The sequence below is a fragment of the Miniopterus natalensis genome, chromosome 13, assembly GCF_054644295.1.
Source record: "Miniopterus natalensis isolate mMinNat1 chromosome 13, mMinNat1.hap1, whole genome shotgun sequence".
Lineage (NCBI taxonomy): Eukaryota > Metazoa > Chordata > Mammalia > Chiroptera > Miniopteridae > Miniopterus > Miniopterus natalensis.
Window position 1 is genome coordinate 24,366,618 of NC_142093.1, and position 71,476 is coordinate 24,438,093.

The 71,476-nt window shown below is 49.6% G+C and overlaps 1 protein-coding gene across 1 annotated transcript; it reads right to left on the bottom strand.

Moving 5' to 3' along the window:
* Positions 1-1,816: 1,816 nt before the first annotated feature.
* On the bottom strand, positions 1,817-40,162 carry KCNK12 (potassium two pore domain channel subfamily K member 12). The gene is made up of 2 exons (XM_087823535.1): positions 39,772-40,162; positions 1,817-2,715 (listed from the first exon to the last, which is right to left on the bottom strand). The coding sequence occupies exons 1-2, from the start codon at positions 40,160-40,162 to the stop codon at positions 1,817-1,819; spliced, it is 1,290 nt and encodes a 429-aa protein (XP_087679661.1).
* Positions 40,163-71,476: the final 31,314 nt, after the last annotated feature.

Below are 71,476 nucleotides of genomic sequence, written 5' to 3' on the forward strand. Positions count from 1 at the left end.
TGGAAGCCTACCCTTCAGGATTTAGCAACACTGACCCCTCTCCTGGCTCTGCCTCACTGGCTTCATCCCCAGATTAGGGTTTGTGTTTAAAAACATATTTCAACCCAAATTAGAAATTATCCAAAGTAGCTGGAGAGTCACTCAGATCTCAAATAATTTTTTCCTTCTGCCATGAACTGGAAGGGGAAAGGGGAGGCTGACATTCCAGCGTGACTCTTACGTGTGTGTGTCTGTGTGTGTGTTTTCTAGGAACATATGCTTTTCTTACTGCCAGGGAGGAGGTTTCACAGCTTCCAGTGCCTCTCGGACAGACGGTGGTGTGAGGCGTCTGGTGCTTTTCTAAGACTTCCTATCAGAAGCTGTATATATATATATATATATATGCACACACACACACACACACACACATATTGGTGGGTCATGCCATGTCTGACTAGACTCTGGCATTTGTCCTTGGGATTGTCATCTTTTCAGATGAGAAAAATGGGCTGAAATTGTTCCGTTATAGTCCAAGACCCCCGTCCTTTCAATAAAGGATGAGCAGCTGGCCCTCCTCCAGGTCAGTGACCCTCATGTGGCAGAGGGAGAGTCTGGGAGAACCTGTCCCTCAGCTCCAGGATCATTCAGAGTAAAGCTGGAATCCTAAAATAGCTTCCATCTACCCTTCCACCAGCACCCTCCCTCCTGCTTTCCTCCACCTCCAACACACACAGTGCCTGGAGGAAACAAATTCACTTGATTATCGGTGGGGGTCAAATAGGGTTTAGAATGGGATGTGTCCCCAAAACATTACGGGCTCTGAAGCCAAATTCTCTGACATTTGTAAAACGGCTGCTTTGGGTTCCTGGTGCTGCAGGCCCTGGTACCCCAGGGGTGCAGCGGGCAGAGCCCTAATCAGAGAAGGAGGGTGGGCTGGTGGCTGGGCTCTGCACCCTTAGGCTCTCTAAAAGGGAAAAACATTGGGCTGATCAATGGGAGTTAAGGAAAAAACATCCACACTAACAAAGCAAAATCTCGTCTGAGAAGATTCAGACATTACGGGTTAATGATGAGGAGCGCTGGGGTGGATGATGCTGGTGAAAGGAGGGCTGGGGGCTCAGAGATGCGCCCGGAGCCTCTGAGTCAGCCGCTGAGGCGGAGCAGGGCCTGCAGCCGGTGCCCCCCACAGCAGGCCGTCCTGGGCCCCTCGTTACAAGCAGCGCCCTGTGTGCTGGGCAAGTGCACTGCAGGCTGCGACGGGCCAGCCAAGCCCCTTCCCACTGCAATCCCAGCGCTCGGGGAGCGCGCAGCCCGCGGTCGGCGCTGTTTCGCCTCGTTGCGTAACGTCACACCCGCGTGCGTAGCGGCCGTGCTATATATACGCTCAGGGGGAGCAGATGGCTCTCCCCACCCCCACCTGTCAAAACTGTGACTATATCACTCCTGACGACCAGAAGGAAGCTGCTAGGCTAGGCCAGGATCTCAAACGCTGCGGAGGTAATTCAGAGCCATGTAAAACTGCACCATATGTTTCGGGGTTGCCGGCTGCTTATGTGCAGGGGCCCGGGTTTGACGCCAGTCCGCGCGCCGGGCCCGCTCCTCGCCGCGGTGCGCGCCGCCTGGCCCGGGCCCCTTGCTCGCCCTGGAGGGGACTCTGCTCGGGGCCGCGGCGCTCCAAGAGGGGACCCGCAAGGAAAGCGGGTTCACCCAAAACCTGCCCCGATGACATCAGGCCTGTCCAAACAGGATTTCTTTAAAAACATTTTTTTGGTTTCATTTTATTGGGTCAAGATTAGGAAAGCGCCGGGCGCGAGAGGGCCGGCGCGCCGCGCGGCGCCTACCTGGCGGCGCTGGTCTCGGCCAGGCGGTTGTTCATGATGCCCAGCGCGCCCACGCCGCCCGAGAAGCCGTTCTGGCGCGGGTGCGCGCACGCGCCGCGCGGGTAGCCGTTGGCCGCCTCCGACAGCTGCTTCTGCAGCAGCGCCAGCGACACCTTGCTGGAGGCGGTGAGGTCGCGCATGGAGATGAGCTCGCCCGACAGGCGGCGGCCGTCGGCGTCGCTGTCCGCCGCGGGGTCGGCGCCGAGCGCGGCCAGGCGGCGGCGCAGGCGCGAGCCGGGCGTGATGGCGTTGCGCCGGGCCAGGGGCGCGCCGGGCGCGGGGCAGCAGCGCGCGCAGCAGGCGCAGCTCAGCTTGCGCAGCATCCAGTTGAGCACCTGCTTGATGAGGATGGAGATGACGTTGAAGAGCGAGTAGATGCAGCACACGCCCAGCAGGATGAAGAGGAAGTTGCCCAGGCGGTAGAGGCCCTGGTGGCGGTAGGCGGCGCGCTGGCTGCTCACCAGGTCGCCGAAGCCGATGGTGCTGAAGGTGACGAAGCAGAAGTAGAGCGAGTCCACGTAGCCCCAGCCCTCCACGCTGGCGTACATGGCCGAGGCGCAGCACGCCAGCAGCACGGCGCACAGGCCCAGGATCAGCAGCACGTGGTACACCGACGGCTTCCAGCCGGCCAGGCCGTCGGGCTCGGCGCGCGCGGAGCCGGGGCGCAGGGCGCCGGGCAGCAGGCCGCTGCGGCGCAGCCGGCGCGCGCGGCAGGCGCGCATGATGAAGGCCAGCAGCGAGATGATGCGCTCCAGGAAGAGGTTGAAGAAGAGGATGGTCCCCGCGCAGCCGAACAGCCCGTAGGCGATGAGGAAGGCCTTCCCGCCCACCGTGGCCGGGGTGGTCATGCCGAAGCCTGTGGGGACACGGAAGGGTCAGCGAGGCCGGCCGGCGCGGCCCCTGCCCTGGGCGTCCCCCGAGCGGAGGGGAGCGGCGTGGGGACCTTTCTCTCCCTTAGTGGCCCTAGACAGTGTGTCTGATCTTGACAGTCCCTAAGCTTGGAGGAGACACGGCCCCTGTGTTGCGGATGAGAAATCCAAGTGGGTGGGGCAAGATGGTCGCTGGGAAGGACCCATCAAGACACAAAGCAGAGAACAGCGCACAGGCGCTAGCCCCTGAGATGCCTCAAAGCCAGTGTCACCTGCTCTTCCACCCCTCAAACTGATTTTTAATGTATCCAGTGACACACCTGGACCTTGTTAGGAGAGAATTCCATAAGGCCTTCATTTTATTATTTATTTTTAATATGCTTTTATTGATTTGAGAGAAAGAGAAACATACATGAGAGAGAAACATCAATCGGCTGCCTCCTGCACGCCCCTCACTGGGGATTGAGCCTGAAACCTGGGCATGTGCTCTGACCATTTGGCACATTGGTGCCTGGGATGACCGCCAACCAACGGAGCCACCCCAGCCAGGGCAAGGCCTCATTTTATAAGGGATTTCTGGGGGCCAGGTAGCGCGTGTTCAGTCCAGGTAGCTATATCTAATGGTCTTTGAAAAGGGGTTTATAAAACTGACAAAAGGATAGTTTGAGAAGGAGAGTAAACATGGCTCTGCCATTGGGTGTCAGCTGCTTCTCACCCAAGGACCACCATAATCCTTGCTCTCACTTTTGAAGGGAAAGGTTTTGGTCCAGTGCGGTCCTGTGCTGCACGTGTCTGGGTCGCTTTTGTCCTGGCAGGTCCACTCTGTGCCTGAGCAGCTTGCTTATTGCTTTGAACTCTTATAATTAAGTTTTAACTTACCCACTTATTCAAAGTGCAGTCTTTAAAGGAGATTCTTTATTAATTGATTTCTGCAGAAGGCTTGGCTCCCCACCGGTGTGCTCCGCCCTTGCCACGCAGGGTAGCACAGAGCGGCAGCTCTGCCCCTCTAACCTGAGCTCTCAGCCTGCTGCTGGCTTTAGTCTCTTTGTGGGACTCATGGTTGCCTGACTCTGGTTATAGGAGGGGGTTTAATCTCTTCTTAGGAAGAGTCACTGATGCTCAGAATCTGAGGTGAAAATGAATCATCTGTCTGAGTAGCACTGTGGCAACTTTCAGCACTTCTACAGCAAAAGGTCAGGGGCATCCCTGTTTAATTCATACCCAGCGTCAAGAGGCTGCCTGTGTGTGGGCACTGGGGTAGGGCCAGCCCGGGGAACGGGGAAGTGGAGTTCTGTCTCCCTGGGCTTACTATTTCCTTAAAAGGGTCTGAGAAAGTATTTTTCAGAGTAATTCCTTGAACCTGTGTGCTGATCATTCTCTAGATTCCCTGGAGGAAATGCCCACTTGCCTGACCACAGTCTTGATCTTATGCCTAATGACTCAAGTTAGGAGAAAATCTTACGACCATGACACTCATGTTGAGGAAGACGGATTATATCCCTAGATTCAGAATTTGGCTACAAGAGAGTGAAAAACAAAAACAGCAATGTAATCAGGATTTGATAGAGGGATTTTGTCACTCCTTAAAGCCAAATTAAAATTCTTATGTTCATTATAAAAAAAATCAGCTTTGATTTCCTTCTTACCTGCACATTCACTTTTTTCCCCTTAATCCTCAGCTGGGGATATTTATTCCATTGCTTTTCAGAGAGAGTGGAAGGCAGAGAAAGACAGAGACGTCGATGTGAGGGAGACACATTGATTGGTTGCCTCCCCACTCGCCCTGACTGGGGCTGGGGATCAAGCCTGCAATGGAGCTGCATGCCCTTGACTGGAATTGGACCCGGGACCCTTCAGTCCACGGGCCAACGCTCTAACCACTGAGCCAAATCAGCTAGGGCTGCAGGTTCACTTTCAACCGTTTCAGTTACCCACGGTCAACGGCGGTCTGAAAATATTAAAAGGAAAATTCCACAAATAAAAAATTCATAAATTTTAAATTGTATGCAATTCTGAGTAATGTGATGAAATCTCATGCCATCCTGCCTGGGACATGACTCCTCCCTTTTTCCAGCGTATCCACTCTGTATACACCACCTGCCCATTAACCACGTAAGTAGCCGGCTTGGTTATCAGATCAACCAGTATTACATGGGCATCTGTCGTCCTGGATGTCCCTGAATGATGGAACCAGAATGAGACCTGTTTCTCCCCGCCATCCTCCTTCCCCACAGAGACGTGGCCTTACGTTAGGGCCTCTGCATGGCAGTCCCCCAGATATGCAGCTGGAAGACCAACACCCGCCATTCATTCCTCAGCAGACATTTACTAGTGACACAGTTTGGCAGGCCTCATACTAGGCTTGGGGATATGGTGGAAAACCAGAAAGGTGCAGTCCCTGACCTCATAGTCTCTGGGCTGCCTCCCTAGAGGTTTTGTACAAATGCTCACCCCTGTGATGCCAACAGCTCATCCTTGGGCCAAGGCGCAGCTTTTCCCTGCTGCCCCCCCAGAGAGGCTGGGCCAGAACTTGTCCTGGGGTCTCCTCATGGTCATGACTGCAGGCCCAAAATGATGCCAAATGCTTGACTGGCTGTGGCACTACCTGCCCAGAAGTGGACAGGCAGGTCACAAGGTTCTCTGACAACACAGAGGACACCCACTGCAAATGTCCCTCTCACTACCGCGATTCCTGAGGTCTGAGCTCTAAGCTCTGGGGAACGCTGAGGCCCTGGGTCAGGCTTCTTGCGGAGGGCAGTGCGGTCCCTGCCTGGGCTGCTGCCTGGCCAGATGCTTCCCAGAGTGCAGGAGCAATCCCCAAGCTCTGACAACCTGTGGGAGCCCGACTGGCTCTGGAGAGGGGCCTTGAAGCTTCAGGCAGAGAAAAGACAAACCCAGCCACCCTGAGAGTCCCCTCCTCCCCCAATCACACCCTGCAGAGGCGTAATCTGTCCCTGGGTTTGCACCAAGCCTGCTATTTTGTTTATGCCACAATTGATCTGCCATCCCAATTTGCAAAGAGCAGACACTTGGGGGCTTTAATATGCCACTTTGACAAAAGCTGTGAAGCTCGTTCCCACAGCCTGTCTGGTGCCGCCTTCGCAAATGGGGCCCTGGCGACAGGGCCTCTAGAGTTCAGCTCAAAGAACCTGGAACGGGAGGCCGCACCGATCTGTATCAGGCCGCTCTGGGTGGAGTCTCTGTGCCAGACCCTGGATGTGTCAAATCCTTCCAGCCACCCAGTGAGGGAGGCTCCATCAACCCCAACAATGTGGGCTGGGACACGGGACAAGGGAGTTGAGAGTACTCGCCCAAGTTATAGTTTGTAAGTGGCCCAGATGACCCTGAAGCCCTTCCCACTGCACCAGAAAATGGCAAGTCTTGGTTCATCACCTCAGGCACCTTGTCCTGTTGGCTGTGTGTGTCAGCTCTGAGGAGGAGAAATAGAACTGATAGTCCAATCCAGGAGACTTTAGAGAGTAAAAGGGCGCCCCTAATAATTACCTCAGCACAGCAGGTACAAACCAGGGCTGTTCCAAGCAACTGGGATGTATGATTAAAAAGCAAATTCCAAGGCAGGTCCCACTCCAGAGGTTTATTTAGTAGGTCAAGTGAGGGGCCCAGGAATCTGCATTTAGCAGATGTCCCCCGATGATTCTGATGCAAATGGGCTAAAGTACTTCTTTTAAGAAGCAACGTTATAAGGTATCCCGGATGACCGTTCTGGTGGGAATCTGCCTCTCACTGTTCTAATGGTCTATTATGATGATGATGATGAACTTTCTATTCCCTACAGTGAATGAGGAAATCTTGTATAAATTAGGCACTAATAGTTATTTGCTGACTGAATGACTGAAAGTAAAAATTTTAAGAACTTCTAAAGGCTGAGAGTTAAATATCAGAAACAGTGGGAAAACTGAAGTGTGTAGGCAGTGGGCAGAGGATGGGAAAGGAAGTATTAGGGTTGAGAGATAATATTTGGGATACCCAGTTAAATATGAATTTTAGATAATCATTTTTTAATGTATGTCCCATGTAATGTTTGGGACATAACTTATACTAAAAAACGACTTGTCGTTTACTTGAAATTCAAATTTAACTGGGAGTCCTGTATTTTTATTTGCTAAATCTGGCAATCTTACCATGGGCCCACTTGTCTGCAAGGCACACTCCTCCGAGAAGCCTTTCCCAATATCTTCCTCTCATCCCATCCTTCCTGACTGGCTAGAGGAGGGATTAACAACCTCACTTTAATAATCAAGCAGCCTGAAGCTCATACCTGTGGCCAGGTCAGCAGCCAGGCCTTCCAGTGCCCCTCCCTCTCCAAACAGGGAACCGAGGGAGATGTGGGGTGGAGAGTGGACAGGGAACCGAGGGAGATGTGGGGTGGAGAGTGGACAGGGAACCGAGGGAGATGTGGGGTGGAGAGTGGACAGGGAACCGAGGGAGATGTGGGGTGGAGAGTGGACAGGGAACCGAGGGAGATGTGGGGTGGAGAGTGGACAGGGAACCGAGGGAGATGTGGGGTGGAGAGTGGACAGGGAACCGAGGGAGATGTGGGGTGGAGAGTGGGGCTGCGGTCAGGCTGCTCTGTGGCTGCAGCCCAGACACAGACTCTGGGGGAGGGAAAGGGAGGCTTCTGGCCGTGCTGCAAGGAGGAGGGCTGGACTTGAGAGAACACTGGGCCAGAGAGGCTTCCCTAGGGCGCGCACTCCAGCCCCAGAGCCTCAGGGCTGTCCATGTCATCATTATCCAAGGCACTCTCCTGGGGAGGACACGAGCCTGGATAAGTCTCGAACCTTTTGGGAGAAGTGGGGCTGGAAGAATGGCTGGGAAAAGTCATCAAAGCATTCAGCGAGGAATGAAAATGTGGGGGGAATAATAATAGCTGGTGTGTGTTGAGCCCTCACTATTTCCAGGCACTTTGCCAAGACTTCGTGTACATCAGTGCATTTCACCCTCACAACAACTCTATGAGGCACTCATTCATTCTAAGCCAGAGCTTTTCCCCTTGAATTTTAACATCCCTGAAATCAGGCTGAATCTTACAATCAATGATCTGACAGTTTATTTGATAACATTTTAAATTCTTAATGGTATGCAGTAATGGTACATCTCTAATCGATGGTGTCTTAGATTTGATGAATGACAGTGGGAATTATTATCCTCCTCAATTGTGAGATTAAAAGGAAGTCACATTTAATAAAGACACAGGTTAAATAACTTGCCCAGATCACAGAAAAAGCAAGTGGTAGAGCCCAGATTTGAAAGCAGAGGAAGGAGCTTGTGATGTGATAAGGGAGAAGGCAAATGCACATGAGTTCCGAAGAAAAAGTAGGTTCCCTCTGGCTGGTACAGCAGTTTCCCACTCCGGCTGCACAACAGAATCACCTGGGAAACTTAAAACCATCCCCAAGGTGCAGGCACACCCGGCCAGCTCAGGTCAGAACCAGGGCCCAAGTCCTCTTGGTAGAGTGACTGGGAAAGACAGAGAGGAAGAGGGATTTGGGTGGGATTGCGAGAGGGAGGAAGTAGAGACGTGGTCTGAGAAAGGCGTGCAGGCTGGGAGAGTGCACAGGGCCGGCTGTGTGTGGGCTCAGCGGCTCATTCCCACGGGCAGCTCTGTGCCTGCCCCACACTGTGCAGCAACTCCTGCTGATGGTGGGTGAGCCTGTGCAACAAGGAAAAGGCAAGGCCCAGGGGCCTTTCCCTCCACCTGGTACTGGGGCTGAACTTGCAAGGAGCTTTGTGGGAGTAAGAGGTTCACCTGGCACCTCTAGGAGAGTCTCCAGCACCTGAGCCTGCCGTCTGGCAACATGCTCTGCCTTCTAGAAACGGACAAGCACTGGAACCCTCCAGCCGCAGAAGATAAGCTCAGCGAGTCTCCCCTCCTGCAGTTCGGGGAGGGCCAATGTCATCTTTCTTGGAGAGCTGAGAGCAGAAGCTGGGAGCAGAGGCTGTGGCCTCATGCTCTGGCGCCTCCACTTCAACATGTTACGTGAACATGTCACTTCTCCCTCTAAAAATGGCCTGATGACCGCCCACCTTAGAAGTTTGCTGCGAGGAGTAAGTGAGGAGGTGGTTTCTACATGCTTCGCACAGTGGCTGGGACACGCTAAGTGCTCAAAACACAGCACGCTCAACCGGGAAGCACCATGGGCGAGGCGTGGCCCTTGCATCACAGCTGAAGTGCAGCATGGTTTCACCTGATGCAAAATACAGTCGGGCCATGACCAGAAATTTTGGTGACAAGGAATAACTCCCCCAAGACTGACTCTATCATTGACTTGCGGTCCTTTCACCTCCCTGGGCCTCAGCTTCCTCAGTGGTTCCAAGTGAGTGGCAACATCTCTGGGCTTGCTTCAGGCTCTGGCCCCTGAGGTGGGTGAGAGGCCCAGTTAGAGGGAGGCACCAGCTTCTCCAGTCCCCAAACTGAGTGTGGCGGCAGGGCAGGATGCTGGCGAACGGGACTGTTGTGGGAAAAGCTGAGGCTGGGCTGCTCTATTTGTTGGTGTTTGTGGGTGGGTCTAAGTTGCAAACTAGATGGACAGGTAACCCCCTGAGGGCTGTGCGCTTGGTTTCCTTTGCTCCATAGCCGGTGTGGGCCTGGGCTCACGCTGGTTGCTCCATGACTGAGGCCAAAGAGGCAGCGGCCAGCAAGACCTGTGGAAGAAGTGGACCCCTCCCCATTTTCCTGTTTGCTTTTGGCTTATTCCGTGGGGCCTTTGGGATGATGTTCTTTGTTTGATGAGGGCAGGAGGATAGGTGGGGGTGGCTGAGAGGGCAGGGATCTAGAAGAAGACTGAACCCCACGGGCTGCAAGCTGATGATTTTTTACATCAGAAAAGTTTGGGTAAACTATGAGCAATGGGCAACTGACCCTGAGGATGGGCTTTGGACCTTGGCACTGCTTTCTTCACCAGTGGGTGGCTTGATCTTCCCCCAACCCTGCTCTTCATCTGTGCGATTAAAGCTTTCTCTCCTCCCCAGAAATCATTCAGCAAAATGAGTTATTAAAAGCTGGTTAACTACTCCTGCCTCCAGGGTGGCTCCTCCTTAACAACCTCTCCCGGGCAGCAGCTGTCAAGCTCAGGCCCTGGGAGCTGGATCCTGCGGGAAGATGACTCATTTATAGAGCCCATCCTCCTCCTGTCCCTTCCCCCAACAGATCTGTCCCTGTCTCTCTGATGACTAATTCAGAAATGAGATCACTGCCCCTCCTGCCCCTCACAAAAAGAGCACAGCCCGAGTCTCAGCCCAGAACTATGGCAGAAGACTAAAACCCAAGGCCAGGCAAGGCGGGACAGTCCCTGACAGGGCGAAGGCCTGGCCTGCAAGAGCCCGGAGTTGGAGCAGTGAGATGAGGGAAGACCCTGGCTGCGATCCTTGCTCCCCTATCACAGGGTCCCCACATAGGGCTGAGGTGAGGCACAGGCCGCCTCTCAGAAGGACAGAGAGACCTGCTGTGGGGAGAGGGCAGGCCGGTCCACCTGCCCATGACACTCTTTGGAAGTGCCAACACAATGCCAACTGGGTCACATTTTACCTCAAATCATGTATCATAGAGGAGCAGGTTTTAAAAAAGGAAACCTGTGGTGGTTCCTATGAAACAGAGACGCCTGCTCTCAGCGGAGAGTTCCAGCTTCTTTGTCAGTTCAGCTTCATACCCCTGGAGAAGCCCCCTCAGCCCCCTCCACGGGAAAGGGTCCCTGTGCCAGGCTGAAGGGAGGCGCAGGGAAAGGGGGCAGAGTGCCTGAGAGGCTGGGTTCTGAGCCCTCAGGATGACCTGCTCAAGCCCATGGGCCAGTCCTCACTCAAGCTCTGGGTCCATTCAAGTTGTCCCTCCTGTCACAGCTGGCAGCCTGGTTGGCTGCTCCCCAGGAGTGATAAAAATGAGAAGGCAAGATGAAAACAAGCCCACACTTTAAGCAGCCAGGTAAGTACTCCAGAGGGTCCCTGCAGAACCCTGTGCGCCCTGCTGGCTGCTGACAGGCCCCTGCCCCACGGGCTGGTGAGCCTAAGGGTCTCCGTTAGGGCCTGGCTGGCTCTGGAGGGACTGGACTTGAGGCCCCTGGACTGATGCTAAGGGTGAGGGGCGCCTCCTCCTCCAAACGGGGCGGCACCGCTGTACATTCTGCTCTAAGCCACCTACGGGGGGGAGGTGGATCCCTGGCTCACAGGATGCGAGGGACCCAGGGGCGGGCGCATTGAGCCCCAGCCCATGCCCAGCACTCTGACTGTGCTTTCACAGGTGTATCCCCCAGAGCAACCCCTGGAGGGTGGGGGTTATGGTCATTATTCAGGTGAGGAAACCAAGGCTCAGAAGTAAAGTGAAAGAACACCACCAGCACCCAGGTTTAAACCACACACCCACGGCTCTTTCCATTCCTCCCCTTGAGGCCCAGTTCATTCTCTTTTGATTTTAGCATGAGAGATAAACAGGAAAACCAGTGGCTTTATAAAAAGAGGAAGAACTATAATAAATATTCAAGTAGATTTCAAGGGACAATGGAGATGCTGAATATAACTGATAACTGTCTTTTTCTCCAACAATCAGCAGAATCTCATCCCATTTTAGAAGGAATTAAGATTATAAGAACAACCATCAACATTTTAAATAGCTCTGGGCAGTGTGTAGAGTCAATTTTTATGTCTTATCACATTTGGTCATCACTATAACCCAGGAAAGAGAATGTCATCATTGTCCCCATTTTATAGACACGAAAATTGAATCCATGGGAAGCAACGTGACCTGTATGATTTCTTATTTCCTTGAGTCTGAGTCAGAATTTGTACCTTTTATTTCTCAACCTCATCTCTCAAGTCTCACATCTTTCAATTATAACAAAGGAAAGATTTGAGGGTATATCAGCTTGTATTTTATATAGTGTTTGATGCTCTCCATCAATGTTTTTCTATTAAAAATTTTACATGACAGTAATAATAACTTTTAAAACCCCACACCAGCCAGTCTTGCTAACTGTTGTGTTGAGGACAGCCTGCAGGGGTGGGATCAGCGAGTCCAGGTCAGAGGCTGTGGCATCAAACAGATGAGGGGGAACAAAGCAGGGTGGTAGCCAGATGGAGACTAAGGAAGGGAGGCCAAAGGGAGGACCCAAAACCAGGAGAGAACAAAGTCACCAAAGCTTGAGGAGGCAGGTGGTTTGAAAAGCAGAAATTAAGGGTCATGGAAACTTCTAGAAGGATCTAGTAAGATAGAAACCTAACAGTTCTCCTGGGATTTGGCAACTAGGAGGAAGCTGGCCCCCGGCCTAAAAGGAGGGGGTACAGCCTCATGGCTGCCAGCCCGCAGGGGGCTGCAGAGGTGCTGGGAGGGGAGGAAATGGACACAGGTAGGGGAGACTGCCTTTGAAGCAGGCTACCAGGGGAGGCTAAGACACCCACACCTGGCAAGGCTCAGGGCCAAGATAGGTGCTTCCTTACTCTACCTCAGGGAGTGTCATGGACTGAATGTTTGTGTTCCTCCAAAATTCGTATGTTGAAATCCTACCTCCCAGGTGATGGTATTAGGATGTGGGGCCTTGGAGAGGTGGTTGGTTCATGAAAGTAGAGCCCTCATAAATGGTATTAGTGTCCTTATAAAAGGGGCCCAGAGAGCTCTCCAGCTCTCTTTCCACCATGTGAGGACATAGAGAGAAGGCAGCCATCTGGAAACTAGGAAGACAGCTTTCACCAGACACCGAATCTGCCGACACCTTGATCTTGGACTTCCCAGCCTCCAGAACTGTGAGAAATCAATGCTGTTTAAGCCACTCAGTCTGGGGTATATTTGTTATAGCAACCAGAATGTACTAAGATGGGGAGGTTGAATAACTTGCCCAAGTATCAGAATATTCTGGCTTAAACCCCAGGCCCTGGTGTCAGAGTTTCAGGCTATATCCAACCCCCACCACTCACCCAGAGCTACTTGCTACCCCTCCATGTCCTCATGGAGCAAAGGAGACAAGGTGGCTGTGAGGATTAGATGGGACAGCTCCTGTACTCAGCAGAGTGCTTGGCAGAGTAAACACACAGTAAATATGTTCATTATTAAGGTTACACACCCTGCAAAGGGCAGAGAAAGGAGAGGGCCTAGTCGGACAGAAATACTTGGAGAAAATACAAACGATGGTCCTAAAATTATATAGCAGCATGTCAAGTGTCAGATCTTGCTTTTAAGGCTTTAAGTCCCTCCCTGTCAGTCTATTTGGCTGCTATGACACAATACAGGGCTGGACAAAAGTAGCTTTATAGTTGTGAGTACGTGAAACAGTTTATTCTTGTATTATTTATTAATTATTGTATTATTTTTTACAACTTATTGTATTATTTGTATTACAACTGTAAACCTACTTTTGCCTACCCTTATACAAGACACTGGGTTGCTTATAACAACAGACATTTATTTCTCACAGTTCCGGAGACTAGGAAGTCAAGACTAAGTCACTGGCAGCCTGGCGAGAGCTCTTTTCCTGGTTCATAGATGACACCTTTTCTCTGGAACCTCACATGGTAGAAGGGGGAAAGGATCTCTCTGGGTCTCGTTTATAAGGGCACTAAATCCATTCATGAGGGCTTCACCATCATGGCCTAATCACCTTCTAAAGGCCCCACCTCCTAACACTATCACCTTCAGGTTAGGTCTCAACATAGAAACTTGCGGGGGGGACACAAGCATTCAGACCCTAGGCCCTCCTTCACATGTGCACTGCACTCACCTGCTCAGTCACTGTTGTAACATCATCAAGTGCTTCCTATGTGCCAGCTACGAGGGGTGCTCACTGTGTCTGACCTGGGAAGTGGGAGGGCACAGGCTCTCCCCATCAGGGGCCTTGAATGAGAGCCTGGAGACCCCAAGCAGTAAGTCCTCTCTTGTGAGGACTCTAAATGCTATTTCTATATTAAGTCATGTCATCAGAAAATAGCAACTGGGCCATAGCACCCTTGCTCTCCACTGAAATGCCTCCACTGTGCCTTAATGTTTCACCTCTTGCCTTTAGGGAATAATGATGGAAGCACCCATTTGAAGATGATGTCTGTGTCTTCTGCAATACCAAAGAGAAAAATCATTTCCCATGTCCCTTATTTAAAGATGCGTGAGATTTGTTTCTCCTTGAATTCAGGATCTTTTTATTTTTTAATATATTTTTATTGATTTCAGAGAGAGGAAGGGAGAGGGAGAGAGAGATAGAAACATCAATGATGAGTGAGTCATTGATCTGCTGCCTCCTGCACGGACCCCACCAGGGCTCGAGCCTGCGGCCTGGGCATGTGCCCTGACTGGGAATCAAACCACGATCTCCTGGATCATAGGTCACTGCTCAACTGCTGAGCCACTCCAGCCAGGCAAATTCAGGATCTGAAGTGTCGGTTTTCTAGGGGCCCTTGTGCCCTGGCTCCCTTTTCTTGAACACTGAGTGCCTGCTCTGTGGAAGCTCAGAGCCAATGTGGTGTGATCAATTGCTGTAGGACTGTGTCCCAGCAGCTGGTACATTTCTCATCAACTTCCAATTATTTTTTGGCTTCTGCCGTTCCTCCCTCCCCCTTCCTTCTCCTGTTCACAAGATCTGCTGAATACCTGCTGTGTGCGGGTGATGTGCCAGGACACCGCCCTGGCCTCCTAGAGCTTACAGTTCGGCTTATTCCAGTTTAATCTCTTAAATTTGTTCACATCCTTTATAAGCTGACTTTTAGTCACATATAATAAACAGCAGCAATATGGGGAAATCTTCAAGTCATCACAGTCCCATCAAATAAATGGAATCTTTTTCTCCAGTGTGGCCTTTAAAATGCAGACTGACTCTCCTTTGCCCAGGAAATTCCTGACATGTGTCAGTCTGAAGGCAGAGGGATGGACTCACCAACATTTTATTTCCCCAAATTCGTATGTTGAAGCCCTAACTCTGCAGTATCTCAGAATGTGACTGTAGTTGTTGATAAGGCCTTTAAAGAGGCAGTTAAGGTAAAATGAGGTCGTAGACGTAGGCCCTAATTATGACTGGTATTCCTATAAGGAGACTGGGACACAGAAAAGCATGGTGGGCAGACCATGTGAAGACCGGAGAAGACAGCCACCTACACGCCAAGAAGAGAGCCTTAAAAAGCCCAGTCCTGCTGACACCTTGAGCTTGGACTTCTGGCCTCCAGAAATGCGAGCAAGCAGCCCCGGGCGTGCACCCCTTCCCGGCAGCCGAGCTGAGGACGGCCCGTTGGCCGGCTGCAGGAGCCCTGCCCCCTGCCCCTTGCACATCCTGTTCTACAGCAGCCGCGGCAGCAGGGAGCTCAGATGCAAAGCTTAGTTTCTGAGCCCTGATCAGGAGGCTGTGTTTATATTTATCCTGCTAACTGCAGGGGACTATTTATACACAGAGAAATAACCTCCCAGGCAAGATGGGGGCAGCCGAGGAACCAGCTGCGCCGCCAGTCCCGCTGGTGCACAGGCTCAGGCCCCGTGGCTCTCAGGTGCCACCTCCTTTCAGGCTCTCTGATGCCAGCTACCTCACCCCCACACGGGGCTCGGGCTCCGGGGGTGGAATCTAGTCTTCCTAGTACAGGGGGACTGCACAGAGGCTGGCTGCCCTTCACCAGCTCTCCAGAATGTGCTCAAAGGACCAGTGCCTTCAATTGTAGCCTCACTCAGATCCAACTCAATACCGGGTATTTGGTAGGTGTTCAATGAACAGAATAAGGAGTGGTTTGGATTGTTTAAATGACAGTATTCCCCCTTATCCATGGCTTTGCTTCCAGTGGCTTCAGTTACCCACAGTCAACCACGGTCTGAAAATTTTTAGCGGAAAATTCCAGAAATAATCGATAAGTTTGAAATTGAGGGCACTTCTCTGTAGCATGATGAACTCTCACAGCATCCTGCTGCTTTCCACCCAGGACATGAATCATCCCCTGTCCAGCGTATCCAGGCCGTATAGCTGCCTGCTCATTAATCACTTTGCAGGCCTCTCAGTTACCAGGTCGGCTGTCATGGTATTGCAGTGTCTGTGTCCAGGTAATCCTTATTTTACTTAATAATGGCCCCAAAGTACAAGAGTGGTGATGCTGGCAATTCAGACATGCCAAAGAGAAGTCACAAAGTGCTTCCTTTAAGTGAAAAAGGATGTACGTATGGCAAAAATCATAGTAGACATAGGGTTCGGTACTGTCTGCGGTTTTAGGCATCCACTGAGTCTTGGAACATGTCCCCGTGATAAGGGGGAACTACTGTAGTCTCAACTCATACCTTTAGAACTATAAAGTGCCTCTGCCACTTGTCTTCCCTTCTTGCTCCCCTTCTCGGGAGCTCTGAGGGGAGGGTCTCCTGGGAGTGGGGGGCCAGCCACCCTGGGCTTGTTCTGGGGTCTTGCAGCCAGGCTGAGTTTTCAGAAGCCTTTGGAAGATTTCAGCTGGACCCTGGCCACACTGCACAGATTCTTGTTTTATCAGAGAAATCACTCCCGCACAGTGACTCCTGAGGTCCTCTGCAGGGACAGCGTGTGAGATGAAAGCACCTGTCAGGTGATAGTGCCCAGGCTCCTGCTGCCTGCAAAGCACTCAGTGTGTGGGAAGCCTGTGCACGGCACAGTGTCCAGCCAGAAAGGACATAGACAGCTTACAGGTTTTTGAGCACGTGCTAATGGAAACACTTTATATTTACCCTGGGTGGATAAATGCTTGGGTCAGCCTGCACAATGAAATGTGGATGTAATGTCATTAAAGGAGTTATTTGAGGTGGAGACTTTAATTCCCTTGAGCAGGTGTGTCAATGGAACTGAAAAAGAGAGCTGCCAGGGCACTGAATTGCAGACCCTGGTACAGCTACCACCAGAGCAGAGTAACAGCCCCAGCAACAAGCACGGATGACAACTGGTTTTAGCTCTGATCACTACACTGTGTTGCTTTCTTTACTAGGCTTCTATGGGATTTATGTTTGTTGTTGTTGTTAATCTTCACCCGAAGATATTTTTTCCATTGATTTTTAGAGAATGGAAGGGAGGGAGGGAGGGGGAAGAGAAAGAGAGAGAGAGAGAGAGAGAGAAACATTGATGTGAGAGAGAGACATAGATTGGCTGCCTCCTGCACGCATCCCAACCAGGGCCGGGAACAACGCTGCAACCCAGGTACATGCCCTTGTCCCGAAATCGAACCCACAACCCTTCAGCGCACAGGGTGACGCTCTACCACTTAGTGATATCAGCCGGGTGAGATTTATGGTTTTAAAGGTCATTTTCACACACAGTTTATTTACCTTTCCTCCCAATTATCTGTGAGGTGGGTGCTATTATCCTCAGTTTTCAGATGCACACTCTGAGCCTCTGAAAGGCATGTTCTAAGGTAAGAAAGTGGGGGAGGTGGTGTCAGAATTTGGGCCAGTGACCCCACAGTGGCTGACCCACCCCTTGTAGGTGTCTGATCTCTGACAGCACTGTCCAGGGCTCTCCTGGCAGAAGCTCAGCCGTCCTGTTAGATGCTTCTGGCCCAACCTGCCCTGGGGCTGGAAGGCACCCCAGAGGCAATGGGGTATATCCCCAGGCACGTGTTCTGTTTGCTTTTGGGGAGAAAAGACACAGTAGGGATTAGGGTGGTCACGAGGCAGTGGATGCTGCCCACGGACTGGTCCTCCGGAAGCTGGGCTGGGGGATGGGCCACTCCCGCCTTCTCCTCCCTGCTGCAGTGATTCTAGAGGTCTGTAAGAGGGGGGGGTGACATCTTTAAAGTCTTTATTTTCCATCTCTCAGCCAAGGAGCGAAGCATCGTCCACCATCCGTCTACCCAGCGTTGATTCTCATAGCTGCTTCTGCTGCTGATGGGAACAGGGCAGGGTTTCTTTCCACCAAGAAGGCAGGAAGCTGCACCCATCACTGCTCCCGGGAGCAGGGGACCCCAGATGTGGTACCAAGTCCCCAGGGGCTGCCTTCCCTCAGCTCTGGGTGGTAGTGAAAGGCCAAGCAACATTCTAGAAAAACCACCACTAATTTCACCTCTCCTTCTTTTGGGCTGACTCTACATTTTCAGAAGAAAGCAAAGATTGACATTCACCCTGATGACAGACACACAGACATGCCAGCACTCCCCATTGCACTGCCCCATTGCCTCCCTTCCCCCTTAACTCACATGGGGGCTGAGGGGTAATAAAGCTGGGCCAAAGGAGTTCTCACTGTATCAGCTCTTAGCACAGTCCCAGCCAGTGTTTCAACCAGGCCTCGTAACCTGGACAAGCCCTGGAGCCTCGGCGCAGGGCCTCCACCTATGGGCTCTGAGTGTCAAGGACTGTTCGTGAGAAAGGCAGCTGGGAACACCTTTCTCTTTCCAACCTCGCCTTCCCAGACCCAAAAGATGGCCGGCACCACTGTTCCCAGTGCTCTCCCTAAAACACATCGGTCCTGTGTACTTTCCTGCCTGCGTAATCCATAGATTGCAAAAGCTATAATTTCATGAGGTTGGTTTTAAATGCCCTTTGTTGGGGCCTGGGCATGGCCCAGTGTGAACGCTCTGTAATTTTCAGCCTCCTGAACGGCCCCCCCTATAACTAACACATATCATGCACCAAACATAACCCACCTTCTTTCCACCCCCAGACAACCCAGTGACTTCTTCACTTACATGATCTCCACCAGGGCTCTCCTTGGGGGTCTCTGGGTTAAGTCCAGTGGGGGATGCAATCATGCTTCTGATAAACTACAACACATCTTCTCCAGGGATACTGTGCTTTTAACAATAGGGGTGCTTTAAAAAAGTTCATATGTACATCACATATCAATATATGAAAAGTAAGATTCCAAATTTTGTCCAGAAAAAAAGACTCAAAGGCAAATCTCCATAGTAGTTCCCTTTTAATGGTGGAACTATGGTTCTTTTTTCCTTTCTCTTCTTTCTTTTCAGATGTTCTATAATAAGCAGATATTACTTTAATGAATTAAAGACTATTCTTTTTATCATTATTTTTTAAAGGCAAGGTCTAGCAGTCTGGTGGAGAGGGAAGTCACACATGTGTGGTCAGATCAGCACTGGCAGAAACAAAACAAAGAAGGAGGGTGAGTGAAGCCTGAACTATCCGGGTGGGCTCTGCAGAGGAAGTGGCCCTCGAATGCTACCTGGATTTGGGTTAAGTGAAGAGGAGGGGACAGGAGAGGGTATTCTGGGCAGAGGTACTGCTGTAGTAAAGACCCAGAGGTGCACGGTACCAGGTTTTGTTTGACTAGAGCTGAGGGTGCAGCAAGGAGAGTGTTAACCACACTCAGGCTTGGAGAGTCTGGGGCCGGTTTGTAGGATCCTGGAGGAAACCAGGGAGGCTGCTGCCACAGGATGGACCCTTTGGGAGGCCTGGATACAGCTCGATGTCCTTCCCTAACTCAATCATTTATAAAGTACCTTTTATGTCTCTAAATTTCTCATCATTCAGGCAGCGCCGACCTGGCCGCGGGGAGGGGATGGGGCATACTCACTAGCTCTCGGATCTGAGAAAGCCCTTCAGCTTCTCTTTGCCTCAGTTACCTCATATGTAAGGTGAGAGTATGAACTGTACCTGCTCCCACAGGATGGTGGTGAAGAGTAAATGAGAATGAAGTGTGCAAAGTGCTTCGCATAGGGCTTGGAAATGCTGGCCATTTGTCCTGTTAGAGAGCAAGTACAGAATCTCTAAAGACAGGAGATAAGAATGCAGAAGGGGAAGGTAGCCGAATAAAAATCCCAGACACAATTTCAGGAAAATTCCTTCGCTTTCTTTGGGTAAATAGTTTGCTCAGGAGGCCAGCTGGCATTACCTAGGCGCTCTCATGGGGAGGAACACACCCCACATTCATCTCCGAGAGAAAGAGACCACTATGGACAGGGAAAAGCTGTCAATGAAGCCAGCACTTAAGTGCCCCAGGAACAGTCCCTCCCCCACTCAAAAACTTCCAATGGCTGCCCAGGGCGAGGAGTTGTGGGACCCAGTTATCTGACAGACTCCTACGACTCTGCAATTATTGTAAAGGTGTCTGAATCTATTTGCTCAGAACGTTGTTCTCAGCCATAATAACTTTCTCCTACATGCTTGTGCTATTAGTTTCCAAATGTAAGTAAAATGTAAAACCATTAATGCATTTAAAAGTGGTACTGAATTAATTCAGAAGATTTTCTATCCATATGTATTTTCCCTATTAATGGAAAGTAAAAGTATATGTAACTTCTATAATATGGATTCTGTAAAAATATTTCTGGCATTTAAAGTAATCCTCAGGTTTTAAAAGGTTGGTAGACTTTCTGGTTCAAGATGACCATCTAATCACCTGAATTTATCTGCTTTCCCTCTGAGACCCTATTAAAATGAGAGTAAAGGGACATAAAGGTGTAAACCAGCAACAACGCTGAGAATGAGGAGGGAGGTTTCCAGTGCATGAGAAATTTCAACATGTTTTTGGAAGGTGGACAGCAGGGGAAAGAGTGGTCACTGATGAAGGTGGATGCAGCTCAGGGAAGGTGACCGCTGAGGAGGGGAAGGAGATAAAGTGCCCAAAGAACAGTGGGAAACACCCACTGACCTACGGAGAAACCCGAGTCCACAAGCCCCACCTATGCACACTGATCTTCTATTTTTTTTAAAATATGTTTTTATTAATTTTAGTGACCGAAGAAGGAAGAGAGAGATAGAAACATCGATGAGAGAGAAACATCAAATGGATTGGCTGCCTCCTGCACACCCCTTGCTGGGGATTGAGCCCGAAACCCCAGCACGTGCCCTGACTGGGAATCGAACTGGTGACCTCTTGGTGCATGGGTGGATGCTCAACTGCTAAGCCACACCGGCCGAGCTGATCTTCTAAACGTGAATGGACAGCCACAGTTCAGACATCTGAGGAAAGCCTGCCGCCTCTTTCTTTCAGTTCTTCTCCTAGCTTAGCCACTCCTTCATCTTTTAGACACTAAGGTTTAGTCTTCAGATCTCTTCTCTTTGGGGCCCCATGATCACTCCCTGGGACTCAGTGGTTCCAACCTGGCTGTATATTGGAGTTATCTGAGGAGTTTAACAAAATACTAATTCCTAAGTCCCAACCACCAGAGGATATGATGCAATTGGATGGTGGGGGGACAGTCTGGGCATTAAGACTTTTTAAAACTTCCCAGGTAATTTTAATATGCATCCAGGGTTGAGAACCACTGTCATTAGAATCACCTGGAGATGATACTACAGTGGCACTACTCTGGGGGTGGAAACCCAGGAAACATTACTAAAGAGAAGAGCTAGGGCCCTGCAGATGCTGGCTCATTGGATCATATTACATAGGTCGGTTGGGCCTCCCCGTGCAGGGTATGAATCACCTTCCTCCTTCCTCCTCTGCCCTGGGGGGGGGGGGGGGGCAGGGTCAAAAACTGGGATAAAATTAATTAGTACTCAGCTCCATGTCTGCAGCTAGTGTGCCCTTCAGCCATAAACAGCTATATTTAAATAAGCTTTATAGAAAAACATTAAAAAAGAAAGCAAGGATTTTAGTTGGAGGGATTCTAGGGACAAAGATGCCATGAATTAAGGTCACTGCTACATACCAACCTCTGTTGCATTCTTGCCACCCTCCCCCAGTGCCTTTCTCACCTGTAGAACACAGGAGGCTGCCCTCGGCAATCTATGAGCAGGAAGGGGAGGGAAGGGGCTTATCTCCTCCCTCCTCAGCCTGACTTCACTTCCCACCTCCTGTACTGTCTATATAGCCTCTTCAACTGCCAATATTAAATGCACAAGCAAATCTCTGGATGCATCGTAGGCTTCCCAGGCCCACAGTCAGCCCTTTCCCTGGATCTTCATGTGTGGCCTTGATATCAAGAAATGGGGCAGGAACAGAGAACAAGAAGACCCAAGATTAGTGGAGGCCTTGTTGAGTCTTGTTGAGTGCCAGTCACTAGATCCTGCCACTTGGCTCCTGAAAACATCTCCACGGCTCCTCTCCTGCTCCTTTCCAAAGGCGACAGGAAGCCTGGGCTCTATGCCTTGACCCTTCTGCCCAACCACTCTGCATTACAAACATTCAGCATCCTGGGCTGCCACATAAACAAATGAACATTTATTGACCCTCGGCCTATTATGTGAGGGTCCTCCCCATGACCCTGTGAGGCAGACTTTGTTGTGAGAATTATATGTAGCTGCCAACATGCCAGATTCTGCTCTTTGTTCAAAGTGTATACGGTAGGAGAGGGAACAAGATGGCGGGTAGGTAGCAGCTGCACCGCCGCCTCCCACAACCACATCAAAATCACAACTAAAATACAGAACCTCCATCACTCAGAGCTTCCTGAAATCTGGCCACACAGAAGCCCTACAACCAGGGATCTGAAGGAGCACCGAGAGCGGCAGGAGGGGCGGAGACGCGGGCGGGTCAGGGCTGGATCCCGGAGAGATGGCAGCAGGCCCACACCCGGTGCCCCTGCCCCGGTTTAAACCCGGGAGGGAATCTCGGGTGGTGGGGTTTCCTGGAGGAGTGAGGGGTCCCAGCCCCACATCAGGCCCCTCGCACAGGGCTGCAGGGCCAGCAAGAGACATCCCTACAACTCCTGGCTGTGAAACCAGCGGGGACAGCCGCTGAGGGTCGCGGAGGCTGCGGGAGCCCCAGCAGCTCCTCTAAAGGGCCCGGCACGGACTCACTCGGACGCTCCCTCTGAGCCCAGCGCCGGGCGGCAGCTGGAAAGGACCCGGGACACTCGGGGAGGAACTAACCTGCCTGAAGTCTGGGCGAGAGGTGGAGAGGCGGCTTCCTCCCGGGCAGAAGGGCTGGCGGAGGCCATGGCTCCTTTGGTGAGTCTGCCCCGCACACAGCCGGCAGCAGGCGCCATGTTTGAGTCGCCAGCACCTGACTCACACCTTTGGCCCTGCCCCTCCCCACCTGCAGGCTCATCCAGGCCATTTCCAGGGGCTTTTCTCGAGCCCCATGCTTAGGACTTTCCTAAAATCTCTCAAACAAGCAGCAGTGAGCCCCATACGGCTTGATAAGTGGCTCCAGGCCTGGCACTAGTGGCAGCTGCATTGGCTCATAGCTTGGCCTCTCCTGGACACCGCCAAGCCCAGCACAAGTAGCAGCCATCAACGGTTTGCCGTGTAGCTCATGCTGGGTGGCCCTGGGCAAGGCACTGGCAGAGGCTGACTTGGCACCTCCTGGGAGGCCCCAGACAGTGCACCTGGTGGTCAGACTCGACCACGATGGATTACAACCCTACCACACTCAAGAGGCGCACTTGGTGAGCACCAAAACCCCACTGAAGTAAATCCTGCTCCATAGGGGTATCTCCAGCACAGCAGCTCTTTGGCTGTAGTTGCAGCTGGTCCTCACAGTCGATTGGCCTGAGGGTCAATTCCTCCCAGTGATGCCAACATCAACCAAATCTCAATTACAACAGGACAGTGCACACAGCCCACACCGGGGAGCACCTAGAAGGCCCAGCTCAGGTGACTGGGGAAGCTGAGCCGCTGGACCCTATAGGACACCTACTACACAAAGCCACTCTACAAATTCCAGGAGACATAGCAGCTCTACCTAATACATAGAAACAAACACCTGGAAGCAGACAAAATGTGGAGGCAAAGAAACATGTCACAAAGGAAAGAACAGAAGAAATCTCTAGAAAAGGAACTAAATGAAATAGATCCAAGCAAACTAACAGATACAGAGTTCTGAATTTTATTTATAAGGATACTCAAGCATATTAGTAAGAGTTTTACAAAAATAACTGAGGAAATTGATGACTTGAAAAAGTACCGATTTGAAATGAAGGCTACACAAACTGAAATGAAGAATAATTTACAGGGAACCAACAGTAGAGGACACTGAGAATCAAATCAGCAATTTGGAACATGAAGAAACAAAAAACACCCAATCGGAAGAGCAAAAAGAAAAAAGAATCCAGAAATATGAAGATAGTATAGGAGCCTCTGGGACAACTTCAAGAGGCCCAACATTCGTATTATTGGGGTACAGAAGGAGAAGAAAGAGAGCAAGAAATTGAAAACCTATTTGAAAAAATAATGACAGAAAACTTCCCCTACCTGGGGAAAGAAGTAGACTTACAAGTCCAGGAAGCACAGAGGGTCCCTAACAAGAGGAACCCAAAGAGGCTCACAGCAAGACACATCATAATTAAAATGCCAAAGGTTAAAGACAAAGAGAGAATCTTAAAAGCAGCAAGAGAAAAGCAATTAGTTACCTACAAGGGAGCACCCATAAGCCTGTCAGCTGATTTCTCAACAGAAACTTTACAGGCCAGAAGGGAGTGGCAAGAAATATTCAAAGTGATGAAAAACATGGAACTACAACCAAAATTGCTCTACCCAGCAAAGCTATCATTTAGAACTGAAGGTCAGATAAAGAGCTTCTCAAATAAGGGAAAGCTAAAGGAATTCATCACCACCAGACCAGCACTACAGGGAATGTTGAAGGGTCTTCTTTAAGAAGAAGCTAATGAACAAAAGAATCTGACAAACTAACCAGATCCAGAGACATTGATGCATGCAACAGGCAATTATATTTCAGAGGAAAGAGGGAAGGGGAGTGGAGGGTGCAAAGAGGTTAACCAAAGAATTTATATGCATATAAGCGTAAGCCATGGACACAGTCAATATCGGGGTGAAAGCCTGGAGAGGGGGTAGGAGCAATGTGGAGGGGGTCAATTGGCGGGGAAAATGGGACACTGTAATACTTCCAACAATAAAGATAAATTTTTTTAAAAAGTGTGTACACTAGTAGCTATAAAATAAAAGTATAACTACCATAGATCTTGAGCCGCTTAGAGCTCATGAAGAAACAACATGCACTGGCAATCCTTTTGAATGGGTTTGGAATAACACTGCAGTTCAGAGCTGAGTATACAAACTAAGTACACACTCCTCAAGGATTTACTATCCAGAGACACGTAAGCTCCCCATGAAGTGGAGGGACAGCTGGTAGTGGGCTGATTTAAATGTTGGAGGTGAACAGCCAAAACAAGGGATTTCACAATTATCTGGCTGTTTCCAGGCAGTCTAGAGACCAACAATTTAGACTAGATGCCTGATTTAATGGTGTAACTAAATAGTGACTAATCAGCCAGAATGCTCTTCTAAAACACTCATCATCACATTACACTCCTGCTCAAGAACATATAATAGCTAAGCGTTATTGCTCCTAATGGCCAAGTCGAAACGTTTCTGTTGGGCTTTCAAGGCCCTCTGGTCTGACCTAAACCTACTAAAGCAGTTTTACCTGTCACTGTTCCTTAACATGCCTAAGGCAGGCTGGTACTGACCTAGCTCACAGTGGTCCCCAGGCCTACCTACCCTGCAGCCCCAGACATGGCACCAGACATTCTGGAATGAGCAAAGGATGTGGGGTCAAAGACCTCAGCTCAGCTTTCCTAGTCATTTTGTGGCCTCAGCCAAATTACTTATTAACAAAACACTAGCTCACATTAGCGTGCTTATTAAACGCCAGGGCCAGATTAAGCACCTACATTCATTGTCTCCTATAATTCTTCCAATAACCATGTGAGATAGGCATTATTATTATTCCCACCTTATAGATGTTAAAACTGAAGCTTTGGAAGTTCATTCATTTGTTCAACAAACATCAGGTGTTGTGCTAAGGCAATGGGAATATAATAGTGGATGGGAGAGACAAGAACCCTGCTTTGGTGGAGCAGGAAGTGGCCAATGAGGCAACAAACAAGTAAACAAACACATGAAAGCGGTACTCCAAGTGTGATGGACAGTGCCTGGACGTGAGTAGAGGACACTACTACAGTCAGGGTGGTCAGGGTGGTCAAGGGGTGAATTTTAGCTGCAGACATTGAAGCTTGAATGCAATTGAGAAGTCATTTACACTAAGAGTCATGGAGCAGTGCTCCAAGGAGTATGAACAGCAAGTGCTAATGCCCTGGGGTCTAATAAGTCCAGTTTAGCTGCAGTGAGTTGAGCGAAAAAAGAGCAGTGCCAATGAGGCTGTGAGGGAGCAGGGCCAGATTATGCAGGGCCTTGAAAATTGTGGTGAGGAGCCAGATGTCCTGCAATGGGAAGTCACTGAAGGGTTTCAAGTAAAGGAAGGACTTGATTTGATTTACACCTTGAAAGATCTTTTTGGCTGCTGTGTGGAAAAGAGGTTGTCAAGATGCAGAGAGGAAATTCGGGGGTCGATTAAGAGACTGATTCAGTTGCCCCAGCAACAGACGGTGGTGGTGGCTGAAATAGGCCGATAGTGATGGGCACGGAGACAAGTGGATGGAATTGGAATGTATTTCGCAGATGGAACTGAGAGAATTTGGTGATGGGTTGGATATGGAAGATTAAGGAGGAAGAGGCCATTTATTGAGATGAGGAAGACTGTTACAAGGCAAGAATCAAGAGTTCTATTCTGGTCCTTTAAGTTTTGATACGGATTAGACATCTACATGAAGATGTCAAGTAGGCATTGGAACTATGGTCTTGAAACTTAGTGCGGAGGATCAGGGTTATTCACCTTGAAGTCATCAGCAGACAGATGGGATTTAAAGCCCTGGGTGTGAAGGGATCAGAGTATGCAAACCTAAAATATAAGGCTTTGGCATCAGGATTATTTTAAGATGAAGGCAGTGGAGAAACAGCAGATACAGAAAAAACTCTCTAGTCTTTCCTGTCTGCCTAAATGTAGGGTATAAATTTCCTTTTGTGAAGATGTCTCCCGTTCCTTTAACTGTACCAGAAAGAGGAAAACAACTCTTAATCACCAGAGGCACTCTTACCACCCTAAGATGGCAAAACAAACCTTACTGAAATAACACTTACCTTCCATTAGTTTCCCTTTATATTTTACTTTCCACAATTTATCACTCCTAAAAGCTCAAATCCCTTTTCCTTTCTCTTATAACTTCTCCACAATTTATTGCTCTATGGTAAGCTGGTAGATAAGCCCCTGGCCTAACTGCCTCTTTGGGTATTCTTTTCTATAAAGGCCCCATACACATACATAATAAGCCCTTTTCCCTGTTACTCTGGCTTTTGTCTGTTTAATTTGTACGACCCCAGAAACAGAACATAAGAGGGTAGAGGAAAAAAAGTTTTTCCTCTCCTACCCAAGGAAAGAGTCTGAGGAATGAGCATGGGGCCCTCCAACAATGAGGTCCTGCAGACGGGGGAATCCAGCAAAGGAAACTGAGGACAGCAGCCAGTGATGATTAAGGAGAGTATGGTGTCCCAGAAGCCAAGAGAAAAGTGGATTTCAAGAAGGAGGAATAGTCAGTTGTATCAAATGTTACTGAGATGCTGAGAAGGTAAGAACAGTGAAGTCACCACTGAATTTGCAGGATGGAGGCCATTGAGACTCAGTGGAAAGGTGGGGTGGACTCTTGATTGATGTGGATCCAGGAGAGAAGGGAGGGGAGGAAGGGAAATGTTGACTACCCTTGTGAGAAGTTTTCCTGTAAAGAAGAGCAGAGAAGTGGGGAGGTAGATGGAGGGTGATGCAGAGGTCAAGAGAGGGTTCTTTTAAGAAGAAAAGAAATATAGCATGTTTGCATACCAATGAAGGACAGATTTACAATGCATGGGGGTGGTAGTGGTGACAAGAACAGAGTACTTGAAAAAGTTAGAGGGATGGGACCCAGTGAAGTAGGCATTTGAAAGTGGACAATTCATCTGCTGTCATAAGAGAGAAACTACTCCACATGATGAGTGGGTTTGGGGGTGTGAAGATAGAAGTCCCTGTCTGATTACTTTTATTTTCTCAATAAACTGTGAGCAGAGAATGAAGGGTGTGGGAGGCTGGAGGTGGGATGAGGGGGGACACAGTAAGGAGGTAATAGGAAGGCCTGCCAGTTGGAGTATCCGGTTGGTACCCAGGGTCACTGATTTAAATTTGGACCAGTCAGCATCTTTGCATGGTTTTCTCCAGCCACATTCAGCAGTTTGAGTGCAGGTGAAGAACAGGCGGAAAGCTGGCATTTTGATGGTGGCAGAGCTGAGGAAGGAGTATGGCACAGGAGAGGGGGCAAGAAAGTTAAGGGTTCTTGCAAAGGGAACACAGTAAATCTAAGCTGGATTAGAAAAGAAGTGAGGGCCCAAAGATGATGGAAATATAAGAGTAAGAAACTACAGGTCTTAAGGTCCAAGGATTGTTACATTGGAGAGCTGGAGGGATGAGAGGTGGGCGGTCAGAAGGAGAGATGTTTGGAGTCAAAAACTTTGAAGGTGGTGCAGTTACTGGTCGGTCACAGCAAGGACATAGGGTGAATGAAGTACCTCCTGGAGTGGCACAGAGAAGAGCGTTGTCGTAGATGAGGTGGTCAAGGAATGTGAGCTCAGGGTCTTGGACGGGTCATGCATGGGCGACTGGAGAGCAGTGGAGGGGAAGGCAGGGAGCCTGATTTCTGCAGTGAACGAGCAGATGTGCCCTGGCAACCTCGCTCATCAGTGACAGAGCTGAAATTCAAACTCAGGCCCAGGGGCTCAGCATCTCTTCCTAACTGCTACATCACGGCAACTGTCTCTTGGTGATGGCGAGGTATTCATTTTTTTTAAAAAAAAATATCTTTATTGATTTCAGAGAGAGGGAGGGAGGGAGAGAGAAACATCAACGATGAGTCACCAATCAGCTGCCTCCTGCACGGCCCCGACTGGGGATCGAGCCTGCAACCCGGGCATGTGCCCTGACCGGGAATCGAACCGCGATCTCCTGGATCCTAGGTCAGTGCTCAGCCGCTGAGCCACACCAGCAGGATAAGTGTATTCCTTCTTAAAATGGAGATATGAACAGTGCCCACCTGCCTGGCTGAACAGTGCGTGTGAAAGGGCTTTGCAAGGCACTTTACACTGGGCTTACCATCCAGACTGCCGGGCTGCTCCAGCCGCCCGACCAGCTCCAGTGCAGGGCACGCCACCTGCCTGAGCTTCAGTCATACACGCCTCTAAACTGCCCACTGGGTCAGCTGTCTTACTTACTAATTTCACCACCATTCCTCGACATTAGAGATTCGGGGTTTGTGTGAAGGCGGCAATGACAGTCCAGGGGACTTTAGGCAGCTGCTGGCTTTCTGAAACTCTGGTTGCATGCTGCATCTCACTTTAAATTCCTCGGGCACCTGGCTACTTACAGGAGCCCTGGAGTGAATTCTTTAGGAAACTGAAGCTTTTTTACAAAGTGAATCATCATCTGATTTGTAAATGGGGATTTTCATATTTTACTTTTTCTTCAGCTGGTGCCTAGGGAGAGTTGAGAATCTGGGAAACAGACATTCACTCCACAAAAATTCCTGGAGCCCCCTGGATGTGCCAAGCCCTGTGCCAGGAACTGGGAGACACAGCAGAAAAGAGCAGAGGCAGGCTCCCGGAGGCTAGGAGGTTCAGGCTCTGCAGTTCCACTTCAGGGCTCACAAAAGCAGGACCTTCTTTCCCGCCTGTTGCCCGGGGCTTCGACCTCCCTCAGAGCGGGGTCATGCGCCATCTCAGCTTTCCTTCCTGGACCTCCATTTAAAAATGGATCCCAATAATCAAAAACTGCCTGGTCTCCAAAACGCACCCTGCCTCCATAGGAAATGCCAACCAACTCAGCATGGGCAACGTTTTGTGTTTTCCGTTCCCTCTCGGCCTGGGCTGTCCCTGCAGCATTTCTGGCAGGTCCTGGTGTTAGCAGCTCAGAATTCAGAACACTTGGCAGCTAAGAATGAGATCGTGGCCATTTGGAAAGGATTAGGGAGAAGTCACGCAGAGTGAGATTTGGGGTTGTGTTTTTCTCAACTGTAACTTTCCAGAAAGCTGGGACACCCAATTCCAATAAAAGCCTCCCCAAGTATTTTTGGAGGCATTGTGGTGGTGCTGGGTTGTGTGGGAGGAGGTGGTTTTTCCTGGTTTGTAGAACTGTGTGGTTACTGATAAAACTTCCATCCAATTTGTGAACCAACATCTGGTTTTTAAGGGGTGGTCCATGGGCAGGTGAGGGACAAGGTGGAACTACTGGGCTAAGTGGTAGAACTCAGGAAGCTCCTTAGGGCTGGGGGCTGCGGCCAAGGCTAGGGCCAGATGGGAAATCTCAGTTGGTGGGAGAGCTGGGACCAGAAGACTGGCTTCTTTTTTCAGAACTTTTCCCACCACTCCTGGGGCGATAGGGGCTGAGGCTCAGATCCGTTGGCTTGGTTTCACTCCAGGGATTCTGCAGGGCCCCAGGCAGGGTGGGACAAGGACCCAGCTGACTCAGAGAGCCACGGAGACAGCACTGTCAGCCAGGGGAGTCCCAGCCAGAATGAGCTGGCGGTCCGCTGCGCACCTGCCAGCCGCCGAGAGATTATTAAACCACCGATCCAGCAGAGGGGCCGGTGCACAGCCAGCCCCTGTGGCTCCAGGGGCCGGCAGGGAGAGCAAGGTGCTGGGAGGTTCTTGGGGCCTGGCCTGGGCTCAACCTTTTCCACCTCCCCCCCCTTTTTTTTATTTCCAGCAGTCACACTCATTTGTTTATTCCATCCATTCAACACACGTTGATTAATCACCACTTTGTGCCAAGCACTATGCTCCATGATTTACAGAAACTACCTCTTTGCTTTCATTATCTCCACCTCCAGACACAGGGCCCACTCCATAGTAGTCATTCGGTGCGTGGCTGCTGCCATTAAGGCTATTACTGTTATTAATTGTGGCAGTGACAAACACTACTGAGACACGGCTCCTGACCTGGAAGGGGAAGAAAGGAAAGGCATTTCTGACATTTACTATGCGCAGGGTCCTGTGCCAGCTTTTGACATACTTCACCCCACTGAACAGAGGCTTGTGTGATGCCAGGGAAACTGGCATAGAAACAAATAATTACCATAAATCTGGGGACAGTAAGAGGGACTTCATAGAAGGTCTCACTCTAGTGGCCCCATTTGAGCTGGGCCGTGAAGATCAAGTTCACTCAGTAGAAGATGGAGAGAAAGGGAAGGACATTACATGTGGAGAGAACAGCATGAGCAGTAGCCTAGAGGCTTAAAATGCCTGGAGTTTAGGGGTGGGGGCTGTGAGGAGACTGGGGGGGGGTGAAAGGGGATGGCCAGCAGTTAAAACTAACTAGAGAGGGTGGTGCATTGGCAGATGCTTGGTGTCATGCATTCCCCTAATATCTGGGCAGGTATGCCTCCAGGACATGACCTTGGGCAGAGCTTCTTACAAACTGGCGGGCCGTGGGAGGCCCAGGCCTGAGCTGGCTGCGTCCCCAGACTTTCCTGGCTGGTGTGCTCAGTACAGACCTTCTGGCTATTTGGTTTTCTGTTCCTATCTCTCCGTGTCCACTGCTGCTATCCCAAATGCAAGGCTAAGAGCCCTCCAGTCACGGGGTCCCTTCCCTGGGCACAAGCTTGGTGCAATGGGCCTCCCCAGCTCCCTTCAACATAGGCTCCAGAGCTCCAGTGGCCTGCACAGAGCACTATGCTCTCCCACCCTCTGGTCTGCCCCACAGCCTTCCTCATGGAGAGGTGCAGGGTTGTGAAGGATGGAAAGAAGGCAGCCTCGGGTTCAGTCCAGCCACCGGGGCTGCAAGGGGCACAGCATAGACAAGTCCAAGTCCCTAAACTGTGCTTGAGCCTTGTTTCACACCCTCATACTTGCCATGCCTCCCACCCAGCAGACCTGACTGGGCTGTGATTCCGCCCCCTCTGCGCTAATGCTGGGCATCCTGAATCCTCTATCCTGGCCTTGGCTCACTTGCTGTGTGAACTCAGGCAAGTCGCTTAACCTCTCTGAGTCTATCTCTTCATGAAATGGGATAATAACATCCTTACTGGTTTGGGGCAGGTTCCTGAGTATACATACAGTAAACTGGCAAGCAGGACACACACATGTTGGGGGGAGACAATCAACAAGACCACTGATACTTCAGTCACCCTCCTGCACCTTAAAACAAAGGCCCTGCCACTGGCATGGTAGAGTCTGGAAAGGGGAAATGCTGGCAGGCCCTGCGGCTGCCCCTGTCCTGCCTCCGGGGGCCTGTGACTGGGGATGCTTTCTCCACCAGTCAGGGGAGCTGGGTGAGCCAGGATGAAGGGTGCAGGGTGAAGCCTGGGTCTGGAAGCCCGGAGCAGCGCCTTGACTCCTACCACAGTGGGGCTGTTTGCCACAGTGCCACCCTCCAGTGACATCCATTGCAGTCCCTACACAAGATCCGCCTCAGCTGCCCCTGGCTTCTCTGCTGGTCTCAGCTCCACAACCTCCCCCTAAGTCCAAGCACCGCCAAGAGGCCCCAGCCCACCGGGAAAGCGGGGTGGCAGGCAGCGTGTGGCTTCCCGGGGCTCTGTTCTGGGGGTGGGGAACAGAGAAGCCCCAGGGGACACTGTTTAACCCACCACTCAACACTCGTTCAATTATTTGCCAAATATGTTCTTTAAAAAGATTAAAGAGCACACACCTGTGAGGAATTATTAAGACATTCTAGTTGAGGAACCAAAGAAAATGCATTTTCACAAGCACCCTCTGAGGCCAGTTACGTAACAGCATATGCCCTAGAGACTGGCCAATGAGCGCGGCAGATGCCACGCTGCAGGGGTGGCTGAGCCCCGCAGGCCTGTGCAGGGCGCGCTGTGGCCAGGGAGCTGCAGGGGATGAGCAGTGCCTTGGTTTCCCTCCCGTGCACAAGGCAGCACAGGGTTTACCAGTGGGGCTAGGCCAGCTCTGAGCAGCTAGCGCTTACCGAGGGCTTGCCAGGCACTGTACACAGATTAGCCCATTCAGTCCTTAAAGTTGCCTCATGGGGCAGGATCCACTGTTATCCTCACTTCACAGAGTAAACGCAGGCGAGAAGAGGCGCCTCCCCTCACCAAGAGCACGTGGCTTGTGAGGGGCAGAGCTGGGACTAAAACCCAAGCCCAGGGAGGAGGCGACGCTCACAGACAGGGTCCAGAGCATCCTCCGCTGAAGCCACAGGCGGCCTGCAGAGGAGGCCTCGATTCCCCTGAGGAAGAGCCAGGCCTGGTGGCAGGGTTTAGGACAGAACTTCTAGGGTCAGGGCCTGACAGCAGCGCCGGCAGCCGAGAGCTGGCTTGGGGTGTGGGCCCGCAGACTTTGGTTCTCTCTCCACTCTCTTCCAGCACCTTCCCTGCACTGTGCAAAGGCTTTTCTCCATTCCATGGGAAGCCGTATGACCTCATAGCCTTAAGACCACCTACTTCCCAACCTTCCTTGCATAAAAATCCTGCCACTGCCCTGGGTGAGGTCAGAGGCCAAGACTGCCCAGAGTGCTCATCTGCCCAGAGCACCACCCCTTCTCCCACAACCTGGTTTGCTGGCTGGATGCCTCTGTCCCAGCCCTGGATCCTGAGAAAGTCAGTGGAGCTGGGCAGAAGCAAAAGGAAGGCCAGAAGACTGAGGGAGACCTGGGGCAGAAGGTAACGCAGGGACCCACAGTGGCCTTTTGCTCCGTCTCCCAGTTCCTCTAAACCTGACGCAGCCACACAATGGCAAGGAGAGTCCCACTGCAGTTGACTGGGTGGTGGGGGCACTGAACTCCATCTTCAAACAGACCTAAGGCTCTGCCACCATTTTCAGATGGAGCAGGAGCTTTTTCCTGGAGGACACCTCTAAACCACAGGACTTGCTGCTCCTTAGATGCCCTATCTCCTCTCTACAACCTCCCCTTTCTCCTGGATGTACAGCTTAATGCGCACCTCTGCTGGGATGCCAAGACCTGCTCAGAAGGGAGAGAGATTGATATATTTTGAGACTCAGTAGTATTCAGGAAACTCTTCCCAGGGCAGGGTGAGAGCTCAAGCCTTGAGGTCAAGGATCTCAGAATCCACACAGGGAGGTTCCGGGTGAGCTCCTTTGATTTGCTGTGTAACGTTGGGCAACCTCTCCCCCTCTCTGAACCTTGTGTAAAATGAGAAACAAAGCTAAGATAGCCTCTTCAGGTTGGCCTTGAAGGATCTGTAGGGCTTCTTAGAGAAGCCTTTGGGGAGTATGTGACATCCCAGGGAAAGCTCGGTGAGCAGGGCTCTGGCCCCACTCCCATTTAGAGCAGCTCTGGGCAACGTGTTGGCTTTTGTTGGCAAAATGCTCAAAATGTTTGGGGACAGTTCTGGAGGGTTTCTATGATGCTGTCCAGCTGGAACACTCTGGGGGTAGATCTTTGCTCCATGTGGCACAATTCTCGGCTGTTCCAGGCTGGGGCCCCTGGGCACTGTCAGGACAGAGGAGGAAATGCTCTTCCTCAGCTGGCTTGGCCCAGGAGTGGGGCAGACTATTCAGCAAGCATAGGGGCAGGAGAAAAGTGGATCCTGGTACCCTTCTCTCTCGGTCTCTGAGGGCCTGGAAGCTGCTCCAGTCTGCCGTTCCTTCCTGCCCTTCTCCACTCACCCAAAGCTTCGTAATGAAACAGCTCTCCTTAAAGCAAAAGAGGCCATGGCGTTGTTGGGGATGGGCAGAGAGAGGGGCGCTGAGCCCCTGGGACTGAGTGCAACCCTGGGGAGAAGCATGTGGATCTGTGGCTTGTTTCCATGAAACATTTAGCTGGATAACTGTCCAGTCCCTGCTAGGCTTTGTAGAGGTGCAGGCTCAGCTTGGGAGAGACCAGGCAGTTCCTCACTCCACAGGGGCGGCCACAAGAATTATGAAAACAGCAGTATCCATTGACTCAGCAATTTCACTGCTTGGAATTCAACCCAAGGAGATATTGCAGAAAGAAAAGGCTATCTGCATAAAGATGATCACTGTGGCACTACTAAAAATAGCTTCAAACAGGGAACCACCCAGCTCCTCTGCAATATGGGTAGTAAATTATAGAACATCAACCAATACATATTATGCACACACTAAAATCAGTATATGAAGGCTATGTGGAAACGTGGCAACACTGATGATAAAATTTTAACAGCTTGGCACAGATCAGTTAGCCCCCTTCTTTTTCCCTACAAAAGGTGTGACAAAGAACTGTAAAGGAACCTGCAAAAATGAAGAGTTGGGTTAGGGCGTTGGATTACAAGAGACTTGTTGTCTTACTCACTGAATAAATAATTACTGAGTGTTTACTATATGCTGGGTCCAGGGCTGGGGGCTGAGTATGGAGCAGTGAATGAGAATGTATTTCCTGCTCTCCGCTTAGAGCCTCAAACCTAACGCTACAGCCTGGCCGGGGTGGCCCAGCGGCTGAGCATGGACCTGGGATCCGGGAGATCGCCGTCTGATTCCCGGTCAGGGCACATGCCTGGTTGCAGGCTCGCGGGCTTGAACCCCAGACAGGGGCTTGCATGAGGCAGCCGATAAAGATTGATGACGACTCTCTCATCATTGTTTTTATCTCTCTCTCTCCCGTTCTCTGAAATCAATATATATTTTTTAAAAACCTAACACTACAATTTTTTCCCTAAACGTCCTTCAAAGTTGTCATAGTGCCTGGCCGGGCGTGGCTCAACAGTTGAGCACCGACCTAGGATCCAGGAGATGGGGTTTGATTCCCCGTCAGGGCACAGGCCCGGGTTGCGGGCTGCAGCCGATCAATGACTCTCTCATTAATGTTTCTATCTCTCTCTCTTTCCCTCCTTTCCTCTCTCTGAAATCAATAAAGATATGTTAAAAAAAAAAAAAAAAGTTGTCATAGCATCATTTTCAATTAAAAAATAGTTGGTGAAGGAAATAAGTGAGGAAAGATGCTGCTCTTCTTCTGGGTAATGTATTTCACTCCTGGCATCAGAGCCACTTCTGGCTGGATTACACACACGTTAGAAGAAAGTCCAATGTAATTGTGGTAGTGACATTCTGGTCTTATAATCTTTCTTTTGAAGAAAAAAAAAATTAATACATGTTAAAAAAAAAAAAAAAGAGGAAAAAGTTAGGACTTGTTACTAATCTCACAGTTGAATAATTAAGTGTGCCTAATTCTGAAAGTCGCAAGCTAAATTATGCAGTGCTGGAAGTGACAAGTCTCATACCTACACCATCCCCTCTACGGAGCCATGGTTTTAGCTTTATAGCTGAAATATGCTGCCAGAAAACCTAATAAAAGGAAGCAAAAAGATTTCTGTTTATATCAAGCTGCCATTTGAGAAAGACTCTTAAATATGTTCTTCCCTATGTGTAAATCTGACAGCAGTTGCATAATTAAAACCCCAGTGGAGACTCTCCTTTTAATCTTTTCAAAGTAAACCAATAAAACATCCTTTAGGATGTCAAATGATGGATTAATACTCTTTGGATTGTTTAAATATCTTTGAGCTAGAGCACTGCCTCCAAGAATATTGCTTAGTCCTAAAAAGACACAAGCCACCATCTTTATCTTCAGGAGTTCACCTAGTCACAGGGCATGCAGGTAATGACATGCCAAAGGCCACACATGCATCTATGATACGTTACTTTGTTAAATGGAGGAATGAATAAATGGAGACATTCACATTAAAACAAACTTGATTTCAACCCCTTGGGAATATGTGACATAGCATAAGTGGGAAAAATAATAATTGCCCCGGATTTCAGTTTGGTGTAAGTAATCAACATGAGTATTTCAGACCACAAATTGGATTTTTATTTTGCTTGAGCTGTTGAGATTGACTTTCTATACAGCCTCAGCCACTGCTGAACAACCACTGGCAAATTTTCTCACAGGGCCTATGCTGTGTGGACACATATATGTGTCTACACAGTTGCAAGCTGCCTACTTCTGGACATGGGACCCTGTTCAAGCCAAACGTCAGGACAAACATTCCATCTCATCACGATGTTCCATCTAAGCCTAGGTACACACAGCCACACCTGAACTTTTCTTCTATGTCTCCCTCTAGCCGAAGGCCCATTCCTGTCCCTTCTTTCCCTCCCTTAAATACACATACACAGACACACACACACACACACACACACACACACACACACTCACAGACAAAGGTTGACAGCAAGTAGCTTCTGTCTTTGGACCAGAGTTTACTAGAATGTTTCCGACCAAGCATTCCAGTCTCTGACCTTCTTGGTTGTATCTTGCCTTCCCAGATGTCTAAGACCTTCCGGATGCTTCTAGTCAGTCTGACTTTTAAGATAAGTCTGTTCTTTCAAGTTTTCTCTGGACTTAATCAGTTGGTAGCCTGATCAACCGAACATCCTCCTGCCCAGCCCTGCCCTGATGTCACACACACACACACCCATTATTAAATACTTCAGTCTCAAACAAGAATGTGCCCACCAATGATATGCACGAAACTGGTAGAACTAACACTGATTCTGGGCCCAGCCGGACGCTTAATTAACTGTGATCTGAGACAAGTCCCTTAACATTCTGCATCCCATGGGATTGGACCCAAGGTCCCCTCCTGTTCTAATCATCTTTAGTACGGATAGCCAAGATATGCCACCCAGAAATGCTGCGTTCCAAAGGCTCACTTGGAATACGCTTTAACCTCTGTCTTACAGAATAAGCTATAACTATTCAAAACATAGCACTGGGCATGAGATGCACAAACATCATCATATTTATGGACTGAAGGAAGGAAGGGTTTTCTATACTGAAGTCTAGGTGAATCATTTAGCTGGGTCTACACAACACACACACACACAATGTTCACACTGCTGCCAGGGCCATCCTGCTGTGATATTCACCAATCAAATAAAACTGAGTGCATGATCATTTCTCTCTTCACTGGATGAGGTGGCAGAGACAGAATCCTGATGCCCATTTTGGACTGAGCTTTGGCTCCCCAAGCTGCTGAATCCATAAAAGCACCAGTAACAGTAATAACTGTCTCTGAAGACTCAGGGCATTTAAGGGGAAGGAACTATGCAAGCAGAAGAGAAACTGACATAAGTAGGTCTTTACTTCAATTGCATCCAAGTACATTTTGCAAGAAAAGGCTGAAATGACAATCATGCTCCTCCGAGATTCAGCAGAACTTATCTGACCAATTTGAACCACTGCCCCAGATCACGACAGTAGGTGGATATGTGACAGAGACCCTGCTACTTGAGCTGCTATCTCGGCACCCATGCAAAGGGCTTGTTTAATGCTGGATTGTCCACAGGCTAGTTCTGGTCCCTGAGTGCAGCTCCTCTCAGAGATGAATGTTTTCCTGTAGCAGATTTTGGAAAACAATGTGTTGGGTCATTTGTAACAGCCACATGCTTCAGCGTAGCCCTCCTACGCTGCTTGCCTACATCTAAAAAACACAAGTCAAGAAGGAGAACATAGTTCTTTTCTGCTTTACTAAAAAACAGCCATTCCTGCCAGTAGATTAAAGGCTGGGGCTTGGAACAATTTGCCAACACACTGACTTGATTTTTGTGCAAAGAGCTGAGAGGAGCTTTAGAAGCTGTGGCTGGGCAAGGAATGAAGAAATGGGTGGGAGCTCACCAAAGAGGCACAGAAACACCAGGTCACTGGAATGGGGCTCGGTCTGTATGAACTCACAGCCCGGAGGGGAAGAGGGCACTGTGAACACCTTTCCCTTTGCTACCTGGAAAGAATTGCTGCGCCTCCCAATATGCGCACAGGTGTGCGTCTAGGTGGGAGAGAGCGAAAGGGTGTATTTACAAAAGGAAGAGCAAATCAATAATGAGCTATGAACACATGATGTCATCCATCGGCACTTAGCATCTTTAGTACTTTTAAAGCACTTAAAAAAACTCTAGTTGCTATAGCAACTTGATGCAGCTCTTCAAAGGGGATTTTTTTGAGGGGGTCATTTTATATCTTCAAGCACCGTATAACAACATGATATAGCTTTTAAGGGGTATTTTTATCCAATTTGTGCTTTGGAATTGGGCCATCTTTGCCCTTTTTAGTTTAAAATAATCAGATTGAGCATGACACATGAAAAATCATTGAAGGAAAGGAAGCCCTTTAGTAAACTACACATACACGCAGGGAGACAGCTCTAGCTGCTCATATCCTGCGCATGGATGCAGTCTTTCTCTCTGCCTCCCAGCAACCATCTGGGACGCTTCCCTGGCCAGTTAGTCCATGCCCGTCTCCAGCCGGCATACCAAGCCAGACCAGAATCCACCCATGGAAGGCATGCCTGTGAAATCCTCACTTCTCAGCCCAGCGAATCCAGCCCCCTCCTCCAAAACTGCCACCGGCTTTGGGGTGACCAGAGGTCCACCAGCCAGATGCCTTCTCCCACCCTGGGACTCCAAGTGGGAGTGGATGGGACACACACAAAATTTTGCCAAAGTGGAAATCCTGTATTTATTCTGCACTCGTACCCTAACTGGGAAGGTCTGTTTCAGGTGACACCCGGGGGCCAGGGAGAGGGGGTGGGGAGAGTGGATGAGAGGAGGGGGCAGGGGTGGAGTGGGGAGCAGTGGCGGCTCTGGGGTCAATACAGAAGGTCAGAGGAGGGGCTGCTGGAAAAGTGGGGAGGGGCTTCAAGGAGTATTCACAAAGCATTTTTTGTGAGGTTGTGAAGCCAGAACTGTTTATGCCAAAAAGAGAGGAGGGCTGATGGGAAGTATCGAGACGCCACCCCCACCCCGCCCGTTACCCCCCGGTGCCGGAAAGATGACAAGGTAACAAAGAAGAGAGGTCAAGAAACTGGAGAAGTTGGGGGGAGGGGGCGTGGAGGAGGGAAAGTCGAGGGTGGCCCAGAACCAGAGCAGCTGAAGTCTAGGCCTCCAAGCCCGGGGCTTTTCTTTGGGGAGGGGGCGGTCAGACGCCAGAAGCAGGTGGGAAGGGGCCCCGAGAAAGAGATTCTGGGGCAAGTGGTCGCGCTCCCCCGGGGAGAGGGCCAGAGGGTGCGGAGGGGGGAACGCGGGGGGGGGGGGGAAGCGGGGGAAAAAGAAATTAAGAGGAGCTAAAAACGCTGAGCGGAGAGAGAAGGGGCTTTCCAATGATTTGTACGAGGAAACTGAGGCGGGGGGGGGGGGGAGGGAGCAGCGGGCCCGACACCTGCGCGCTCGGTCCTTTTACGGAGGAAGAAACTGAGTCGCACGGAGGCTCAGCCGCGGAGCCGGGGTGCGGGCGCGCGGACGGCCCGGCCCGCCCTGCGCCTGGCGGGGGCTCTCCGCGCTCCGGCCACCAGCCCCGCACCTAAAGCCAGAGAGGAGCGCGGCGGCCGGGGGAGCGCGCGCGGGAAGGAAGTGGGCGAGGGGCGCTGGAAGGGAAGGGGCCCCGGGCCGCGGACAGGGCGCGGGCGAGGGGCGCGGCGCTGCTCACCTATGGTGGAGACCACGGTGCCCACGAAGTAGAAGGCGCCGGGGAAGTCCCAGCGCGGGCGCAGCGCGTCGGCTCGGACGCCGGCGGCCAGCGCGGCCTCGTAGTGCCGGAGGAAGGCGCGCAGCTCGGGCTCGGCCACTCCGTGCGCCGCGCTGAAGTTGCGCAGGGTGGCGCCCCAGCGCGCCCGCGCCGCCGCCTCGCCCGGGCTCTCCAGCGCCGAGAAGACCGTGGCTCCCGCCACCAGGTAGAGGCCGATGAGCGCCGCCAGCAGCACGAAGCGCCCCGTGTCCTCGTCGAGGTGCGAGCGGCGGCAGCAGCAGCAGCAGCAGGAGGGGCGCGGCGGGCGGCGGCGGCAGCGGCGGGGCGGGGGCCGGGCGCTGCGCGGGGACATGGTCCGGAGCTCAGCCCCGGGGCCGGGGCGGCGCGCTCCACCCGGGCCGCGACATCCCCCCCGCGGGAGCAAGCGTGATGACGGCGGCCAGCGGTCCGGGCTGCCGCGGAGCCCTCGCCTCCACCCGAAGCCTGGACGGCGGGCACCTCCGCCCTCGGGCGCTCAGGCTGCACGCGGGTCCCGCGCCCCGGCCGGCGCCCGGGCTGGGGCGCTCCTCTCGCAGCCCCGACGCCTCGCGGGCTCCCGCGGCTCCGCGCCCGCCGCCCTCGGGCGCGGGGGTCCGCAGCTAGGCCCCTGCCGCCCCGGGGCCGGCGTCCGCGGGGCCCCGGGCCGCATACTCCTGTCCAGTCAGGCCGCGGGCCGCGGGCGGTGCGGGCGGTGCGCCCGGGCGCCTAGAACGGGGACTCGGCAGCGGGGCCCGCACGGAGCCCCGGGGGCGTCCCAGGCGGCGTCCGCGTCGGCAGCTCGGGGGCGCAGCCCGGCTCCCGCCCGGGCCCCAGCTGGTGGCGTCGGCTTCCGAGCCTCGGAGGCGCGCCGAGCGCGGGGAAGCGCTCCCTTTCCTGCTCCAGCCCCAGAGCGGCTCCGCGCGGAGAGGCGGAGTCTCCAGCGCCCGGGGCGGGGTGTGGGGTGTGGGTGGGGTGAGGAGCGCGGGGAGGCGGGAGCCCGGCTGCGCCACGCCTCCCCCTCCCGTCGCTCGGCGGCACCGGCGCGGGGCATCGGAGCCGGTGTCGGGACGGCGGTGCCGCTGCCACCCACCGGGGGCGCGTCGGCTTCAGGATCCCTCCCGCATCCCCAGCTGCCTCCAAACTTCGCCCCGTCTGCCGGTGCCCTGAGGTCTCGGGCTGCGCCGCAGGACACAAGTCTCCCGGCGCCGGGTCTGTCGGGCTTCGGTCCGAAGTTTAAGTTCCCTGTGGCTCACTTCTTCCTGGGTCCATCCGCAGTGCCAAGCCTCGGAGGGTGCCTGTGGGGAAGTGATCCCGTTTGGGAGGGAGTCGGGGCGCCGGGGGAATGCGGGCGTCTCCCCCCACGGAGCCGGGCGTCAGCACCGCGGACAGCGCATCGCTGCCGCAGCCGCGGGCGGGCGACTCCGGGGCGCGGGTGCCCGAGAGCCCGGCGGAGGCCGGCCGCCTGCCGCGCGCTGCTCCCCAAACCTCTCTCCCCTTTCCATCTCCCGTGACTCCCCCACTCGGGGGGCAGGTGCAGTCACTGAGCAGCGACTGACAGGGCGGGGATGCTGCAGCAAGAAGGCCGGGAAGGAGGCCAGCCGCCGGGGACCGAGGTGCCGGAGGAGCGAGCGCCCGGCGCCCTGCCGCTGGGACCTCCTCTCGCCACCCCAGCCCCCCGAGCCCGGCGGGAGGGGCCGGGGAGGAGCCGGCTGCGGCGGGGAGTTAGAGGGGCGCCCGGGAGCTCGCTCACTGCCTCCCTCGGCTACACCCCACCCCCGCGCCGGCAGGTGGAGGGCTCTGTGGGCTCTGGAGAAGGGGGGCATGCGGCATCCCCCCTCCGCCCCGCTGCTGCGGGGAACAGCCGGGGTGCTCTGGGCTGCTGCGGGGGGCTGCGGGCGGGGTCGCAAAGCTCTGTGGCGAGGACCGCCCTTGGCCCAAAGGGAAAACTGTCCTCTTTGGGCAGCCAGCCCCTTTCTGCCCGTTCCCCTTCCGCACGAGAGGGGGACCTTGATGATGATGAGACGGCACAGATGACAGAGAATAAAAAATAATAATGTGACTGCTTAGGTACCCAAGGTGGGTGAACTGTGGCAAAATGCAAACCTGGCCCACCTCTCCAAATGCCTGGCTGTCTGGCGTCCACCCTAGAAAATACTCAGTGCCAGTCGCCTAGGGGCCAGAGTGCTCAAAGTGGTCCCTGACAAGGGTCCATCACTCACTGGACCCCCTGACCTCATGCCCCAGGTGGAGACAGAGGTGTGGAGGTGTGGGGGCTGTCTGAAACCTAAAAGGCACCTGACTTGGGATGTTGATTTTCCCAAACCAGGGCACATTGAAGTCTTGGATCATCCTGGAAATGCTTTTCCAGTGTGTAGACAGAGCCAACTGCACTCTCCTGTGTTGGGGAAGAGGCAGATAGGGAGAGACTCCACTACCACCACAGTCAGAACCAGGCTTCCGGGCACTGGTGGCATGTGGTTAGTTCTGCAATGATCTTAGAAAGGAGCAGGGGAACCTTTGTGTGAGGGGGAGAACATCTCATCCATGGTGGGAGCCTTATACAAGCACAAATTATTATCATTGCAGACTATTGATACTATTGGCAAAAGGTACTTCGATCTCAATCAGTCTCTCTCCTCCGCCCCTTCCCAAGGCTTTGTGTCCCCTGGACTCTCCACTGGTGTCACCCCAGCCAGTTCCTCCACCCATGCATACCCCCATCTCTACAAGCTCCTGCAGGCAGGGAGGATAGCCCAGCCATGGACCTCTGAGGACAGGTTCCACTTGACTGGTCAAGCTCTGACAGAAGCCCTGAGAAGGAGTTTGCCCTGGAATATCCAGATGTAGCTGGAGGACACTGTCAGACCTCTCAGTGGCTTTCTTTGCCCAGACTCCCAAGGCAGGCACAGAGTGCTTCCCTGCAGTGTCCTATGCCTGTGCTCCTTGCCCGGTTGGCAGAGGGCCTGCCTTGTCCCCCAGCTTGCTATTCTAGCCTGATTAGCAGCAGACCCACGGCATTAATTTCCACTCTGAATGACCTAATCAATTTCTATAATAGCAAAATGCTGATTTCCCTGCATGTGAGCATAGATCCTTTGGGGAACCAGCCCCATGATGAATAACACTTTTGCCCACTGAGTCAACATGTAAGTCACTGAATTCCAGCTGGCTGTCATTGGTGCCTTTGCTTCGCCCTAAATTGCTCTACAGCTACCTAAGGATAGGAGCTTGCTGCCTCAGGCCTCTCCTCACTTCGGTCCATCCTGCCTGCACCTGCCAGCCATTGCTGTGATCATGCCCATTTGATCTGATTCAGTGACTGACGTCCTTAAACCAAAGTCTCCAATGGCTCCCCCAAAGCTATAAAAAATTTAGTCTTTAAACCCTTGAGATTGTGAAACCCAACAAATCATTCCAGCTTCACCTTCTACTACCTCCTACTACCTCCAACTTATCCCCCAGGTACTCCATACTCGGCTTCTCATATGGCCCCTGCTAGAGTGCCATCTTCTTCCTGCTCTTCTGCAAACATACAGCTCAACTTAGGCTAGACCTTTTTGCCAGTAAACTTTTTCTTTGTGGGATATTTTGACCCAATCACTTTGATACCATCATTGCTACCCAAAGATCACTTGATTCTGCCCTGCCCTCAAGAACTTCCGACAAGCTGGGAGCTCTCCCTCCAGGGAGCATGCCCATGCCTTTCCCTTCCCCCTCTTCTTCCACCACAGGTGCGCATCCCTTAAACTCTAAGGGACCCCATGAGACTTGCAACCAGGGGAGCAATGGGCAGTGGCAGCTCATCCCGGGCTAACCACGCGAACCTATCCCCAAGGCCCCCTTTCTGTGACTCTCCAGTTAACTAACAGCAGCCCACGTTGGCTCACTTCTTTCCCATAGCATGTCTAGAAAGTCAAAGCAGGCTCACCTAGTCTCTTTCCTGCTGCTGCTTCTATCCTAAGCTTTTCCTTGTTTCACTGTCCCACTTTAATAAACGTACTATCAAAATAAAAAACAACAATAGCAACAAAAAAAGAACCTCAGACAAGACACTTGAGTATTTATAGCTCCTCTCTCTCTTTCTCTCTTTTATAAAAGAAAACACAATCTCAGGAGTCTTAACCAGGAAAAAAGTAAGATTAAATGCAATCAAATGGAAATTCTACTCCTAGATATATACCCAACATAAATCAAAACATACATTACATAAAAACTTATACATGGATGCTCACTGCAACATTATTCATAAATGCCAAACATTATTCATAAACGCCATATGTCCATCAAGTAGCGGACAGATAAATACAATGTGATATAATAGCAATTTTTAACCAGTGTGCTGCAAGATTTTTTAAAACATGCAATACCTGACTATTTAGTCAGGGGCACTGACCTTTTTTTCCTTAGATTGTCAAATTAAAAAAATTACAACTGATAGCATAACAATAGTCTTCCAGTGGGAATGAATCAAAATCATATCTTTTTTTTTTCCAGATCGACAAAAAAATGTAATATATTTTTTGGTGTGCTGCAGAATTTTAATAATTCGTTTATGTGTGCCATGAGATGAAAAAGGTTGAAAATCGCTGTGATGTATAACCATACGATAAAATATTCAGCAATAAAAAGGAATGAGGTACTGATACATGCTACAACATAAGTGAATCTTAAAAGCATTATACTAAGTGAAATACGCCAGTCACAAAAGATGACACACTGTATGATTTCATTTGTATGAGACGTCCGGGATAAGCAAACCCATAAAGACAGAAGTAACTTAGCGGTTGCTAAGGGCTGGGGAGTTGAGGGGGAACGGGAGTGACTACTAATAGGTATGAGGTTTCTTTTGAGGATGATAAAAATGTTCTAAAATTGATTGTAGTGATGATTGCACAGCTCTATGAATATGTTAAAAAACATCAAATTGCACATGCTAAATGGATGAATTGTATGGTATGTGAATTATATCTCTATAAAGCTGTTAAAGAGACAAATACAAATGCACCTAGTTGAGCAAATCTTTTTTGAAAAAAATGGAAATAGAAAATAATTTATGCCAAAGAAAATGATTTCTTTAAAATAAAAATATAGAAATAATTTAACTGTTCTGAAGAGAAATTTGATTATGAACTAAAGGAGTTTGCTCCAGAAAATACTTCCTCTTAAAAAGTCATCTGTGTTGGTAAAATTCTGATGACAAATTATGCATTCCGAGTAGCAGATTCCTGGTGTTTCTGAATCTCTTTGATCTTCCTGATCTCAGAACTCCACTAATATTCATTGTCTGCATTACTCATTAGCAATTACTTGTGTAGCCAGATATAATAATTTACATAAATAATAAATATATATATAAATAAATCTGAAGAAATTGATCATCTCTATCATGTGAAAGGTCACTTGAGTTGCCTTATTAGTAGTGCAAATGCAGACATCCTCCTTTCTCCATTCTCCTGAAATTAGGGTTTTATAAGACTTTTTGTGTCTTATGTGATTTGGCAAAAATTCCTTCACATCAGGCTTTACAGAGCTGGTGGCCTAGGAGGAGTGATGCAGCTTTACCTGGGCCTTCCGGACAGATGGAAAAGACGTCTGATCTGTCTTCCTTGAATGTGAGGTCAGACAGCTTAGCTGAGGAAAGGTGCAGGCTATATCTAAGCACAGCCCAGGTGCTAAAAGAAAGGCCCCTTGAAATGAAAGTGTTGAGGAAGAGGAGGCTGACTGGAAGCGAGGGTCAGGCAAGTGTGTAAATGCCTTGGTGGCACAGGATGTAAGTGATGCTGGGTGCCCATAGGTCCATCTCCCTGGCGCCGTGTGGAATTTGGAGACAAAGGCTGAGCCTAGACTTACGACCTGAGAGGAGGGCAGCCTGGGAGCCTAAGGTGACACTTCACAATAAAGTGCATTTGAACAGTCACAGGTAAGCAATGCCACCAACAGTGCCGAGGCGCTTACTATGACGGGGATGGCCGCGCTCCTTTCCTTCCAATTGGCATTTAGAGAAGGAGGCTCTTTTTGTACTGAATACACCTCTCCTTCCTTTCCTATCGTCTACCTAGGTGTTCCTGTTGTGAAACAGGTTTGATTCCTTCATCTGTTTCAATGTTCCCCTCTCATTCCCTAATCTCCCCTCTTCTCCCAAGTGTTTTGTGCCCTGGGCTTTCATTATGGTTGACTTTTCCATGAAGTCTCCCCCCCCACTAGATTACATGTTCTTGCAATTGAGAGAACTGAAATGTCAGAAACTTTTCTAATTCCAGAAATAAAAGCAAAACCAAAGCAGAGGAGGAGGGCACACGGAGAGAGATGCTTTGGGGTTGTCATAGCTAGTGTCTCATTGTTCAAATGAGTCAGACATCTAAGGATATTGAACTGATCATTAGAGATTAGAGCATTTATTTCAGCTAGGCAACTCAAAGAAAGAAGGTTGAGCCCAGGAGGAGAGAGGAATGGAAGGCAGCATTGGACACCAGGCAGTTTGGGGAAGCAATTGTTCTTATAACCAAACCCTTCTTCATATTAGTAACTTGTGTGCAGGTTGGGAAACACATACAGAGACAAGAGATTTGTTTATTAGACATCAATTAAAACTCCCTTGCTGAAGATGGATCATAGCACAGATCACACTCAACTTAAAAAATTGACAGAGAAATGAGTTAACTGTTTCCCTTGCTAATAGCCCAGAAATGAGCCTTAGTGGGTAGGGATATTGGAGGAGGGGTGTGGGAGTTGGAATGGTGTCCAGAGGGGTAGGATTACTAGAGGTAGGTGTGGGGATGGGGTGGAGAGGAGTCTTGGTGATCTCTTTCCAGGCATTACATAAGTCAGTAGGGCTTCTGGGGGAAGCAGTGTTCCTTGTGGAGCGAATGTCTTCTCTATAGATAAACATGTGAGTGTGGTCAGCATGCTTTTATTTCGCCCTCTCTCCCTCTTTTCCTTTTCCCCTTCCTTCCTTCTTCCCTTCCTTCCACCTATGCAACAAATATTTCTAAACATTTGCTCTGTGCCAGGCAATATGCTATTAAGGATTCTGACTCATTACAAATTGCCTTTATTTTAGGATGGGGCAGGAAGGAGGGCGGAGTGCATTGAAGGTAGTCGGAATTGCAGATAAGGCAGCTTAGGCCCAGAGAGGCAATCAGACCTACTCACACCCTCATTTATTTGCAATCTTTTTTTTGTATTTGCATTTGCATTTGCAATCTTCGCCAACCCAAAGGCCCCCTGGAATGGCTGGGCTTGAAGTGGACTGTATTCTACCTCCACGTGGCCTGAGCCTTCTGCACCTAAGTTCCCTGAGGCTCTTACTGAGTATGCAGTGTCTAGGGCCCCAGCCCAAACCTGCAGACCTAATATCTGGGCATTGGGCTTGGGAACTTGCAGGTTCAGCAGACTTCCCAGGTGATTCTCTTACACTGCGGTGTTTGTGGGTTAGGGCCCTTGGATCAATTAAAATGGACCTTCCAGGGTTAGAGTCTGAAAAAATACTTGGCCATATTCTTGGTCATGACAAAGGTAAAAGAACCGCAAAGTGAGGTCCAGGGCCAGTTTTACCACTCCCTTACTATGTGACCTTGGCTACACCTTTCCTCTGTTCATGCCTCCACCTTTCCTTTGTTCATGCCACCTATGGGTTATTGCTTGAGCCAAATGTACCAACAAAGAGCCCTTCCTTGCTGCAGAATCAGAATTATGACCAGGTAACCTGGATGCTCAGCTCAGGGGCAACGAGGTGATGTTATTAAAAACCTTTCTTATGTGTGACTTGGTGAGATACCTCTTCAGAGTTTCAAGAAAATTCCATTTTTATCCCAGACTCTCCTGCCCTGCTGTCAGGGAGGTTCCTAGAGGCCTGGGAATGTGGGACTTTGTCTCTCCCAGGAGCACAGCCATGAGAGGGAGCCTGTATTATCTCCAGGGCCCCCAAGGAGGGGGGCCTGCAGCCCCAGGAAGGGAGCCTGTCCGCTCAGTGGTGGCTTGTAGACCCTTTTGTTCAGCATTTAGCAACTTACCCCTTGTAGTAGAACGATTGGGATCTGTCAGGCAGAGAGATGAGAGAGAATGAAGAGGGAGAAGAGAGGGCCCAGCTCTGGGAAGGTTTGCCAGAAAGTTTCAGTCTCTTCCCCACTTGTTGAGCAGCGAGGAAAGTGCTGAATAAATGCCCTCTTGCAGGTTGATTATAATCTGGGAAGTGTTTTCTCATTATGTGAATCCTCATTATGTTATATGTAAAAATCATAATATACTATAACTACTGAGAGTAATAAGCCAGCGAAGCACTGGCTGGACTCACCTTGGGAACTGTGGCTGCCCTTTCTCGTGAGCAGATTTTATCACAAGTAAAGCCCAGGTGGGGTGGGGAAGGCCCCTAAGAAAATGCCAAGATTCCCATGACCCTCTTCTCTTCTCACTGCCCTGAACAGAAACTATATCTCACAGGGCTCATTTTCTCATTTTCCCCCCCCCAACAAGCATTATGGGACACCAACTACATGCCAGGTATGCTGCTAGGTGCTGGGTACAAGAGCCAAATATTCCTGCCTTCACAGAGCTTCAGCCCACTGGGGAATCAAAAATCACACAAGTAAATGAAAAATGAACACGTGACAATAGCTATGAAGGAGAACTGCATGGTTCTGTGAAAATGCATGTAGGGGAGTTGCCAAGACAGGGCTAAGATATATAGGCATTGACCAGGAAGAGGGTATGTGGGTGCCAGAGAGAAGCTATGCAAAGGGAACAGCATGTGCAAAGGCCTCTTGGCACAAGGGACGAACTGAAGAAGGCCAGGCAGAGGCCCCACCCAGCAGGCACTGGATTTACAGGTGGCCTCTCATTTGCCCAGGGTCTCATTGTGGGTCAGGAGGAACTTAGTCCAGAGTCCTGATTCCTCCCTCTCACTGGCTGCATCTAGGCAGACACCCAAGTCCTATTTATTTCACTTTAGAAATTGTTTTCAAAAGGACCTTCCTTCTCCCTGAGCCACTGCCACAGCCACAGCCACAGTGGGAGTCCCAGCCTTCCCTCCCCCAGACTATTGCAATTCTGCGTTCTCCACCTGAAAATCTTTCCTCTGCAATCCACCCTCCATGGTGGCTTCCTTCCTAAAATATACACCTGGCTTCTCCCGGGTTTGTGCATCTCTGGTAGCTGCCCAGTGCCTAGAGGAGCAATCCCAGTCTCCTTAGAGCAACCCTTAAGACTCTGCTCTTTCTGATCTAACCTACCTGCTGCTTCGTCTCCTTACGTCCCAGAGTCCCCCTACCTCTCTGTACAACCAGATGTTACAGCCCAAAGGAACTTCTCAGCATTCCCCAAACACGCACTTTGCTGTTCTCTCTTCCTAGAACGCCCTTCTTTCTTTACTGGAAACTCAATTTCCTTTGTCAACATAGCAGTAGACATGCCACCTCTGCCGGACACCATCAAATCCCCAAGGCAGGAAAGTCCTGCTGCTGCGGCTCCTTCTCCCTGGCTGGGAGAGCAAACCTCTCCTGAGGGCGAACGCTCAAGTAGTACCTGGCCCATGATGGATGCTCAAGAAATGATGGAAGCAAAATCCACATACTATATGGTCCCATTTATAGGCAATGTCCTTAGGAGACAGAAAATAGATTAGTGACTGCCAGGGGATGGGGGAGGAGGGAATTGGGAAATATGAGGTTTCAATTTTGGGTAACAGGAACGCTCTGGAATTAGATAGTGGTGATAGTTGCATAACATTGTAAATATACTAAAAAATACTGAATTGCACACTTTAAAACGGTGAATTTATGTTACATGAATTTTATCTCAACAAAAATTTTTATAAAAGAAATGATGAAAAGATGAATGAATTTTAAAACACTTTTTCTTATTTTCTAATTTTCTTTTATTGGTATCTTTTCCCCATCCCCCATCTACTTTCCCATTGACAACCATTTTCATTTAAATGAAAGAATTTATCCAATCACAAACCACATCTGAATTATAATAAAATACCAATTAGTAGCCTCGGGTCACTTGGGTTTGACTTTTGTGATTTGTCTTTTTCTTGCTCACGTAGAAACTGAAGGGGAGAAGCTATCTAGCCCTGGTGTGTGATCTTCGATACATCCATCATCCACCTTGCTAAAGACCAAACTTGCACTGATATCAATATTAAAAGTCATCATTAGAACTGTTTCTGGTAGACTGTGACTAAAATAAAATTTCGAAGCCCTTCATACACACAGGCTCATTGGTTCATCACGAGAACCTCCTCCCTTTGGTGGAGAGAGAAATATGCGCCCTGCGTGCTAGTGAGTGCCCTGGGGGAACTGAGCAGAGCTTTTCTGACCTGTTGGTCATTTCTGCTGGTGAGGGAGAGAGAATGTGCTAAACATTTTTTTAAAATGTGTAAGTTGTATTTGTTACTCTTGTACTTGTTACTTGGATTGTACTTGTTACTCTTGAGTAGAGCCCAGCATCCCTGGGAACATCAGAAAACACTAGAAGCTACAGGCATTGGACATATCACTGTGGCCATTTCAGCAGAAAACAACAGAGACGAGCCCCAATTAATGAATTGCTTATTTGACTCCACTTCAAACAACTGACTCAAATTCTCAGCTTCAGCCCCAAGAGACCTATGAAGCACACCATTAACTGGAAATTACAGCAACCTCCTTCATCCCAAGATGTGACAAACATCCTTGTGATCAGAGAATTCTCAGCTCAGAAACTTAAGATGTGCTTTGCAAAAATGGATTGGGAACCAGTTAGTCTATGTAAAGTTTTGTAAATATTTTCCCTGGATTAATAAGGAAATCCCCACTCATATTACAAAAGAGAATTTCAACCACACTGCAGACAAATTATGTGAATAATTTGTTATAGGCTACCACTTTCTTAGCATATGCTATATTGCAAACACTATTCTAGGTAGATTAATGCATTTAGTCCTAATAACAACCCTATAAGGTACATATTGCTACTGCCCCATTTTATAGATGAGGAAATTGAAGCACAGAGAAGTTAGGTAATTTGCCTAAGGTTACACAACTAGCAAATGGCTGAGCTGGAATTTGAACCTAGGCAGCCTGGCTCCAGAGTCCATCCAACAAAAGGGGCCCACGGGGCTGTGGTTAGTGGGCCAGGCAATCAGTGTGAACATGTGATTTTGGCTGAAACAATCCCAGTGGAGGACACAGCACACAGAAGTAAATCTGCATTTAACAGGATCTCACAGGAAGTTAATTTGTGATTTGAAAGGTTTTCTGTTGTGCTCTTTGCATTTTTCCCCCAGAGAGGAGACAGTCTGCATGGACTATTTTCTTATGTTTGTGAACTGACCAGCTGGGCCAGGTTAAGGGTTGGGAGCTGGCGGTGAATGGAGCGAAGCTTAGTAGGCTGGGCAGAGGGAAGGAGGTGGGGTCAGCCACCAACTAAGCACTCTCCAAGGCTACATCTGTCACCTGCCTCCTGCCCTTCCCACCAGCACAAGAGGGATTCCTCCCACATTACAGAAAGATAGCAAATCATCTGCCTTGTCCTCTAGAGAGAAGTGCCCTGTTTCTTAGGCAAAGAGCTAGATAGTGATGGTTAATTAAATTTTCAAGTAAGTAAGCAGTGGCTTCCTTGGTTCCCTGATGTGGGGTCAGCACTAATTATTTGAAAAGAACATTGTAGAGACTCAGCAGGTAAGCCGGATGCTTGCCCGACTTGGGCCCAGACAAAGGGCCTGGCACCACATGCTCCTTGCGCCAGCCCTGCTCCCACACCCTCGGTTCCTAGAAGCTCAGAGGACGGGCGCTGGAACTCCTGCCCTTTACAGGTTGCTGCTGTAGGGCAGGGGGACGGCTACCTGACCGCTAGGCAGTTCCCCACCCTGAGGTCCTGAGCTCTGCGAGAAAAGCTCTTTAGGACTGCAGGCCTTGAGGGTTTCACGCCCTGTGGCTTCCCCCTGCCCTGGGAGACACTCAGGCTTTCATCTCTAAAGCCATCTGCATCTCCCCACGGATGTCCCCTTCCCTACAGAAGGTGGCCCAGGGCAAGCGCACAGTGTCCACAGAGAGGACTCCCTTTCGACGGATTCACGGACGGTGCGTGGCAGTGTCAGGAGTGGGTACGTGTGCAGGGACCTCTGCCCCAGCACGACCCTTATCGCTCTGGCCTCCAAACACTCTGCCAGGTGCAGAGCAGGATAAAGACACGGCGGGGAAGGAGTTGGGGACAGCCATCCATCAGTCCCGTCTGATCAGTGCAGCCTCCTCTCTGGCCACTCCCTGCTGTGTGCCTCGGGCCAGGGGTATGGACTGACCAGGGCGGTCGGATCTGTACTGAGGGAAAGGAGACAGCAGAGTCCGTCAGAACCTTCCTCCTATCCGCCTCATCCTCGGGGAGTCGGGGCATCTGCCCAGTGGAGAGCCAGGGGTCTGTGCTGCGCTTTTGCGAAGACAAAATAGATAGCTGCTAATGAGTGCGAACTGAGACTTAGAGAAGGGCCCAGGGCCCCCCTTACTATATTTCTCTTTTGTGCCCGATATCCCATCATTAGCAGGTCTCACCTTTGGGTTTCAATGTTTTAAATGTTTGTGGAAAAATGAGAGTGTTACCCTTGAAGCCCCCGGCTTCAGCATTGTGTTTCTGCTGGAAGGGAAAGGCCATGGGGTGGCACACATCCCCCGTCCCCAGGCCGGAGCGGGCTGGGCGGGGCCCTCATCGGCGCGGGTGTGTGGACGGCTAGGTTCTCGGCTCCTCTGTTTTGCTGCGAGCGGCCCCGCAGAGCTGAAGGAGCGGGCTGGTCCTGAGCGGCTGCTGTGAATTCTGATTCAATCCGGTCTAGCTCGCTCGTTGAATCAATGTTGGGAAAACACAGCGCTCTCCTGGGAGGAGAGGTGTTTGTTATAAATAGAAGGTATTATCACTGCAAGGCAGTCGGGGGATGTCATGTCACTCAGCAGAGCTCAAGGCAGTCAGGAGCCCCAACCGTGGGCTGCAGGGCGAGAGCGACCTGCTTTCGTTTGATTGTCCCAATAGAAAGAGCCCTTCCTCCATTCAGGGCTCACCATCAGGGTGACCAGAGCAAACCCATACCCTCTCTGGGCCCTTAGTGCCACCTGCATACTCAGAGGGCACTTGATAGGGCCCTAACCCTGCCTGTGAACTGACAGGAATTAAGATGACCACTTTCCACCCAAACTCTGAGCAACGGCTTGCCTTCCCCTGACACACCACTGTGTCATTTATTCTAAATAGCTTTCTTGAGATATAACCTACACCTTATACAACTCGCCTATTTAAGTTTATGATTCAATGTTTTTTAGTATATTCACAGATACATACAACCATCACCACAATTTTAAAACATTTTATCACCCCAAAAAGAAACACTGTACCTTTTAGCTTTTACCAACACCCCATCTCCCCAGCAACTAAGCAACAACTCTATGTCCTATCACTATAAATTTACCTAATCTGGGCATTTTGTATAAATAGAATTATATACTATATGGCCTTTGTGCCTGGCTTTCTTTACCAGGCATAAATTTTCAAGGTTCATCTGTGTTGTAGCATATGTCAGTGCTTTATTCCCTTTTAGGGCCAAATAACATTCCATTGTAGGATATACTACGTTTTGTTTATTAATTCATCACTTGATGGACATTTAGGTTGTTTCTACCTTTTGGCTATTATGAACAATTTTTGGTCTGTGGACATGTTTTCATTTTTCTTGGCAATATGTCTAAGTGGGTCATATGGTAACTTTATGTTCAGTTGTTTGGGGAACCCCACCTTGTTCTTAACAACTGTTGTCAAATAACCATGATTAAATGAGGGCCTGCTAGGCAGTCATTTGAGAAATACTTATTTAACTTTTTCTACATTCCAAGCACTGTTCTGGAAGCTGGGGAAGCAGCGCTGAAAGGAGGCCAGTCAGCCAGGTAGCTCTGACTTTGGGTTTTACTCAATGGAATGCAGAGAACTTGGAGGTTTTTCCCCTCAAAAGGTACATGAGATATAATTTACAAACAATAAGGAACATCACCCCCAAAGTTTCCTTGTGCCCCTTTGTAATTCCCCCCTCCTTCCCCTTCCTCCCCACCTACCCCCAGGCAGCCACCGATCAAACTACAAATGCAGCATTTTCTAGAACGAAGCAGAGTGTGCTCTCTTTAGCGTGGCTTCTCTCAGTTAGCAGAAGAATTATCTTGAGGTTTATCTATATTGCTGCTTGTACTAATAGTTTATTCCTCTTTGAAAGCTGGATTTGTATGGACTGCCCATTGTACGGATGTATGACAATTTCCTTATCCTTCCCCAGGTGATGGACATTTGGGGGCTTCCAGTTTGGAGCTGTTGTAAATAAGGCTGCTCTGAATACATGTGCACAAGTCTTTGAGTGGACAAATGCTTTTATTTCTCTGGAGTAAATATCTAGGAGTGGGCTGGATCTTATGGTTTAGCTTACAAGAAACGAACGGGCTCTTTCCTAAAGTGACTGTACCATTCCCTGCACTTGCGCCAGCAGCCTATGAACGTCACTCCACATCCTTTCCAACACTCGGGTGGTCAGTCTTTTTTTATTTTACCCATTTTAATAGGTATGTAATGATATCTCATGGTGATTTTAATTTGCATTTCTCAATGACGAGGGATGTTGAGCATTTTTTTATGTGATTATTTGCCATCTGTATCTTCTTTGGAGAAGTGTCTATTCAAATCTTTTGCCAATTAAAAAATGGATTGCTTGTTTTCTTACTATTGGGTTTTGAGAGTTCATTATATATACTGGATATAAGGCCTTTAGACATATGATTTAAAAATATTTTCTCCCAATCTGTGACTTATCTTTTCATTCTTTTAAGTGTCTTTCAAACAAAGGAAAACTTTAATTTTGATGAAGTCTCTTTTTTTTTAATCCTCACTAGAGGATAATTTTTCTATTGCTTCCCAGAGAGAGTGGGGGTGGAGAGAGACAGAGAGAGAGAGAGACACCAATTGTGTGCCTCCCACACATGCCCTGACTGGAGCCAGGGATCGAGCCTGCAACCGAGGTACTTGCCCTTGGTCAGAATCGAACCCGGGACCCTTCAGCCCACAGACCGACACTCTGACCGCTGAGCCAAACCAGCTAGGGCTTTATGAAGTCTTAATTCGTTAGTTTCTTTCTTTTTTGAGTCATGATTCTGGTGTCATAGAAAACTTTGCCTAACCCAAAGCACAAGGTTTTCTCCTGTTTTCTTCAATAAAGATTATAGTTTTAGACTTGACGTTTAAGTCTGTGATTAACTTTGAGTTAGTTTTTAGATATGGTGAGAGGTAGGGATTGAAGTTCATTCTTTTTTGTCATTTGTTGAAAAGGCTGTTCTTTCTCCCCTGCATTGCCTTTGCACCCTTGTTAAAAATCACTTGTCCATATACCTTGGGGTTTATTTCCGGACTTTCTATTCTGTGCCATCGATCTACTTGTGTCTTTATGCCATTACCACCCTGTCTAGATTAACTTTAAAATGAAGTCAGGCAATGTTCCTCCAGCTTTCTCAAAGTTGTTTTGGTAATTCCATGTAAATTTTATTTTATTTATCTATTTTTTAAAATATGTTTTTATTGATTTCAGAGAGAGGGAGAGGGAGAGAGAGAGAGAAACATCAATGATGAGAGAGTCATTGATCAGCTGCCTCCTGCATGCCCCCGACTGGGGATCGAGCCCCCAACCCAGGCATGTGCCCTGACTGGGAATCGAACCGTGATCTCCTGGATCCTAGGTTGATGCTCAACAGCAGAGCCACGCGGCCAGTCTCCATGTAAATTTTAGAATCATTTTGTTGATTTCTACAAAAGAGCCTTCTACGATTTTGATTGGGATTTCATTGACTCTATGGAAAAATTTGGAAGAATTGACATCTTTACAATACTGAGTCCTATGAGCCATGAACACAGTATATCCCTCCATTGTTTAGATCTTTGATTGCTCTCAGCAATGTTTTGTAGTTTCCAATGTCCAGGTCTCTGCAGGATATCTGTGCCTTATATATCTTAACATGGAATGGTCACCTCCTAGGTAAGCTCCAGATCTGTAGCAATAGTTATTCTGGCTAAATGATAGAGCAAAAAGCCTCCTGGGGCCACTTGCTGGGAATAAACATGTGGCATCAGCAACTGCTTACTTTCCCTGCCAGAGAGCACCCTGTGGCTGCCACTTGGGGATTGATGAGCCTTTCTGGCTGCCATCCTGCAGAACTGCAACATCAGCCTACGTTTCTTGGAGCTTCATACCCAACTCAAGCCTGGCACTCAGATCCACAGAAACAGGGTTGAGCCTGTCCTGCAGGAAGCCGGCTCCTTCCTCACAATCAGCTTTTTGCACATCTGTCCTGACATGGACTCATCATCTCAGATCTGCATATGTCCACTGAATCATTTTCTTGGAGACTATTCTAAGTTTTTCCAGGAAAACACCCACAGATGAGAAATAGCCACATCAGTGCTGTTGATGCCAAAAGCCAAGAAGTAGTGGTGTCAGGGTGAGTCTGGAGCCCAGGAGAATTTTTGTGGATTCTTCCACTGGATGTTTCTAAGATTAGTCAGTTCCCCTCACCAAGGCCCCAACACCTCATGCTGGGTTAAAGCCATAGATACCAGACTTGCTTCCTTACCTCTAGATTCTCAACTGTAAGTAATTTCTGCATGGGGTGGGCTAGTTTTATCCTTATATATCACTATATGCATCAAATTGATTTGTGCTGCTCAAGAATCATGTGTGACTCCCCAAGTGCACTCAAGGTAAGGTCCAAACTTCTTGGCCTGGCATTCAAGGAAGCCCAACATCTGGCTCTTCCTCATGTGCCCCAAATACTCTGGTCCAGCTAGAGCAGCCTTCTCACTGGCCCCAGCATGCTGCCACCTCTAAGCCTTTGCTCATGTGTGACCTGTCCTGCCCATCCCTACACTCAACTGCCCAAATCTCACTTTTCCCTAAAGATCAGCAGGCAGGACTCTGGGCGGCCTCCACCACCCAGCTGCAGTCCTGCTCGGCCTTCTGCAGGTCAAGCCATCAGCATATGAGTGTGAGTAGCTTCCCACACGCCCACTCTGCGAGCCTTGGGCTTGCACCCTCTCCGAGGTGGTGCCGCCTGGACTGGCGTTTTCCCTGCGTGTGAAGCTGGAAGAAGCAAGCACCCCCTGGCTGCCTGAATTTTCCTCCTACTCTCTTTTGATTCCTCAACTTCCAGGCGAAAAGTGTTGCCCATAGATGCAAAGACTGATTAATTCTAAGCCTGGGGCTGGTGCCAGTACAGACACAGCGGCTCGATACTGGATTAAATGGCTGCCGGGGTCCTCTGCCGACTCAGCACCTGGAGAAGCAGGTGACAAACCCTCAGCCTGCTAGGGAGCACTGCCCGCCCAAGTGTGAGCTTCCCTTTCCGCTTTCCCACCTGGAAAGCAATTCCCAGCCATTCTTGCCAACCTATTCACTCACTAAGCCAGAGAACATATTTTGTTGTGAGGGATTTGAGCACGATTTTCTGCTCTCAAGGGACCTCCCATGCCAAGTCCAATTTCCTGTCCTTAACTCTGGGGCCAGAACCCCACCATGGGAGGGTCTTTTTGGTGGCGTAAGGCACCACCCTCTATATGCTCCTGGTCTAAGTGCCAGCGGGTAGCTCTGAGGGTGGTGAGTTATAATCTCCGTTTACAAATAAAAACACTGACACAGCTTCTGCCAAGTCCGCCAGCTTCCTCTTCAACCAGATGGCACTCACTAAGCCCTTCCTAGATAGACATCCCAGAGCCACCTCCAACCCTCAGTATAAAGGAGTTTATCTGGCCTTTCCCTGCATGGGAGACAGATTGCAGGCCTGTTCTAGTTGCTGGGTTTCTGCACCTCAAGCTCTGGGATAGATATGAGGTAAGTTCTTCACCCCTGTCTCGTGCCTCTGTGCACCTGCAAGCAGGTGTGCAATGAACAGACACGGGCCACTGCTGTCCACCCCCTTGGGCAGCCGGTAGACTTTGCTTCATGCGTTCGGCACTGGCTTAAGGAGCTGTGTGGGTTATAGATGCCAAGTGCTACATTTGGCTTGAGGTTTCCCAGGCCTGGATAAGCTGCTGGCATGCTTCCTCCCTCGCTGTCTGACCCTGAGCGTGACCTGAGAGTCAAATTTCTTCGCTGGGCATTTCATTTGTTTCCAATTCTTACACTATTATAAATGATGCAGCAAGGATCATCTTAGTGCGTTCTGTCTGTCTTTGAAATGGCCTCAGAGGGAGCCAGACAAAGACAGGAGGGATGTTCAGAATCCAATTGGGTTTAAATATATTCAAGAGGTGTGGCTCTGCCAGTTTGGAAGAGCATGGAAAGAATTCAGAAGAGCATTAAGCAGTCAATAGATGAGCTTCAGCAGAGTGAGGAAGGAATGGGGGTGGGGGCTCAAACCAAACTTGATCAGTAGGGAAGGTGTAATGCAGGGCCCACAGGGGAGACTACCGCATTAGGACGGTGTGAACTGGGAATCGCAGAGTTTAAGCAAAGCTACTATATCACTGGCCTCAAATTTTCCCTATTGTCATGAGAAAAATCTCCTTAGGAGTCTATGCCCCAGCCCAAAATAACTCTACAGGTAACTTTGGCCTAGCAAGAAAGTCACCCAAGTTTCCTTGGAATGGTAGCTCTGATTCCCTTGGAATGGTAAAATTATTCCCTTAGTGAGTTAGAGTTTTTAACCCAGGAAAGTCTTGGAATTAAGTATGAACATGAAAAAGCAAGTCAAAATCATGTAAGCTTATTTTATTATTACGTTTAGGCATGTTCTATGTATATTTGATTTTTAAAGTGTTTATTTAGAGAACTGATAGATTAGCCAGTGCATCCGTCTTTCCCTGCCCCTCCCCTGCAGTGGCTGTAAAACAGTGGCCATATTCGTGTTCCCCTCTTCCATCAGGCCCAGCTGGGCCTGCCCCATTTCCAGGGGAGAAGAAATAAAGCTCCACTTCTTCCCAGGGAGTGACATGGATCTGGAGGAGCATGAGGGACTGGAAACACTGCTGTGGGCCTGCAGGGCCACCCAGCTTGCCCTGACAGTCCCTTTGAAGCTGGTTAGGTTTTTATTAGTCATTTCCTCCAGGTCCTTCCAGCCTCCACTCACCACCCAGTGCCAGAGTCCCATTTTTAGGCCTTATTATGGTAGCACCCTTCATCCAGGTACCTTGATCTATATCAGGTATCTGTTGCTGCACAGTAAACCATCTGCAAACATAGTAGCTTAAAGTAATGACAACACATTTTTTGCATGGGTCTTTAATTTGGGGAGGACTTAGTGGGGACAGCGCATCTCCTCCCCACTCTGTCAGCTGAAGGCTGGACCTGGAATCCTCTGGAGGCTTCCTCACCCACATGTCTGGCAATTCATCCCAGCTGCAGTTAGGCTGAGACCAACGAATTCATCCATATCTTCTCTGTGTGGCCTGGGCTTCCTCACAACATGGTGGCTGAGTTCCAAGGCCACGTGTCTAGAGAGAGAGAGGCAGATGGAAACAATATTGCCTTTCGTTGCCTCGCCTCATAAATCATACAGCATCACTTTCACCACATTCTGTGTTGAGGTAGTCACAAAGGCCCACCCAATTTCAAAGGCAGGGGAGGGGAAATAGACTCCAGCTCTTGGAGCAGCAACAAAGTTCTGGAAGAACATGTGGAACCAGAGATATTGCTGTGACTGTTTTTGGAAACGATAATCTTACACGCTTCTGCATGGGTCTGTCATTGACTATGGTCTACCCAGGGGTATGCAAACTCACAGGTGCTTTCAGCTGGGAAAAACAATGACCTAAAGGCTGTCTGCCTAAGGTAGTCACTGGTGGGGGCTGTTCAAAATAAAGGCACATGGATGTTGGGGAAGAGGTGCACAGAATTTCAAGAGAAGGTCTAGGAGCTCTGAGAAGTGCATCACAGCCCCTGTTCCAGGATAATAATACAGATAACCAATGGGTCAGAAGTCAAAATGAATTATATTCCTATCCCTTACCTCATGTGATCTCAGGCATTTCAGTCTTTCAAGAAACATTAAGTGACAGAAAATGTGAACCCAAGATCAGCTGGAGGCTCATTTATAACCAAGAGCTGGCCTGACCTGGCATGTCCATCTCTCAAATCCTTATGGTCTCTGACCACTGAAGGGATGGACCAGTGGCCCTCCCCTAAATCACTCTGTTGCTTAAGCATGACTTGTTTTGATCCAACATAGCCTAAAAATCAACCTTTTTTATTTTATTTTATTTTATTATTTGATTTGATTTGATTTGATTACTTCATGGTCCTATTTGCATGCAAAATGAAGTCTTCATCCACTGAACATGTTGTTTCAATAAGGTGTTGATAATATCTACCAAGATACAGGTATGTTTTCTTATGTTGGTCTCACAATAACTATGTAGATTGGGTCTTATCCCCATTGTACAGATGAGGAAACTGAGGCCCAGCAAACAATTTGTCTAAGGTCAGTCAACCAGTAGCCGACACAGCTGGGACTGGAAGCCAGATTGAACTGGCCCAAAAGCTGTGAGGATCCAGGGCAGAGGAGAGAAGATAGCCAATAGTGTCAGAAGGGAAGTAGAAGGACTCAGACATCAGGCGAAATATCATTATTAAGCTGTGAGCATATATGTACATTTTATTTTTTTTATTTTTTATTTTTTAAATGTATCTTTATTGATTCCAGAGAGAGGAAAGGAGAGGGAGAGAGAGAGCTAGAAACATCAATGATGAGAAAGTCATTGATCGGCTGCAGCCCGCAACCCGGCGGCACGTGCCCTGACCAGGAATCGAACCTGATCGCCTGGATCCTAGGTCGACGCTTAACCCCTGAGCCACACCCGGCCGGGCTATATGTACATTTTAATATGTTTTTATTGATTTTAGAAAGAGGAAGGGAGAGGGAAAGAGAGATAGAAACATCAGTGATGAGAGAGTCATCCATTGGCTGCCTGCTGCACACCCCCCTCAGGGGATTGAGCCTGCAACCGGGGCATGTGCCCTGACTAGGAATCAAACCATGACCTCCTGGTTTGTAGGTTAATTCTCAACCACTGAGCCACTCTGACTGGGCAGGATGTGAGTATCTTAATGTCCAGTCCCAAGATTTGATGGAGAAGCTGCTCGAAATCATCCTTCAGGCCTCATGTGTGCTACACCATGGTTGGTGCTCTGAATCTAGAAGGAAGAAAATCTAGAGCAGTGGTTTTTCATCTTGGGAGTCCCTCAGAGGGCTTGCTGAAGCACAGGTTGCTGAGCCCCATCCCCACAGTTTCTGACTCAGTAGGTCTCAGGTAAAGCATGAGATTTGCAATTAAAATAAATTCCCAGTGATGCTGATGCTGATGCTGATGCTGATGCTGATGGTCTGTGGACCACACTTTGCAAACCACTGACCTACTGTGTGTATCTCAAACAGGATATGCACCTGTAAATGAGCAAAGTGAGCTTTGTTAGATGGGGGTAAGGAGAAGCTGCTGTGATAAAGAGACGCAATAAGAAATCAGTGGCTTAAAGAACATTGACATTTCTCCCACAGTTACAGTCTGCAGTGGGTGCTGTGGGGCACCCAATCCCCGTGTCAGGACTCAGGGACCATTTCCCCAGCTACCTGGGGTGTAGGGGGTTAACTGTTGAGGGCTCATAGCTGAGTCCCTCTCTGGGGATTGTCTTTGGTCAAAGGGAGCTGCCTCATTCAAGCTAAACTCCCTTTCAGGGACAACTTGCATCTAAGAAGGACTGGTAGATATGGAGTTCCAGGATCTCACCGCCTTGTCTCAATCTGGGACAATTCTAAAGGGCCGTCCTAGCTCCAGAGCTCCCCGCTGGATCAGCTGAGGCCCCTCATCTAACTTCACTGTGGTCCAGCTTCTGCTCTGACACTTGCAGGCACTGTTCTTGAGAATGCACCCCAGTAACCCCCAGGACATAATCAGTTCTAAGTAAGATGGCCTGAGATACCATTCCAGGTGAGCACTCCTGGTTGGAAGGTCATTGAGGGCCCAGGTCCTTTCCATCTTGTTTCTTTACCATGCCCTTGGCTGAAGCCAGGCTGCAGGCGTCTCTGTGCTCCAGTTTATAGAAACTGGAGAGAGAACATAGAAGTGGGACAGTGTGCCTTATACCACCAGCCTAGAAGTGGCATCCATCACTTCTGCCACTCTACCACGTTTCTAACTTAGTCACATGGCTACACACAACCCCAGGGATGCTGGGAAGTGGCATGTAGCTGGGCAGCCACACCAGGCTATAAGTCCTACTTTGGAAGAAGGGGGAAAGAGGTGGTGGTGGACAGTCAGGAGTCTCCATGACAACCTCTGAATATGAACGTGTGTGGACCTAACTCCATGCCCCACAAAACTCTGCAACAGGAGCAGCAAACTGAGTTGTTTATCAGGCACGAAGACCTTAAAGCATTGTTTTCACAAGGACAAAAGCCCCCAGACTCACTTGGATCCTGCTCACTACAGGCTCTGCATACAAAGCTACACTGCAGATTTTGCACAATATCTAGAGTGCTGGCTATAACTCCAGTCATTTCTCTCTGGTTCAAGAAAGCTTAGCCAAATGTAAGTGAGATAAAGTGGCCTGATAGGGACAACCTTCAGTACGCTCAATAAAAGGAAATTCATTCCCAAGCTTCAATTTTTCATTATTAGCCACAAATGACTTGTAAAAATCTTCCACATGATCGTGACACACAGTTGCTTGCTTTCGCCTGCCCCCTTTAAACCACAGGGAGGCTGACAGGGAAGGTGGCCTTGACAGTGCTCAGATGAAGAACTGGCTTATTGCACTTGGATGGGGCAGACTATCCTCAGCAGTCTCAGCAAGTCTTGCCAATAGGCCTCGGGCACCGGGTTCGTGATGCTGATTCTGCCATGCCCCCTGCACCCCCTACTCCACTTGGAGTCCATGGTTCATCTTATACCTAGGTTGCAAGCGCCCTTCACTTCCTTGCCTCCCTCCCTGTTAGACGCTAGCTCCTCCGCTCTGTGCTGGAGAGATCGAATGCCGCAGGAAAAGATCCTATACTGGGGCTGACTGTGCTGCCTCTTCCTGTTGATGATCCCGAATCTCACATGAGCACTTGACACCATCAGGCAATCCCTGCCCACCTTCCCCAGAATCCCTTTCCTGCCTGTCCACGCAGAATCCCACACCTTCCCCCTCTGCCCACATCCCTGTTCCCTCTCCTCCCCAATCAGAGATGCCTCTATCTTCACAGAGAAAACAAACCTTTAGAGAGAACTCCTTCAGTGACCCATCACCAACGCCACCAGCACCTCCCTGCCCCTTTCCTATCTGAATAACAAATTACCCCAGAACTTAGCAGCTTCAAACAATAAACATGTGTCACTTCACACTGTTTGGATAAGTCAGGTATTTGGAAGCAGTCGATCTGGATGCTCTGGCTCTGGGTCTCATGAGGTTGTCAACTTGTGGCTGAGGCTGCAGTCGCCTGAAGGTTCGACTGGGGCAAGGATATCCATTTCCATGATGTCTCCCTCGCATGCCTGCCATTAGTTCTGGCTGTTGCCTAGCAGCTTCAGTTCATCACCGCATGAACCTTTGCATAGGGCTGCTTAGCTGTCCTGACCCTTACCTGGCCGCTAAATTCCTCCAGAGCAGGCAATCCGAGAGAGCACGACCAGAAGTCACAATGTCTTTTATGACCTAGCCTTGGGACTCACACTGGCCAGCTACCAAGTGCTAAAGTCTAGTGCCCTGAATGTAAGTGTGAATTCAGAGAAGGGACGAATAGGATTGGTCTTATGGGAGAGGCTGACTTGCTCTGCATCCTGAAGAATGACTAGCCGCCTGGCCCGGCCTGGCTCAGCGGTTGAGCGTCAACCTAGGATCCAGGCGATCAGGGTTCAATTCCCGGTCAGGGCACATGCCCGGTTGTGGGTTTGATCAATGACTCTCTCATCATTGATGTTTCTGTCTCTCTCTCTCCCTCTCCTTTCCTCTCTCTGAAATCAATAAAGATTAAAAAAGAAAAAAGAAAAAAAGAATGACTAGCCACTGGCGAGCTGTCTCTGAGGGAAGGCCGGCCAGGTAGGAGCACGGCATGAGCAAGGGCACCGAGGCAGGACGTGGGCATCATGAATTTGTTGATCAAAGAGGAGAGTGGCCTGGCTGGGACAGAGAGTGCACGTAGTGAAGCAGAGGTAATACAACGTAGTTGGGTGACAATGAATTAAGAAGCACTTTGGAAGCCATGCAGCGGCATCCGTTTTCATGGGTTGCTAATAGGAACAATGGTGAGTGTTATGATGACCAACTATGATGAATGCAGAGCTTTAAGAATCCTAATGGAGGGGCAGCATGTTGAATGGCTTGGTCTGGGAGAGACTAAAGGCAGTGACATGAGCCTTGGTCTGGTGAGAACCTGAATTAAGATATTGGCATTAGGAGTGGAAAGGGAGGCAGGGTTTTAAGTGTTGTTACAAGAAGAATCAACACTGCCCAGCTGGGGTGGCTCCGTGGTTGAGCATTGACCTATGATCCAGGAGATCAAGGTTCGGTTCCCAACAGGGCACATGCCCACGTTGCAGGCTCGATCCCGGGGGGGGGGGGGGGGGGGGGGGCAAGAGGCAGCCAATGGATGACTCTCTCTCATTATTGATGTTTCTGTCTCTCTCTCTCCCTCTTCCTTCCTCTCTCTGAAATCAATAAGATCATTTTCTTTTTTTTAAAAGGAAAGAATCAACACCACCCAGAAAGCCTGGGAAATGGAAGGTGAGGTAAAGAGATAGGTCTGGATGGACCTCACTTTTCATGCACAAAAGGAAGGGTTGGCATCTGCCCCACCTGTCCCAGGACTGAGTTGAGCATCATGTGATTTGATGGATATGAAATCACTTTGATAGAAGGGAAGTTGTAGACACTGAAAAGATTACTATTGTTGTAGGAACAATTCACTTGGTGGGAGCAGTGTTTATTTTAGGACAGAAGGAGGTAAGGTTGGGAAAATAATAGAGCCTATTTAGAGACATGTCTGCCCAGCTCCCCTTCCCTCTACCCTCTCTACCCTGATAGATCTAAACCCCAACACATCTTTCTTCCCCTCTCTTTGCCTGTGCCCCACTGTTCTCCCAGTTACCCAGCTACCATCTGGGCCCTTGACTCCATGTGTCCTGGGGGACCTGAAATCTTCCCCTTCCCCTCCACTCCATTACAGGCACACAGCAGTCAGTAGACTGTGCCAGGGGAGCATTGCCCTCACCAGCCCAGCCCGGGCCAGCTACTAATATTGGCTGAACAGCCTGAGAAACTGGGTCCTGTGGAGCCTGAAGCTGGCCCGAAATGGTCTGCTCAGAGGAGAGGCTAACCCGGCCAGCCCACTCTGACCTGCAGCATGTTAGCCTCCACATCAGCCTCATCTCTCCTGGTCCATTTAGTTCCTTACCCCAAATTAATTTGCAGAGAAAACCAAGCTGTTTCCTCCTTACTGTGCTCATTGCACAGAGCCCTGTGGTTACTTGTTTTCATTACATTAATAATAATGAGATTCTGGATTTGTATTGTCCGTATCATTCCCAACTACTTCCACAAACATTGTCACTAAAGGGCATATAACAAAGGATACCACATTTGTGTATTACGTGCCAGCTTCACAAGTTACTAACTGCTTACTTTTGTCTTTTAGGCCTCGATCTCCCCGTCTGTGAAATGGGATAGCAGCAGGACCTGCCTCATGGAGTGATTGTGAGAACTGAATGAGGCTGGTGCGCCTGGCAGGTCACGGCCATGGGGCTGAGCTCCCACTCAAAGTGCCTGCAGGCTGCTTGGAGTGCCCTGTGAAAAAAGGAAAAAGTCTGCTTTTGGGGGCTGCCTAGGCTTTTGTTAATAAATTTCCAGCAGGACGTTTCCGCCACTTGCCTTTTTTTAGAGATATGAAAAGAGAGGAGAATTGAAAACATTTCCTATGTTGAAATGAAAGGCACTATTTAATCTTGTCACCATCTGCCTTCACTCCAGGCTGGGAGCCCACAGGCCCATCCCTGTTTCCTAGCGACAGGGCAGGCACACCTTCCCCATTAGAGAAAAACACCAGCCTGGGAAACGCTCCTGCCCTAGGCAACTGTGAACAAGAGACACTCCGGACCAGGAGGAGGACCCCTGCCTTCCCTGGACGTTTGTCTTTAAACAGGCCACCCTGTTCCTCCTTCCCGGGGTCACACTGCAGCAGGGCCAGCCCTTCATTTGCACTGTGAGGCACCACAAGACCCCTCCTCTTCCTCAGTAAAACTCAAAGGCTCTTTGTTTCCTAGGGCTTCCATAACAAAATACCACAACTGGGTGGCTTACAACAGAAATTTATTTTATTTTCTCACAGTTCTGCAGGTCCAAAGTCCAAAATCAAGGTGTTGGCAGGGTCAGCCCCTTCCAGAGGCTCTGAGGGAAAACCCACTCCATGCCTGGGTCTAGTTCTAGTGGCTCTGGCACCTGTAACGTTCCTTGGCTTGCAGATGGCACCACTCTCTACCTCCACCCTCCCGTGGCTTCCCCCCCCTGTGTCTCTGCGCATTCTGTCTCTTATAAGGACACTGGTCGTTGGATTTAGGGCACACCCTAATCCATCCAGAATGAACTCATCTTGAGATCCTTACAGCAGTACATCTGCAGAGACCTTCTTTGGAAATAAGATCCCATTCTTAGGTCCCAAGTGGACACATCTTTTTTTGTTGGGGGTCAGGGGGTTGTTGCTCTACCCACTGCAGAGGTGATCATGTCACCTGGACTCCTCCTGTCTGGGTTTGATAAACGGCTGTTACAATCAGTATATGGGATGCATGCCTCTCGATCCACAGCCAGGGGGTGTGTATTTAACCAAAGAGGATGTAGCCCTCATGGTGGCGTATCTGGTGCAGTGATCCCCCAGGGAAACGCTTTCCTTCCCAGCGGGTATCTTCCTGGCGACTCTGCTTAATCCAGCCCAGGACAGTGGCCCTGCCTGTGCAGCTGTGCAAATAGGAGGCACTCCTGCACTGTCCCCCTGGCAGGAGCGGCTCCTGCACCACCTCCCCCTTCCTGCTGGGCTGTGGGGGCCCTTCTTCCTGGGGTGAGGTGGAGTTGGGGAGTAGAGATCAGTGTAGTGCCCCACCAGTGGTCCTGGTCCACCCTGGAAGGGGCTCCCTTCCCCAGGCTCTGAGAAGGACCCTCCTTCTTTACCTCCTACTCCAAAACAAGACAGCCACCTGCAGATCTGGGAGGGCTTCCAGTTCCCCAAATATCCCCCTGACTGATGCTGAAACCTGACCACCTGAAATCTATTCCTTTTAGTTCTTATTTTTATTTTTTTAAAACATCATATGCAACAATAAAAAACTATCACATGCATTTTTTTGAATAGGTAATATATTCTCATAGCTCCAGATTCCAGAGGAACAAAAGGATATTCTGTGAAAATTCTTCCTCCCCCTCCTGTCTCCCAACCACCCTGTTCACCTCTCCAGAAGTCACCGATGTTTCAGTCTTACATATTCTCCAGAAATATATATATATATTCATAGATCTTCTTTTCTGCATTTTTTAAGCAGCTGAAATATACACAGTGTGGAAGCACCTAGTGCATTAGCCCTGTTGATGGACATATGAGCTGTTGCTTACCTTTCCTGCTACAAACAAGGCCACAGTGAACAACCTTGTGTATGCACTGTGTCATGTGCGTGGGAATACATCTCTAGGGTAAATTGCTTGAAGTAGCATTGCAGGGCTCCCCGTGTCTTTGCATAAACCTTCCAGGCTCTTGGGTCCTGGACCAAATGGCACAGCCTCCAAGGGCCTGGCTGGTTTACTTTAAGATAGTGCCTGCTCTGCAGGCAGATATGTGAAACCTGCCTGGGTGCAGTAGTTACCGAGGCAGCATATTAATTTGGGTATAGTGAAGACCGTCTAATTTTTATACTGCTATTAAACCTGCCACAATGGCCTGAAGCCTTGCCTCCTTGCACAGACTGTGTAGAGGACCGGGGCCAGGGATACAGGTCTGGGTCCTAGCTCTGCTCCGTGTGTCCTGGGCAAGTCACTCACCCTCTCTGAGATAGTGGGTACCTTAAACCCTGTCATTCTTTCTTTTCCAGACCTGAGAAGGAAAAGGAAAATGTTTTCCAGAGCTCACTGCAAGTCATACCCCAACAGCAGTCACATCCCATTTATGAATAATTACAGTGGCCATGAAATAGAGCGAACCCCCTTTCATCCTTCCACTGTGTATTTATTTCCAATTTTAGGTCCTTGGCTCTCTGAAAGAAAGATACGGTTGATGGAACATCTGCAATTCTAGGATAACCTGGCCTGCTGGGGCAGTGCAGGCTGTTGGCAGGCAGATATGTGGGGTGCAGCCCTGCAGGCCCTCAGGGAAGGGGCATGTGTGAGAGGCTTTTCTACCCGGAGGCCTCGAATATTGACAACTAACATATTCCTAGTACTTTACAAAGTGCTTTCTCAGTTAATGTATGATTCAGTCAGATTCTTAGTAACAGCCAATTTAAGCAGAAAAAGAATCTAGTGACTATTTTTAGGGGCAGAGCAGAATCAGGTGGGAACTAATGGAAGACAAAGCAGTCAGACGCTCAGATCACTACCGGGAATGAAGAGGTAAGGACCCCACAGCCTCAGACACTAGATGTCGTTACAGGCAGCATGGTCATTGCCCAGACAAAATAGGTCCTCCATAGAGCAGGGCTGAGCAGTGGGACTGAGGAAGACACCTCAGGAAGACATGTGACCTTGCAAGTTACCTCCTGGCCTCTGGATCAGCAGCTGGGATAGGACTTTCTTTTGGCCTTGCCCCAACCCATTCCTACCAACCTGTTCTCAGGGTTTGGAGGAAAGTCTTTCCTCTAGTTGGCTAGTTCAGCCCATTCAGCCCATTCATATAAGCTACCTGGCATCTCCCAGCCCCACAACTGCAAAGTGGGGTCTACATATACACAGACCCCTACAGACTAAGGACTCGACACAGCTTTCTTTCTGTCTCTCGAGCATGCTCATGGTGCTCTCCCCCCCTCCCTCTCTCTATCTCTCCCTCCCTCTCTCTCTCTCTCCCCCCTCTCTCTTTCTCTCCCTCCCTCTCTCTCTCTCTCCCCTCTCTCTTTCTCTCCCTCCCTCCCTCCCTCTCTCTCAAGCATGCCCAAGGCTTCCCCTACTCCTTCCCCCAGGCATATATATCTTTGCTTTCTTTCTCCTAAATTCCAAGGGCCCTTCTTTTGCCTTTGTAACTTGTTTCCTGAGCCCACACATCCCAGCTGGGTCACTTCTACTTCTGTGGCTTTCTAAATAAACTTTTGCTTGTATTTGAGTCTTGGCTCTGAATTCTTTCTTAGCGAGAAGTCAAGTACCAAGGTTGTTGAACTGAGGTCCAATTGCCTGTAACATTCTGGTGAATTAGCACTTCAGCCCAGGCAGTCTTACTCCAGAATCTCAGTTCTTAATCACTGGGCCTGTGCCTCCTAATACCTGCCTACTGCAGTGAGATTATAAACTCTGCCTCTCTCAAGAATGCAGAGAAGCCCTGGGCAGGGTCAGCTGTTCAAGGCCATCATAAGATGGCTTCTTAGGGGAGAGAGTGACCTCAGTTTACACCTGTCCTGTGCATTGTCCCTTGCCTTTTCCCAATCCAGCCTGGGGTTCCTGGAGGTTGAAATGGCACATGTGGCTTTGCTACGTAATACTACACCCAAGCCCTGGCTCAGTTGGTTGGAACGTCGTCTTGTACACTGAAAGGTCATGAGTTTGACTCCCAGGTCAGGGCACATAGCTGGGTTGCAGGTTCAATCCCTGGTTGGAGCACATAATGGGAGACAACTGATCAATGTCTCTCTCACATCGATATTCCTCTCTCTCTCTCTTTCCCTCGCTCTCTCTCTCCCTTCCTCTCTAAAACCAATGAAACATATCTTCAGGTGAGGATTAAAAAAAAACAATAGTACATCCAACATTTGTAGAGGGCTCCACACTTTCTCCGTGTGCTTTCCCACGTACAATCTAATTTAATCGACATAGTTGTCCCAGGAAGTAGACAGAAATCATTGCCTCCACTTATGGGTGAGGAAATTGGGACTCATAGAACCATGTGGCTATAGGTCACCTAGCTGGTAAGTGGCAGAATTCTGAACTGGAACATGAGATTAGTTTTCTTTTTACCCACTCATCAGGTGAACTACTTTGAAAAGCAATACCACCACCCCCTCAAAAAACAGGCCACTCTCTAATTTTCTTTCCATGTTGAAAGGACAAGCCCCATTTGCAGACAGTCTTGAGCTGGAAATAGCACAGTATCAGGATAATTTCATTGGGTTCCAGGGCAGGGATCCTCTGCTCAGGCATTAGCCACCACATAATTTTGGGTTTGTCCTTCTGGAAAAAGGACTCTGGTCTGAGTAATTGTTGCATATTCATCCCCAAGGCCCTTCGTATATAAATACAGTCAAAGGCTGAGCTCTCACTGTTCTTATTAACACTGTTCCCTGCAAAGAAAGAAAAATAGCCTTCAATTAGCTTACTCAGAGAGAGGCTAGTCCAATCAAAAAGGACTTCAGCTGAGGAAGAAACAGATGCAACAGAGCAGTGATCTTCCTGATCCTAACTGACTTCTTTTCAATTTCTCTTTTACTTAAGAGCCTCTTCCTTGGAAGTGACTGTCCTGGTGTCACTGTCCTGTATCCTAGGACTTTCTCAGCAAATGCTTCCAAAGTTTAGAGTGAAGGGCATCTGGCTATCTGTCATAAGGTGTGCTACCCCATCCAGCAAAACCCAAATTGAGCACTTACTGGTTCCCATGCCAGGGGAGGCCAAGACATGGCCCCTGCCAGCAAGGAACTCACAGGCAAGCGTGTGGTGGGAAGAGTGGGAAGAGAGAATTTACACACAGGAAGAAATGCAAGAAAACCAGTGCCTGGAGCTCTGAGAAGGAATTAAGGAAGACTGGAGGGAAGAAGTGAGATGGTAAGACTAATAAAAAGAACATTCTAGGGGTCAGGGCAGGTGAAGCAGAGAGGGGAGGGAGGTAGGTGTGGCTCCAAAAAGGCAAGAGGAGGGATTTTTGTGGTGATGGGTTTGTTCAGCATGACTGTATCAATGTCAATGTCCTGGTTGTGACGGAGCACTATAGTTTTGCAAGATATTACCATTGGGGGAAATGGTAAAGAGTACATGGAATGACTATTGTTTCTTACAATGGCATGTGAATCTACATACGATGATCTCAACACAAAGTTGGATGTTTATAGACAATTTAATAAAGAAATGTTAGAATAAGATGCTGAGTTATATGTAAAAATTGGTTAATGTCCTATGGGGAAATAAATAATAACCTTTGGGGTTAATTTTTCTTTTATATGTAAATCATATGCATTTCTGCTGGACACAAATCTTCAGGTTAGTATGCAACTTCACAGAATAGGAGCCCTTAATTAATAATAAATCGAAAAGCCAAACAAAAGCGTATTTTTTTAAAAACTTAATCTTTAAAAGAACATGCAATTTTATCAGGGAGGAAAAACCTACTTCTCCACCCTCTTAGGATCACTCTTTGGGGGCCTGTGAGTTAAACTGGCAAATAGCAGATTAGGAAGAAAAAGGACATTTTTATTCATGTATGTACGTGGGAGTTCATAGGAAAATATGACTTAGAAGGTTAGA

What these genes read in the sequence shown, in the direction of transcription:
- KCNK12 (XM_087823535.1), bottom strand. Translation starts at nt 40,162, where the DNA reads ATGTCCCCGCGCAGCGCCCGGCCCCCGCCCCGCCGCTGCCGCCGCCGC. An exon ending in CACCGTGGTCTCCACCATAG is followed by an intron (nt 2,716 to 39,771) that starts GTGAGCAGCGCC and finishes GTGTCCCCACAG; the next exon opens with GCTTCGGCATGACCACCCCG.